The sequence below is a fragment of the Scyliorhinus canicula genome, chromosome 16, assembly GCF_902713615.1.
Source record: "Scyliorhinus canicula chromosome 16, sScyCan1.1, whole genome shotgun sequence".
Taxonomy (NCBI): domain Eukaryota; kingdom Metazoa; phylum Chordata; class Chondrichthyes; order Carcharhiniformes; family Scyliorhinidae; genus Scyliorhinus; species Scyliorhinus canicula.
This window is the reverse complement of record NC_052161.1, coordinates 142,726,541-142,798,629: the sequence shown is the minus strand read 5'-3', so window position 1 is coordinate 142,798,629 and position 72,089 is coordinate 142,726,541.

The window sequence follows — 72,089 nt, the reverse complement described above, 5'->3', positions numbered from 1 at the left end:
TCACTGTATATTCCCTTCCTGCATTAGACCTTCCAAAATGCATTACCTCACATTTGTCCGAATTAAACTCCATTCGCTATCTCTCCGCCCAAGTCTCCAAACGATCTAAATCCTGCTGTATCCTTTGACAGTCCTCATCGCTATCCGCAATTCCACCAACCTTTGTGTCATCTACAAACTTACTAATCAGACCAGTTACATTTTCCTCCAAATCATTTAAATATACTAAGAACAGCAAAGGTCCCAGCACTGATCCCTGCGGAACACCACTAGTCACAGCCCTCCAATCAGAAAAGCACGGTGTTTCATGCTTCAGATTTTGTTTAAATTCATGTTTAACGTTGTGCCAAATCTTATCCTTCCAAAGTTCCTGATTGGCCACTTTGAAGGAGAAAAAGATTGGAATGGGTCCACCCCTCACACAAACAGGTTGAAGCAGCCCATTCGAGGCAGCCTGTTCGAGTGGATTAATCCTCTACCTGTCCTCTGAAATTGTGAAGTCGAAAATGGCTGGATTTCAGTAATATTACTGAAAGCCTGCTTCACGACACTGACTCCCCAGTGTGCTGAACCCAGACTGAATCTATCATGGACATGGAGTCTAAAAGCCCACCAGCTCCAGCAATACCACATGGAATCCATAGGACCTCAGTGAAGTGGGTTTGCCAAGGGTTTTACTGCTGCTTCTCTTAGCTTGAACTTGCCAACACTTCGCATCACAGGCAAAGGACCTAAACCTCACAGCAGCCCTATTGTCAATATGGTATGGTGAAGGAGAGGCCAATGGTGTTTCATAGAATCATAGAATCCCTGCAGTGCAGAAGGAGGCCATTCAGCCCATCGGGCCTGCACCAACTATTTGAAAGAGCACCATACACAGACCCAATCCCCGCCCTGTCCCCATAGACCCACCCAACATTTTTGGACACTAAGGGGCATGGTCATGGCCAATCAACCTAACATGCACATCGTTGGACTGTGGGAGGAAACCAGAGCACCCGGAGGAAACCCATGCAGACACGGGGAGAACGTGCAGACTCCGCACAGTCACCCGAGGTCGGAACCGAACCAGGGTCCCTGGAGCTATGAGGCAGCAGTGCTAACCACTGTGCCACCGTGCCACCCAGCAGATTAGGAGCAGGGTGCTCCCAAGACAGGGTTGCAAATCTTATATTTGCCTATTCTCCCATTCAGCCGCTCTCAGTACACAACGATTTCCCTCTGAATGTCGAAGTATGGTGTCAGAATGAGTATTCGGGTGAATGCCCTGAAGCAAATTTACAGAACCGTAAGAAGTGAAAATTCCCCCACATCAATTAGCTTCTCACTTCACTCACAAAGAACATTTTATTTTATTTACAAAACTTGAACCTATTTCTTTCCCAAATACACATTAGGTTGGTTTCCACAGAGTCCATCCATTACTGGGTTAGTATCTGATCTTGCCACATATTTTTAAACTTGAAACTAGCCTGACATAACAAAGGAATATCAAAAACAGAGTTTGGAGCTCCTTAAACTTCTTTACACTGCCGGTGGCCACAAGTCAGCAATATCATTCTTTGAAGTAAACTTCTGTTGAGATGCCAATGTTTGGTGCATTAAGAAATATTACAGCACTAATTATAGCAGGTCGTTTTAAACCTTGGCGGATAAAGGGCCGCTTCTTTAGTTGGTATTGCAACAACATCACGAGGTATTCCTGGAAAAGAGAAAACAACTGAGGCTCACACTATGCTCCAGAATGCATGAAATATGCATGTCGTTATAAAACCTACCAATAACATTTACTGGCCAAATCATTCAACATAAAGGCTTGCAGGAAAGACAAATTACTTATTTAACAGCTTTCCAGCTCTGCAGCAAAAATGTTCAAACCCGTTGCCTGTTAATCTGTACCCTTCCATCCATTCCTCCAATATCTTGGGAACAATAATTCCTCTAATTCACATCGAGAATGTGAGTGGAAAATACTGAGGCAAAAGGCACTGCGCAGTTGAGTAAAATAAAGATCCGCATTTATACAGAATGTTAGAGATGGATGAACAGTCTGGAGCGTCGTTTGATCATTTTGGGGAATTATGGCATATTTATGCAGAATTCCCCTAATTTGAATAACTGGCTGTGATAAAGTCGAAGGTAATGTCAACAGAACTGGACAGGCCCTGTGGGAAAAATAGGTTGCCTTATCAAAAAAAGTTTTTAGTTCTGTGCTATTTTCCTAGAAGGGGCTGATTTAGCACAGGGCTAAATCGCTGGCTTTGAAAGCAGACCAAGGCAGGCCAGCAGCGCGGTTCAATTCCCATACCGGCCTCCCCAAACAGGTGCCGGAATGTGGCAACTAGGGGCTTTTCACAGTAACTTCATCTGAAGCCTACTTGTGACAATACGCAATCTTCATTTCATCATTTAAAAAAATGTTTAGAGTCATCCAATGAGCTCTACCCTGCAGCTTGCCATGGTCCCCACGCCCTGCCAAATATTCTCCCTTCAAATATTCATCCAATTCCCTTTTCAAATTGATGAATCTGCTTCCAGCAAACTTTCAGAAAGCCTACTCCAGATCATAACAATTTGTTGCATAATAAAAAAGTCTCTTCATTCTCCTCTGGTCCTTTTGCCGATTGCTTTTGTGGTGGAATGGGGGAGGTGTCACGCCTTTGGCATTCCTTCGGAAGCGACATTTCTGTGGTCATAAACTGTGCCACTTGGAAACCAAAGAATACCAACAATGGAAGATGGCAGACTTCGGGTAAACAATATTGCAACGCACACTCAGCAAGCGAAACAAAGTCAACACTGAAAATGTTTAGCTGTTAGACTGTTATAAATAGTCATTTAATTGTTTATTATTGCAGAGTAGAAGCCAAGAGAGTCTTTTTTAGTGTAACTCCATTGCTTGACTCCAGTCTTGTGTTTTTTTCATGTTACTGTCATTTGTTAGATTATTTTGACATACTATTGATCCGTGCTATGAATCCGCTACATAAATCCCAGGCCCGGCTGCAAGGCTCTTATTCATTAAGCATTAGCTATGCAGAACTGTGCTTTCCGCATTACTCAGCAGAAGATGCCTGCAGGGTTTTATTAGAATGCTGGAGTGTAGGAAGAGCATACTACTGCTGAAATTTCACACAACACCAGCTCTAAGTATTCCAGCACAGGCAGCTAACATGCAACGTTTAATAAGTATCAGCACCCGGCATTTAAATGAAGTAGCTAAATCTGTAAGTGATGCAGTAACCACTCACTCAGCTGCAGGTCAGATTACAAGGACTTCAACTTCTCTTTATCAACCCTCAAATGGTGACATGGTTGAATCTTTTTGGGATGTTCAGTTTGCAGTGATCCTCCACCTGCAGTGACCTTGCATTCCAGGGGCTGGTCCAGAAAGTTAGGATACTTCCTCTCAAGGCAACCTTGCTTTAAAACGGGACCTCATCATGACCTTGCTTCTCCAGCTGAAAGTCCTACCATTACCACTGCACCCCACCCCCCACGCTTTCTGTTCCTCTTGATCTCGTCTCCTGCGCAACTCTCTTTCCCTTCACCCACTGGCGGCTAAGTCTTCAGCGAGAGGCCACATGCTCTACAATACTCTCCCTAATAAAGCCCTTTGCATCATCAACTTTCCCGCCTCCTCTGTGATCTCATTAAAACCAATTAAGCTTCACCAGTCCAGCTCTCTTAGTCTCAGGGTCAGTTTCCATGGTTTGATCATGTCTCTGTGCAAAGTGCTCGAGAGCATTTTTTGTGTGTCAATGGCTATGTGTAATCATAACCTGTTGTTATGGAAGAACTATTTTTTCTTCACAGAGCAGTTGATGGATAGAACAGATGCCTGCAAGACATAATGAACTCATTTATGACTTTTGCATGAATATTTAGTGTTCCAACAGGTGCACTGATGATCAAAGCCTCTCAGTTGAGGGTTATCACAGATTGACAGAAAGCAGCAGCTGTTCTATCCGGGAATAAGCACCGACTAGCGGTGTAACGTGTTTCAATATGAACGATGCTGAAGCGTCCCTGAATATGGAGCTGGATTCTCTGGTCTCCCAGCCCCGTGTTACTTCGCTGTGGGCCGTTCGCTGATGTTGGGATTCTATCTTCCCACCACTTGTCAATGGAAATTCCCATTGTAGCCACCCCACGCTGCCAGGAAACCCATGGGCAGGTGTGTGCTGCCAGCGGGAAAAGTGAATCCCAACGACCAGAGAATTCCAGCCAAGATTTCCACTTAGGGGCTCAACTTGAGGGGAATTGAAGACCAGGAAAAGTGTAATTTCATAGAATTTACAGTGCAGAAGGAGGCCATTCGGCCCATCGAGTCTGCGCCTGCTCTTGGAAAGAGCATCCTACCCAACACCACACTATCCCCATAACCCAGTAACCCCACCCAACACTAAAGGCAATTTTGGACACTAAGGGCAATTTATCATGGCCAATCCACCTAACCAGTGCATCTTTGGACTGTGGGAGGAAACCGGAGCACCCGGAGGAAACCCACGCACACACGGGGAGACCGTGCAGACTCCGCACAGACAGTGACCCAAGCCGGGGATCGAACCTGGGACCCTGGAGCTGTGAAGCAATTGTGCTATCCACAATGCTACCGTGCTGCCCTAAATAAGAAATATGCAATGAATCTGCAATATCAATTTAAAAAGTATCTGTAATCAATATTGTTTTGTGCATTCTTATCTATCTTTGAAGACATATAAGATTTATCAAAATAATAATTGGAGTGTGTTGCCCACATACATTTGACAAATGTACACAATTGTTTTTCTTTTTTCATGCAGAACTGGATTAGATATCCATTCGTGGGGAGCTCAGAGCTGATAGTCCAGATACCAGCTGTAATTCAGTGTGATCATTGCAACCAGTTACAAGAAAGATTTTAGAGCTGATTTTATGAATAAACTCTGCCAAGAGGGGACTCCAGACTAGGCAAAGATTGAAATTCAGACAGCTGTGGTTTGCTGGTCGTGAATTTTCCTGTTTCCTGTTGGTGCTACAGACTGATGAGAATCCCTGTTGGCAGTATAGACCCACAATAGGTCAGTCACAATATGCATTCCCTTGCTCCAATGCAATCAGCTCCTAGTGTGATATCACACACCCAAACACATCAAAATTAGGGTAACAGTTTAAACCCATGGTGAGGACCCATTTATATCGACTGCACTATAGACACAAATGGAGAGAATGAACACTAAAATGTTGGCATGTTGAAGCCTCTGAAAGCACATCAACTTTGGTTAACACTAAAATTGAACTTTTACGTGAATATTTGCTTTTGGCGCTGTGCAAGGATACACAACATTCTTATTGACCCTCCCTGGCAGAGAGCTCAGACCTGGAGATTTTCTGTTGCTCTAAGCATATGCCAGCCACAAATTGGCACCTGTAGTACAATGTTGGCTTAGTCACATGCAAAATAACTTTCTAAATGTTCATAACTGACCAGTTATGGTGGTAGTATTCATATCGAGGGAATAAATCACCTTCATTACTGGGCCATTAGCATTAAAAGATCTGGGTTTTGAATGTTTTATGTCCTGACAGCTCTGATATGTAACATAAGCTGCCATCCTGGCTATGGTTGGCGGAGGTCTGGACCAATCATTAAAGGGCAGGTGTCAAATTTCACCATTCAGTTCGTAAAATAAAGCCGGAATAAAAAGCCATCAAGAGTAATGTTGACCATGATTATTATAAAAACCTGTATCTGAGGACCCGGGTTCAAATCCCGGCCCTGGGTCACTGTCCGTGTGGAGTTTGCACGTTCTCCCCGTGCCTTCGTGGGTTTCGCCCCCACAACCCAAAGATGTGCAGGTTAGGTGGATTGGCCATGCTAAATTGCCCCTTAATTGGAAAAAATGAATTGGATATTCTAAATTTTTTTTAAAAAGTAATGGGCAATGCGTGCTGACTTCGCTAACGACATCCACATCATTGAAATTAATCTAAAAACAATTTGAACAATGTTGAAAAGTGATGGTGATTTCTTTGCATATCTATATAGGGACCTTACCGTGTACGGACCAAAATCTCTCCATGGGGGTGACACGGTAGCACGGTGGTTGGCACTGCTGCCTCACAGCACCAGGAACCTGAGTTCAATTGCGGCCTTTGGTGACCATCTGTGTGGAGGTTGCACGTTCCCCTGTGTCTGTGTGGGTTTCCTCCGAATGCTCCTGTTTCCTCCCTCAGTCCAAAGATGTGGAGGTTAGATGGATTGGACGTGCTAAATTGCCCTTAGTGTCCAAAGGTTAGGTGGGGTTACAGGGATAGGACAGGGGAGTGGGACTAGGCACGGAGCTCTTTCAGAGGGTTGGTGCAGACTCAATGGGCTGAATGGCCTCCTTCTGCACTGCAGGGATTCTATGATTCTAAGGGCGAAGGCAATGATTTGTGAAAGGTTTCTCACTGGTATACTGGATTTCTCATGAATATTCCCTTGGGTGCTCTTGTTTCAAGGAAGTATTTGATCACAAGATGCACGCTCATGCCGGCAATAACCTTCATGGGTTTGGATGGGATAGTCATCTCCATTTGACACAAGCTAAACAATAATAACAAAGTGGACAGGAATGTTAAATTGGCAGAGATTTAAAAATCTTCCCTTGAGAGGGCGAGAAACACCTTTCAAAAGCCTTTCCTGAAGGGATTAAATAAATTGGGGAATGGTCTGTGAAGCACATTCTACATGTTCTGTGAAGGGAAAGGACCTGTTGAAGCAATGCCACAGTCATGTTTAAATAGAAAGTCTCCACAGGGAGAAAAGCACTGAATCGCTATTTCCTCTGAGTCAGCCACCTATTTCACGAGGTCATTTTCATGCCGGCTGTCCATGCTGAGGTTACTCAGGCACTGCACCATTACATCCTCACATCTGTGGATTACTCACGTTTAAACATTTTACAACGATTTATATTTATGCGACAACCTTCAAGTACAGGGCAGCAAAAATTATTCAAACTAGTTTACGGAATGGATGCCATGGTGTGTGAATTAGGAAAGTTGACCTAAACTTTTCTTGAAATCTCAGTTTCTAGGAAGTTTCGAAGGGCAGGGAGAGAATGTTACAAATCATGTATCCCACGGCAGCACGGTAGCATTGTGGATAGCACAATCGCTTCACAACTCCAGGGTCCCAGGTTCGATTCCGGCTTGGGTCACTGTCTGTGTGGAGTCTGCACATCCTCCCTGTGTGTGCGTGGGTTTCCTCCGGGTGCTCCGGTTTCCTCCCACAGTCCAAAGATGTGCAGGTTAGGTGGATTGGACATGATAAATTACCCCTTGGTGTCCAAAATTGCCCTTAGTGTTGGGTGGGGTTATTGGGTTATGGGGATAGGGTGGAGGTATTAACCTTGGGTAGGATGCTCTTTCCAGGAGTTGGTGCAGACTCAATGGGCCGAATGGCCTCCTTCTGCACTGTAAATTCTATGATTCTATGATCCCAGCAATTGACTGATCCTCTAAATGGCTTAAAAACAAACATCTTTAACCATGACATCATGCAGCTTAACATCATTTTCACTCATTCAGTTTGCCACAAACGCGGTTCAAACAAGTGTCCAAAGTAACAATATTTTACATGACATATAACGAGGCACTAAATCAGCATCTTGTTTCTGACGCAGCACTATATCCTAAACATTGTGTTCACTGCACTGTTATTATCTTAATAAGCATGTAGCACATGATTAAAATGTTACTGTCCATAGACATTACAGAGGGAAATTATAGTCATGATTTGTTCACAGTGTGAGTCCCGTTAATCAGATGTTCAGAATAGACTGCAGAGAGCCAGGGCATGAAATCCTTTGGCTGAAGTTTAAAAAGGTCATGTTAGCGGAGGAGGAGGGAGGGGCTGGGGAAGGAGGCGTGGGTGGTAGAATCTGAAGCTCTCGCCTCAGTGATTGCCAAGTTTTCCACCTCAATCAACAGCGTGACCACTAGCTCAGCGGCAGTTAGAAGGGTTTTGTGTAAACTCTGTAGCGACAGTCCTGGATTCTACAAACCAAGTCCCCATCCAGCTGGGCAGATGTGTCTGATGAATGGAAGTGACCTTCCCCCATTGAAGGTGGGGCTTGCCTAGGGGCAGATATTCTGGTCTAAGAAATCTTGGGGAAGGAAACGGGGTAAATATCCCAGCTACCCCTCCCTAATAAGTCTCTCAGAAGTTCCATGTACAAGGCATTAGTTAAGACATGGTCTAGACCTGAACATGACAGATGGACAGATCACCCTCAGTAGAGAACAATAACCAAATATCCATTTGTTCTTCCTTCCTTCCTGCCTCCCTTTCTCTCTTCTTTCCTTTCTTCCTTCCTTCCTTCCTTTCTCTCTTCCTTCCTTTCTTCCTTCCTTCCTTCCTCTCTTCCTTCCTTCCTTTCTTCCTTCCTTCCTTCCTTTCTCTCTTCCTTCCTTCCTTTCTCCCTTCCTTCCTTCCTTTCTCACTTTGTTCCTTCCTTTCTCTCTTCCTTCCTTCCTCTCTTCCTTCCTCTCTTCCTTCCTTCCTTTATCTCTTCCTTCCTTCCTTCCTTTCTCTCTTCCTTTCTCACTTTGTTCCTTCCTTTCTCTCTTCCTTCCTTCCTCTCTTCCTTCCTTCCTTTCTCTCTTCCTTCCTTCCTTCCTCTCTTTCTTCCTTCCTTTCTCTCTTTCTTTCTCTCTTTCTTACTCTCTTTCTCTTTTTTTTCTCTCTTTCTCTCTCTCTTTCTCTCTTTCTTTCTCTCTTTCTCTCTGTCTCCTTTATCTATCAAGATTTCCTGAAGGCTCAATCATGTCCCACTTCCCTACCTTTTACTTTTCCGAACAGTATCACCATGGCTACCATCAAAAGTAGAATAATCTCCAGCAGTAACAAAATTGTTTGGCTCAAAGATTGTTAACTTTCACTTTGAATGTGGAAGGATGTGGCAATTACCTTCCTTGCCCCTCAGTTGTTCTTCACATATTTTCTCGGCTATCTCAGGGGCAACGGTTAATTTGAAAGAGAGAAAATGAATGTGTTTCTGTCACATCTTTCATCATTTCAGGATGTCCCAAATGACTTTGCAGCCAATGAAGTACTGCTGAAGTGTGGTCACTGTTGTAATGTAGGAAACACAACAGCCAGTTTATGCACAACAGGATCTGACAAACAACAATGTGATAACAATCAGATAATCTGTTTCTGTGCTGTTGATTGAGGGATAAATATTGACCAGGACACTGGGAATAACCTGGTAGATGGTTTCAATAAAAAGGTTGTCCTGTGGTAGGCATGGGGAAGCTGAAACATTTGGTTCATGGCACGATTAGTTAAGTAGATTATTACATATCGCCCAGCCACAGAGTCAGCAATTCAAATCGCTGTGTTCCTCGTGACCTGAACTCCCCTGCTCTTCTTTCCTCTAATGCCACGGGATCCTTTTGTCCAACGAAGGACCTTGGTTTAATATCACTTACCAAACGACAGCACACCCGACATCGCAGCACTCTCACAGTGTCAACCTAGATTTGTTTGCATCAAGTTCTAGAGTGATCACGAATACAAATCCAGAACCTTCTCACTCAGAGTGGAAACATGGCCAATTGAGCAGTAGCTGACATCCTGGTATTAGACTGAACTCTGGCATTGTCCAATGAGGGACAGGGGGAGGGGGGGGGAGGGAGGGGGGGTGTCACAAACAATACTCCAGGTGTGATCGGGTATTGAACACTTTGGACTGCACTGAGTCTCGGAATGAGAATGGACGTTTTATGCATTTGTCAAACTGGATTCAATGGTCTCCTGACAAGCTTTGCCTTAAACTGATTCCTTATCTGCCCCACAGCAGCATTGTTTATAAAATTAGCACAAGCCCTTTGGGTCGATGAAAGTCATTAGACTGATAATGTTTTTGTAGAAACAGGCAGCAAATCTGAACGAGTTGTTTGCTGAAAGATAAGACATTGTGAAATGTTTTTTTCCAAACCAATTGAAAATGCACTTATGTGAGAAATAAGAGGATGATCAGAGTGAGAGTAGGGCCGACCAGGGATAGTGGAGGGAACTTGTGCCTAGAGTCTGAGGAGATGGGGGAGGCTTCAGTATTCACTAGAGGGAGGGACGTTGTTGCTCACGGGAACTTTGTGAAGCAGGTTAATAGAATCAAACAGGTTGATATTAAGAAGGAGGATGCGCTGGAAATTTTGTAAAGCATCAGGATAGATACGTCCACTGGGCCAGATGGGATATGCCCAAGGTTATTATGGGAAGCAACGGAAGACATTTCTGCACCATTGCCAATGATCTTTGCGCCCTCATTCTCCACTGGAGTATTACCGGATGATTTGAGGGGCAGCACAGTAGCATAGTGGTTAACACAGTTGCTTCACAGCTCCAGGGTCCCAGGTTCAATTCCCAGCTTGGATCACAGTCTGTGCAAAGTCTGCACATTCTCCCCGTGCCTGCGTGGGTTTACTCCGGGTGCTCCAGTTTCCTCCCACAGTCCAAAGATGTGCGGGTTAGGTGGATTGGCCATGCTAAATTGCCCTTAGTGTCCAAAAAGGTTAAGTGGGTTTATGGGGATGGGGTGGAGGTGTGGGCTTGGGTAGGGTGCTCGTTCCAAGGGCTGGTGCAGACTCAATGGGCCGAATTGCCTCCTTCAGCCCGGTAAATTCTATGATTCTATGATTGGAGGGAGGTGAATGCCATTCCCCTGTTCAAGAAAGGGAATAAGGAAATCCCTGGGAATTACAGACCAGTCAGTCATACGTATGTGGTGAGCAAAATACTGGAAAGGATTCTGAGAGATAGGATTGATGATTATTTAGAAAAACATAGTTTGATTAAAGATAGTCAGCACAGCTTTGTGAGGGGTAGGTCATGCCTCACACGCCTCATTGAATTCTTTGAGGGTGTGACGAGATACATTGATGAAGGTCAGGCAGTGATGTTGTGTATATGGATTTCAGTAAGGCATTTGATAAGGTTCCCCATGGTAGGCTCATTCAGAAAGTTCGGGGGCATGGGATACAGGGAAATTTGGCTGTCTGGGTACAGAATTGGCTGGCCTAAAGAAGGCAGCGAGTGGTAGTGGATGGAAAGTATTCCGCCTGGAGGTCGGTGACCAGTGGTGTCCCGCAAGCATCTGTTCTGGGATTTCTGCTCTTTGTGGTTTTTATAAATGACTTGGATGAGGAAGTGGAAGGGTGGGTTAGTAAGTTTGCCGATGACACAAAGGTTGGTGGAGTTGTAGATAGTGCCGAGGGCTGTTGCAGGTTACAACAGGACATTGACGGGATGCAGAGCTGGGCTGAGAAGTGGCAGATGGAGTTCAACCTCGATAAATGTGAAGTGATTCATTTTGGAAGGTCGAATTTGAATGCTGAATACAGGGTTAAAGGCAGGGTTCTTGGAAGTGTGGATGAACAGAGGGATCTTGGGGTCCACGTACATAGATCCCTCAAACTTGCCACCCAGGGTGATAGGGTTGTTAAGAAGGCGTATGGTGGGTTGGTTTTCATTAACAGGGGGTTGAGTTTAAGAGCCGCAAGGTTTTGCTGCAGCTTTATAAAACTCTACTAATACCACACTTGGAATATTGTGTCCAGTTCTGGTCGCCTCATTATAGGAAGGATGTAGATGCTTTGGAGAGGGTACAGAGGAGATTTACCAGGATGCTGCCTGGACTGGAGGGCATGTCTTATGAAGAAAGGTTGAGGGAGCTAGGGCTTTTCTCACTGGAGCGAAGAAGGAAGAGAGGTGACATGATAGAGGTGTACAAGGTGATGAGAGGCATGGTGATATAGCCAGAGACTTTTCCCCAGGGTGGAAATGGCTGTCATGAGGGGAGATAATGTTAAGGTGATTGGAGGAAGGTGTAGGGGAGATATCAGAGGTTGGTTCTTTACACAGAGCGTGGTGGCTGCGCAGAATGCACTGCCAGCAGAGGTGGTGGAGTTAGAATCATTAGGGACATTTAAGCGACTATTCGACAGGCACATGGACAGCAGTAAGTTGAAGGGGTGTAGGTTAGGTTGATCTTAGATTAGGATAAATGGTCGGCACAACATCATGGGCCGAAGGGCTTGTACTGTGCCGTACTGTTCTATGTTCTAAAGCTGCCACATAACTGAATCTTTCAAACAGATCCCTCATTAGAATTCTTTGCACAGTGTGAAAAAAAACGGGGTAGACTTCCTGATCAGGCCTCTGATTGGTCCTCAGTTGGAAATTTGTGCGATGACATGCCTACATCACCTGACTTTGCATAACAGCTTAATTTACATAATTGAAGGTGCGTTCCCAACAGGTATTAGGCTCAAGCTAGATACTGAAGACCCAGAAGTTGGAAGATGGGAAATTACATGTTAAAACGTTTTTAAGAAAAGTTTGCTGGAGATGACGAGAAGCATTGAAGCGATCTGGCCACTTCAAAGTGAGTGACAAACAACATGGAAAGGGATCTTAGCATTTTTGCTAATGCTGTTTTTGTTTTTAATGCATAATCTAAGTTTAGCAAAGGCTTATTGGAATTTTATTAATTTTCCAGGCCTACAGTATATTTCACTGAAAGGGCTTACATAGTTCAGCTTCCAAGGCACTGCTCCTACCTCGTCAAGGGTGTTGACTCCCTACCAGACATTTGCAATGACCTGTTCCATTAAACCCAAAATCCATTCAGCACCTGTGCAATAAAGTTTACAGCTCTCACGTCCAGCAAGAGACACTGATGTGCCCTGCACCTATAAAACAAGTGAAGCATACACAGGCCTTTAACACTGAAAGAAAACTGATATGCTCTTGGTACTGCCATACAATGGATATAACATTACACGGTGTGAATAGTTACTCAAGTGAACAACTTAACAAATAATGGCAAAATGGAAGGTCACCCGTGAAAATTCCCTCTTGTGCTCACGGTGAATTACGTTTGTACGTGCATCTTTTTGCCTCCGCTCCCTGGCAGAAGCATTGGAATCATGTACGATGGACAACATCATGGTCACTGACCTGGACTGCAACCTCTGTCCAGGCCTTGTTGGTCAGGTATGGTTCTCTCCTCCTGCGATACTGTGACAGCAAAATATCCCAACTGGCGCTCACCTCCTCCAACCAGTACTTTGAGGCTTCCATCCGGGAAATGGGGACAGAGTGTCCACTGAACTTGCCATCCTGAATGTCATGTCCACCAGGTGCTGAGGCCATGATTTCTCAGACGGGCAAGATCAGAATTTCTCTTGCAGACAGCTCCCTGAGCCCACCCACCCCCCCAAATCCCAGACACCTTTCAGGAAGCCTTTGACTTTTTGAAGCCCCTGTTGCCCCCCCCCCCCCCCCCCCCCATCCCCACCCAGATACCCAGACCACTCAGGGATATGTGTCACACTGGACTGGACTCAATTGACAAGTCAGTGTGGATTCATGTCGCTAACGTGATGTCCCCCGGGAGCCAATTCCACATCCGTGTCCAGACCCCCTGAACACACATCAAACGGGTATGAAATTCAGGTCATTGGCACAGGTATCATTACAGTGGGTGACATCTCTCTGTCACTGCCTCCCCTAGTGATCCACAGAATGCATAGAAACCCTGCAGTGCAGAAGGAGACCATTCGACCCATCGAGCCTGCTGACACTTTTTGGAAGTGCACTCTACCTAGCCCCACTCCCCCGCCCTGTCTCTGTACCTCCCACATTAATCATGACCAATCCATCTGAACTGCACATCTTTGGACTGTGGGAGGAAACCGGAGCCCCCGGATGAAACCCACGCAGACACAGGGAGAACGTGCAGACTCCTCACAGACAGTCACCCGAGGTCGGTTTGCCCCTGGAGCTGTGAGGGGGCAGTGCTAACCACTGTGCCACCATGATGTGGTGCATCAGAGGTATAATTCCACTGAAGAACCCAGCTAGGAGTCTCACTGCTTGTATGAGACTACAGCACGGCGGGTGCAGCCTGCACTATCAACTGCACCCCCACCCACCTCTGACTTTCAACTCTTCTTGACTTATCCCTATTTCTGATTGGTATTGTTCACTTTGTGATTATTTGTCAAAAAGTATTTCTTCCAAATAATTCCACTTGGTACCAAACTGTGCTCACTACAAAGCCATGGGGCTGGATTCTTCCAAAATGGGACTATATCCCCACGTCGATGTAAAAATGCTGCCGTTTCACTCTGGAGTTTCTGATAAAAAAGATCAGCCAATTAACTCACCTGCAGGGGGCTAGCAGGGAACCAGAGTGATTCACGCAGCTTTAGCTGTTGATAGGGCCCCCGCACTTCCGGTTTCGAGTCCGCGCATGCGCACGGCGGCGGCCTGCAGCAGCTGCGCCGAGCGCCCTGAGGAACTCGGACCGCGGAGGCAGCTGCAGAATGTAGGCCCCCCGATCGGCCGCACGCCTGAAGATCCGACCAGCCCGATCTGTCCCCCAGCCGCCCATAAGGCCCCCGCCCGTTGTCCAACCCCCCCCCGCCCTCCACCGGGCGGCCGCGGACTGAGTCCGCAGCCACCACGCGAGCTTCCCGACCGGCCATAGGTTGTTAGAACCACGGTGTCGGGAACCCGGCTGGTCGGGAGCGGAGGGTCGCTGGGCGGGCCTCTGGCAATGGGCCCCCAGCCGCAAGGAGTACTCGGTGAATGTGGTGGTATGATTAACATAGCTGTCTGCCATTGGTGCAGAACACCGGCTTACCATTGGCCCTGGTCGGCCATGTGCCTCTCGACCGATTGGTTGAGGCCAGTCATGTGACGGCTCCCCGATTGGTCGAGAGGCTGAGTTAACCCCGCCTCCAGAGCAAGGTATAAATACCCAGTACGCCCGGCAGTCGTCCATTTACTGTAGTCGACCGCAGGGCTAACATCTAGCTTATTAAAGCCTAACTTTTGTACAGCAACTCGTCTCGCGTTCAATTGATGGTTCATCAATTTGATATGCTAGAATTTTGAAGATGGAGCTCCGGATCAAGCCCGAATGCCTCCGCATCAGCCCGCAAACTCAGAACGCTTCAGAAATCTTTAAACATTGGCTGGCGTGTCTCGATGGCTACCTGGCGGCTGCAAACAGCCCCCCCACCATGGCACAGAAGCTTCATATCCTCCACTCCAGCGTGGGCACGGCGGCCTATACGATGATTGCGGAGGAAAAAGATTACGACGCGGCCATGGATAAGCTGAAAGGATAGGTTCTTAAGCCGGTAAACTGAGTGTACGCCCGACATCTGCTGGCTACCAGACAGCAGCTCCCCGGTGGGTCCTTAGACGATTTTTACCGGGCCCTCGCTGTCCTGGGGAGGAATTGCTCCTGCCTCCAAGTTTCAGCCACGGAGCACATGGAACTTCTGATTAGAGATGCTGACGTGGCTGGGATGCAGTCTGCCGCTATCCGCCAGCGGCTGCTGGAGAAAGACAACCTCAGCCTAACTGAGGCACGGACTCTCTCCACCTCCCTGGAGGTCGCCGATTTAAACGCCCGCGCCTATGTCCCCAGCCGCGCTGCAGCGCCCTGGGCCTCCTGGCACGCTTCCCCACCGCCATCCGCCGCTCCCGACCTCCCTCAGGCCTGCGCCGCGGGACGCCCCAACAAGTCCGCGGGGCCCCGCTGCTATTTCTGTGGGTTCGCTAAACACCCTCGCCTGCACTGCCCGGCCTGTTCCGCCCTCTGTAAGAGCTGTGGGAAGAAGGGCCACTTTTCGACGGTCTGCCAGGCCAAATCGGTCGCTGCTGTACCGCACAGCGACCGGCGATCCCCCCCTCCGGGTCCTTGCGGGCCCTTCCAGCGCACCGCGCAAATCTCTCCCCCCCCCCCCCCCCGCCTCCGTCCCCTGCGCCCGGCCTGCGCGCCTCCCCCTCTCCTCCGGGCCCTTCCAGCGCACCGCGCAAATCTCTCCCCCCCCGCCCCTGGGCCCCTGTGCCCGGCCTGCGCGCCTCTCTGCCCCCACTCTCAGCCGCTCCGTTCGGCCCGCCGGCACCGCTAACCCCGCCCCCAGCAACCACGAGGGCCCCGCGGGCGCTGCCATCTTGGGGCGCTGACTCCACGTGCGGGTCCTGGGCGCCGCCATCCTGGACTGGCATGCAAGGCTCTGCCAGCACCCAGGTATAAATACCCAGTATGCCTGGCGGTCGTCTATTTACTGTAGTCGACCACAGGGCTAACATCTAGCTTATTAAAGCCTAACTTTTGTACAGCAACTCGTCTCGCATTCAATTGATGGTTCATCAGTGAATACACCGATTCTCGGGTCCTGGAAAATTGCCGGACTGGCGCCGGGCCCAATTGCGGCGTGAAATTGGATTCTCCGCCCCGCACCAAATGTGATTTTGGTGTGGGGCTGCGGAGAATCCAGCCCCTAAAAGGCAATCCTATTGTGAATAAAATCCATGATATAATTGGTTAGAGGACACTACAAGAATGCTTCCTTCAATAATGAACCATTCACTACCTTGTATCGTTATTCAGTTTTGAGAATTGAATCTTTTATAGGAAAGAACAGACAAGGTTACACATAACAAATGGATGAGTTGGTATCACAGCCTTAATTTCCCAGCTTGCGATGTTGTTGATTTGTTTTGAATGGATCCAGCTTGAGATCGTGCTGAAAATGCTGAAAATCGTCCCTAGGTATCTGTTCAAACAAGTCTGTCTCACTGAAAATTGAGAATAAAGTTAACGTCACATCAAGGTACATGTCTGATGGAAGCATAACTCTGCTGCAAGTTATTACATCAAATCAATTTTCATTTGCTGCTCAACTTATTAGATATTGATATTCCATTGTTGAATTCCACCAGTATTCATAAACATATGCAGAGTAGGATTTTCCACTTTGTTGAAAGCTGATGGAAGAGCACAAAGGTTTCTGATATCCTTAGCCCCACAGGACATTCCAAAGCCTTTCAAAGCGAGTGAATTCATTTTCGAAGTATGCTCATATTGATGTGGCAAATACGTTAGTGGACAGCAACACTCTACAAAGAGCAAATGAGTTCATTAAAAATTCATCTGTGTGAGTGGTGTTCGTTGAGAGACAACTGATCTTCAAATAGTACCGCAGGATTTTTCTCATCCATTTGAATGAGCAGCAGGAGCCTCGATTTACTGTCGCTCCTGAAAGCTGGTGCATCTGACTGATGTCAATCTCTGTTCTGGCGACTGGCAGCGATGCGTGACATAATAGAACCTACTTTCAGATATCTACTGTAGGGTGTTGCTGCTGAGAAAGATATGCTTTAATACTCCAGCAATCGGCAAAGGGGACGTAACCTTGCTTTAAGAGGTGCATTTTTATCTCCACTGACAAAGGAGGTGATTTTCCCACTCAGTCAATGAATTGAGTGAAATCAACCCTGTTCCCCTGTGACATTGGAGGAAAGCCTTCAAATCATGTGTTCCGAGGATTTTAAAATTTCATTCATGGTATGTGGGCGTCGCTGACTAGGCCAACATTTACCGTCAATTCCTCATTGCCCCTGAGACAGTGATGGTTCTCGAATTGCTGCAGTCCATGGGGTGTAGGTACACCCACAGTGCTGCTAGGGAGGGAGTTCCAGGATTCTGATCCTGCGACAGTAAAGGAAGGGCGATATATTTCCAAGTCAGGGCGGGGAGTGACTTGGATCTTGCGGTGTTTAGAACATAGAACACACAGTGCAGAACACAGTGCAAGACAGTACCGGACCAAGCTCGAGTCCCAGGCTAGCCACACGGATCCCCGCCGTCTATGGGAAGGTCTGCAAGGCACAACGGGCTACAAGATGAAGGCATGTAAAATCGTCGGCTCCAACGCACCCCTCCCTGATGAGCTCAACGCATTCTATTCCCGCTTTGAGCAAGAGGTCAGCGAGAGCGAACCCTCCACCCCAGAAGCCGCGGATGAACCTGTATCTGAGATCACCACTGCAGACGTCAGAGCAGCCTTCTCAAAGGTCAACCCATGGAAAGCCACTGGCCCGGATGGGGTACCCGGACGGGTACTCCGGTCTTGCCCGGATCAGCTGGCGGGGGCATTCACAAACATCTTCAACCTCTCTTTACAACAATCTGAGGTCCCTATCTGCTTCAAGAAGACAACCATCATCCCTGTGCCAAAAAAAAGCCAAGCAGCGTGTCTTAATGACTATCATCCAGTGGCTCTGACATCCATCATTATGAAGTGCTTCGAAAAGTTAGTCATGGCACAAATCAACTCCAGCCTCCCGGATTGTCTTGATCCACTACAGTTTGTCTACTGCTGCAACAGGCCCACAGCAGACGCCATCTCCATGGCCCTGCACTCTACCCTGGAACACCTAGATAACAAATACATCTATGTCAGACTCCTATTTATCGACTACAGTTCAGCCTTCAACACCATCATTCCTACGAATCTCATCGCCAAACTCCGTGACCTTGGCCTCGGTTCCTCCCTCTGCGACTGGATCCTGAACTTTCTAACCCACAGGTCACAATCAGTAAATATAGGCAACAACACCTCCTCCACGATCATCCTCAACACCCCACAAGGCTGTGTCCTCAGCCCCCTACTATACTCCTTATACACCTATGAGGCACTCTCAATTACGACACGAAAGTTAGGTCAGTAATCAAAGGCTTTAATAAGCAGTGAACAATGGCAGCCTCCATGAGAAGTGTGCTCGCAAAATGGAGTCTCATCTCAAGTACTGTTTCCCAGGGGGAGTAGTCAGAGGTGGAGTCCCCCAGGGTTCCAAGCCTCTTAAAGGGGCAAGGTATTCCGATCATCACATTCACCCCCTGTTTAAAAAAAAACATAGTCCGTCGGGGATGAAGTGTTTTTAAATTATAAGTTCAGTCTTTGTGGTGGTCTGATAGTCCGTGCTGACTTTCGCCGCTCCGGTGGTGGCGCCGTGGATGCGGTCGGTTCCGATGGTGGTCTATCCGGGAGCACGGTTGACTGAGCCTTTGCCCGCCTTGGAGAGGGGGGGGGTATTAGGAGTGATTAGGGTGGTCGGTGCCAGTGCCGACTGGGGGGCAGGGGGCGCTATGGAGGGGGCGCTGTCGAAGTCGGCGTTCAGTGTAGGGCCGGGAGCGTTGGCAGAAGGGGGGGGTCGGTGGGAGAGCCAGCGGGTGCCAGGTCTCGCAGGGAGACAGTATCCTGCCTGCCATCGGGGGGCTCGACGTAGGCATAACGAGGGTTTGCGTGTAGCAGGTGGACCCTCTCAACTATGGGATCCGTTTTATGGCTCCTCACGTGCCTCCGGAGTAGGACTGGACCCGGAGTCGTCAGCCAGGGTGGAAGCGAGACCCCAGAGGTGGACTTCCTGGGGAAGACAAACAAACGATTGTGAGGGGTCTCGTTCGTGGCCATACAGAGGAGCGACCTAATGGAGTGCAGGGCATCGGGTCGGACCTCCTGCCAGCGGGCGATAGGGAGACTCCTTGATCGTAGGGCGAGGAGGACAGCCTTCCAAACTGTCGCGTTCTCCCTCTCCACTTGCACGTTTCCCCGCGGGTTATAGCTCGTCGTCCTGCTCGAGGCGATGCCCTTGCTGAGCAGGTACCGACGCAGCTCATCGCTCATGAACGATGTACCCCGGTCGCTGTGGATATAAGCGGGGAAACCAAACAGAGCGAAGATGCTGCGCAGTGCCTTGATCACGGAGGCCGAGGTAGTATCGGGGCAGGGGACAGCAAAAGGGAAGCGGGAGAATTCATTGATGACGGTGAGGAAATAGATGTTGCGGTTGTTGGACGGGAGAGGCCCTTTGAAGTCCACGCTTAGTTGCTCAAAGGGCCCAGAGGCTTTTATCAGGCGGGCCTTGTCTGGTCGATAGAACTCCGGTTTGCATTCCGCACAGATCTGGCATGCCTTAGTAATGGCCTTGACCTCTCCTGTGGAGTAGGGCAGGTTGCGGGACTTGTTGAAGTGGGCAAGCCGGGTGACCCCCGGGTGGCAGGGGTCATCGTGGATGGATCTCAGGCGGTCCAATTGCGCGTTGGCGCACGTGCCGCGAGACAGGGCATCTGGGGACTGGTTGAGCTTCCCCGGGCGATATTTAATATCGTACGTATAGGTGGAGAGCTCTATTCTCCACCTCAAAATCTTGTTGTTCTTTATTTTGCCCCGTTGTGCGTTATCGAACATGAAGGCGACCGACCGTTGGTCGGTGACGAGGGTGAACCTCCTACCAGCTAGGTAGTGCCTCCAGTGTCGCACGGCCTCCACTATGGCTTGTGCCTCCTTCTCGACTGCAGAGTGTCGAATTTCCGAGGCGTTGAGGGTTCGGGAGAAGAACGCTACTGGTCTGCCCGCTTGGTTGAGGGTAGCAGCCAGGGCGACGTCTGATGCGTTGCTTTCTACTTGGAAGGGAATGGCTTCGTCCACCGCGTGCATGGGGGCCTTGATGATGTCGGCCTTGATACGGTCGAAAGCCGACTGGGCCTCATCCGTCAGAGGAAAAACCGTGGTCTTAATGAGTGGTCGGGCTTTGTCCGCATATCTGGGGACCCACTGGGTGTAATAGGAGAAAAGCCCCAAGCACCGTTTGAGTGCCTTGAGGCTACGGGGGAGGGGGAGTTCCTTAAGGGGACGCATGCGGTCGGGGTCCGGGCCTAGGACCCCGTTCTCCACGACGTAGCCGAGGATGGTGAGCCGGGTTGTGTGGAACACGCATTTCTCTTTGTTGTAGGTGAGGTTGAGGGCCCGGGCAGTCTGGAGGAACTTCCTCAGGTTTGCGTCGTGGTCCTGCTGGTCATGGCCGCAGATGGTGACGTTGTCCAAGTACGGGAAGGTCGCCCGTAAGCCGTACTGGTCCACCATTTGATCCATCGCCCTCTGGAAAATGGAGACTCCGTTTGTAACACCAAAGGGGACCCTGAGGAAGTGAAACAGCCGACCGGCTGCTTCAAAAGCCGTGTAGGGGCGGTCCTCTGAGCGGATAGGGAGTTGGTGGTAGGCCGATTTGAGGTCAACCATGGAGAATACCCGATACTGGGCAATTTGGGTCACCATTTCAACTATTCGGGGAAGTGGGTACGCATCGAGTTGTGTGAAGCGGTTTATTGTCTGGCTATAATCCACAACCATGCGTTGCTTTTTCCCGGAGAGGACTACTAATACCTGGGCCCTCCAAGGGCTGTTGCTGGCCTCTATGACCCCCTCTTTTAGTAGCCGCTGAACCTCCGACTTGATGAAAGTCAAGTCTTGGGTACTGTACCGGCGACTCTTGGTGGCGATGGGCTTACAGTCGGGAGTGAGGTTCGCAAAGAGGCGGGGTGGCGCAACTTTGAGTGTCGCCAGGCTGCAGACTGTGAGTGGGGGCAGGGGTCCGCCGAACTGCAGTGTCAGGCTCCGGTGGCTGCACTGAAAGTCGAGGCCGAGCAGCAGGGGGGCGCAGAGTTGAGGAAAAATGTACAGTTTAAAACGGGAGTATTTCGCGCCTTGAATTGTGAGGTCAGCGACACAATACCCCGTGATTTGAACCAAATGGGACCCTGAGGCGAGGGCGATAGTTTGGGAGGCGGGATGGGTGCGCAGGGAGCAGCGCCTTACCGTGTCTGGGTGGATAAAGCTCTCCGTGCTCCCGGAGTCGAATAGGCAGGGAGTGTCTTGGCCGTTGATTCGCACCCGCATCATCGAATTTCGCAGGTGTTTCGGCCGTGATTGATCAAGCGTGATCGCTCCTAGGTTCGGGCCGTCAGAGTCGGACTCACAAAATGGCCGCCCGGAGTCACGAGATGGCCGCCGCCGCCGGTCGCACGTGTCGGGTTTCAAAGATGGCCGCCGCCAAGATGGCCGCTCCCATGACTCGCACGAGGTCGATAACGCGTCAGAAGTGGGCGTGTCTGGCCGCAGTGCGGCCGTGTTGCGGGGTCTGTGAGGCCGGGAGCTTGATTTCTGGGTCCGGTGAGACTTTTGTTTGTGGCCTTTGGGCCCAGCCAGGCAGACTTTCGCGAAGTGCCCTTTCTTCCCGCAGTCGTTGCAGGTCGCGGATCGGGCCGGACAACGCTGACGTGGGTGCTGGCCTTGCCCACAGAAATAGCATGGGGAGCCCCCGGAGTGAGTGGATCGACGCGTGGCACAGGCCTGTAGCGTGGCCGAGTCTGGAGGGGATCGAGAGGGATTCGTAAGGTCCGCGGAGTACGTACGGAGGTTACGGTGGGCCGTTTCGAGAGAAAAGCCGAGCGTTACCGTGCCTTGGAGATCCTTCGCCCCGTCTTCTAGGAGCCGCTGCCGGATGTACGAGGACCTGATGCCAGACACAAGGGCGTCGCGAATATGTAAGTCCCTGTGTTCTTCAGCCGTCACTGCTTTGTGGTCGCAGTTCCTCGCGAGCGCGGTGAGTCTTTCCACGAACTCGTCCAGCATTTCTCCGGAGCGCTGGCTGCAGGTCGAGAGCAAATGCCTGGCATGTACCTCATTGGTAGTTTTTATGAAGCGTTTCTTCAATATTTCGATCGCCGCCTCATAGCTCGTAGCGGTTTCGATCATGGCAGAGATTCGGTGGCTCACCCGGCCATGTAGGAAGCGCAGCTTGCGAGCGCTGTCGACATCAGACGGTGAGGAGTCCAAATAATCCTCAAAACACCGGAGCCAATGTTTAAAGATTTCCGAGGCTTCAGGCGTCCTGCCTTCCAGGTTGAGTCTCTCTGGTTTCAGACCGCTGTCCATCTTGATGTGCACTGCTTATTAAATTGAGGCACTCTCAATTACCACACGAAAGTTAGGTCAGTAATCAAAGGCTTTAATAAGCAGTGAACAATGGCAGCCTCCATGAGAAGTGTGCTCGCAAAATGGAGTCTCATCTTAAGTACTGTTTCCCAGGGGGCATAGCCAGAGGCGGAGTCCCCCAGGGTTCCAAGCCTCTTAAAGGGGCAAGGTATTCCGATCATCACAAGCCTCTTAAAGGGGCAAGGTATTCCGATCACCACAACCTATGACTGAGTGGCCAAATTCCCCTTCAACTCGATTTCCAAATTTGCTGATGACACTACCGTAGGGTCAGATTTCAAACAATGACAAGACAGAGCACAGGAATGAGATAGAGAATCTGGTGAACTGGTGCGACGACAATAATCTCTCCCTCAATGTCAACAAAACGAAGGAGATTGTCATTGTCTTCAGGAAGCGCAGTGGAGAACTTGTCCCTGTCTACATCAATGGGAATGAAGTAGAAAGGGTTGAGAGCTTCAAGTTTTTAGGTGTCAAGCTCACCAACAGCCTGTCCTGGTCCCCCCATGCCGACACTATAGTTAAGAAAGCCCACCAACGACTCTACTTTCTCAGAAAAGTAAGGAAATTTGGCATGTCACCTACGACCCTCACCAACTTCTACAGATGCACCATAGAAAGCATTCTTTCTGATTGTATCGCAGCTTGGTATGGAGCCTGCTCTGCCCAAGACCGCAGGAAATTACAAAAGGTCGTGAATGTAGCCCAGTCCATCATACAAACCAGCCTCCCATCCATTGACTCTATCTATAATTCCTGCTGCCTCGGAAAGGCAGCCAGCATAATTAAGGACCCCACGCACCCCGGACATACTCTCTTCCACCTTCTTCCGTCAGGAAAAAGATGCCAAAGTTTGAGGTCACGTACCAACCGACTCAAAAACAGCTTCTCCCTACTACCATCAGACTTTTGAATGGATCTACCTCGTATTAAGTTGATCTTTTCTCTACACCTTGCTATAACTGTAACATTATATTCTGCAGTCTCTCCTTCCTTCCCTATGTACGGTATGCATTGTTTGTACAGCATGCAAGAGACAATACTTTTTGCTATATAATAATACATGTGACAATAATAAATTTTTAAAAATCAAAGAAGGAGGCCATTCGACCCATCGAGTCTGCACCAACCTACTTTGAGCCCTCACTTCTACCCTATCCGTATAACCCAATAATCCTCCTAATCTTTTTTGGACACTAAGGTACAATTTAGCGTATCCAATCCACCTGGCCTGCATATCTTTGGACTGTGGGAGGAAACCGGAGCACCCGGAGGAAACCCACGCAGACACGGGGAGAATGTGCAGACTCCTTACAGACAGTGACCCAAGCCAGGAATCGAACCTGAGATTGTGGCGCAGTGAAGCAACTGTGCAAACCACTGTGGTACCGTGCAGCCCACAATGTTCAACATCATTTTGTTACCCACCCACCCAAATCCCACCCAACGGCAGAATCAGTGCTTGACACTGGAGGCAACAATAATCAATTTAGCCCTGACCTGGAATTTCATCTTTCACTTGTTTCCACAGAATTAACTGGATTGTAATCAAGGCTGGGATTGTAATCAAGGCTGGGATTCCTGTACCTCCTGACTGGTCCTGTACCTCCACAGCTGAAGGTTGTTGAGATTGTTCACAATAATTTACATCCTGTAATTAGCTCAGACCTGTAATGTTTGTTTCTTAATAGGTCTTTTTACATTTTTAGACTTTATTCCTGATATTAATGTTGTGCAGCAAGATCCTCAGCATTCCTTATAAACTGACACCTTATCATGCACTATGTCTGGGAATATGGAGTTCCTCAGTCAGAAGCCCTGTCGCTTTATTCACTTACAGGAATTGTCACAAGTTCCTTCACGGTCTCCCTGGACCTTTGAGAATGGAAAACTCTGTGTCTTCGACTATAAACTCTGAATTAGGCTCCTTAAAAGTGAAGATTAAACAGCAGAATAGAATCAAAGCAAAAGTCTCCAGCTGCAGGACCACTTGAATACAATATTTAAAAATGTGAAACACCTAACTAAGTCTCTTAATAATACACCTGAACAGATATTCATTCTGTTAAATTTCATTCATAGCTCCCGGGGAGGGTGGGAGGGAATCTCTCATTGACAGATATTCCGTGCCCAATCGCGGGACATGGCATCAGGAAGGCAGCTTGTTAGTGAAGGTCAATCCCTATCCCCTGCAATCCCCACCCCTCCTTCGGGACCCCCACCCTCCCTCACCACCTCATCCAGAAAGGGCGGAAATCTCATTTCAATAAATTTTAATATGTTTCTATATGATTCCCCCCTCACTGAATATTCACGCCTTGCCAACATACCAGTACGTTCGTGAGATTTATGAAAATAGGTATCAGTTGAGAAGAACCTGCTGGGGGTGAGAAGGTAGGTAAATGCCCTGGGGAAGAGGGACATACCTTTGACACTGCCTCTTGGCACAGGTTGGCACCGCCCACCACAAGCTGACACTGTCCCCTGGCAGTGCCAACCTGGCCATGCCTACATTGGCCAGGGGCCCTCTGGGGCATCCCTTATGTGTATTGGGACTGTGAGGGGGGAGATTGCCCACGATATTGCCGTGTTGGTGGGGCGTCTCCCTGATGTTTGTTGTAGGGTGTCTCCCCATGGCCCAGGGAGGGTGTATATTTTTAGCACAAATCGGAATGCCCTTTAAGATGGTGCCCCGGTCTCTGTGGAGCCGGCCTTGTCGGTTCTATCAGGCCCCATCTTGCCAGAGTGACAGTACAAGCCACCCCCCCCCCCCAACCCCCCCCCCCCCCCCCCCACCCCCCCCCCCCCCCCTCCCCGGACACTCTGCGCAGTGTCAGCAAATATGGTCTGAAAACCTGGCTGTGTGTCTGGGGAGACGCCCTCTGGTTTTCTGTCAGAGCCTGACACTGACAAACTTTGGTAAAATTCCACTCAAAGATTGGCGAGCTTTTATAAAGAAAGCTCGACCTGTTCACCACAGAATTGGGGAATTAGGCAAGTAGGAGTAATAAAAACAGAAAATGCTGGAAATATTGACCAGTGTCAGGTGGCAATGGAAGCAAAAAACAGGATTCACGCCTCAAATATTTGTCCATTCGGCAGATTTGAAGCAAGTTAGAGAGTTCATATAGAGTAGTGACTGAGTTTCTGACTGATTCTCAAATAACTTCACTGCGTGGCCCAGCCATCTTATCATCAGAGCTTTCCAAAATATATCAAGCGCCACACAGCAGAACAATGCAGCAGGCTAATAAAGCTCAAAGCAGAAGCAAAAGACACCACAAATGTTTCCACGTTGACCTCTAAGTCCCCTTGAAGTGAAATGCAGCACGGAAGCAGAGACCCTGGGTGTCCAGACCACAAACCGACAGAGAATGTCACCCGTGTCAGGAGGGTGATGTCACTGAATGCCAACCCTTTCACCCTCACCGCTCAGACTAATACCAAAAGACGTTCAATAATCTCACTTGGGTTAGCAAGATTACACATGTTTACTTCCTGCGCAGTCATGCAAACATTACCCACTGAAGGCAACCACTGAACAATTCACCTTCTATAATGCTCCTTTGTTAAAAGCAGGATCCAGTGCTGCATGTGACACCACGTCTATGCAGCCCCTTAAAAGAGCAATTACTGCATAACACACCAGAAATCTATCTCCTCCAATTTAACATGGTGAAAATTCCCCTCTGTTACTTCAGTATCCCACATTATTTGTTAAATGCCCTCATGGATGGACAATAAATTCTGGCCCAGCCAGCGTCGCCCACGTCCCATCAACGGACAGAGAAAAAAAAACATTTCCCTCACATCATCCTCCTTAAGGTATCATGAGAGCATTATTATTATTCATTCAGGGGATGTGGGCTTCGCTGGCTAGGCCAGCATTGATTTCCCACCCTTAACTGGCCTTGAGAAGGTGGTGGTGAGCTGTCTTCTTGAACTCGCTGCAATCAATGTTGTGTAGGTACACCCACTGTGCTGTTAGGGAGGGAGTTCCAGGATTTTGGACCCAGCGACACTGAAGGAACAGTGATATATTTCCAAGTCAGGGTGGTGAGTGACTGAAGGGGAACCCCCAGGTGCTGTGGTTCCCAGGTATCTGCTGCTCTTGTCCTTCTAGATGGTAGTGGTCATCGGTTTGGAAGGTGCTGTCTAAGGAGCCTTGGTGAGTTACTGCGGTGCATCTTGTAGATGGCACACACGGCTGCTACTGTTCATCAGTGGTGGAGGGAGTGAATGTTTGAGGAAGACGTGCCAATCTTGCTCTGACTTCGATGGTGTCGAACTTCTTGAATGTTGTTGGAGCTGCACTAATCCAGGAAAGTGGGGGGTATTCCATCACACTCCTGACTTGTGCCTTGTAAATAGTGGACAGGCTTTGGGGAGTCAGGAGCTGAGTTACTCAGAGCAGGTTTCTAATTCTGACTTTCTCTTGTATCTACAGTATTTATGTGGCTAGTCCAGTTCAGTTTCTGGTCAATGGTAACTCCCAGGATGTTGATTGTGGGGATTTAGTGATAGTAATGCCATTGAATGTCATGGTGCAATGGTTAGATTCTCGCTTGTTGGAGATAGTCATTGCCTGGCACTTGTGTGGTGGAATGTAAGTTGCCATTTGTCAGCCCCAAGCCTGGATATTGTCCAGGTCTTGTCGCATTTGGACATGGACTGCTTCATTATCTGAGGAGTCATAAATGATGCTGAACATTGTGCAGCCATCCGCAAACATCCCCACTTCTGGCCTCATGATGGAAGGAAGATCATTGGTTGGGCCGAGGACACTACCCTGAGGAACTCCTGCAATGATGTCCTGGAGCTGAGATGATTGAGCTCCAACCACCACAACCATCTTCCTTTGTGCCAGATATGAGTCCAACCAGCAGAGAGTTTTCCCCCTTGATTCCCATTGACTCCAGTTTTGCTACAGCTCCTTGCTGACACACACATTCTGCTCATGCTGTGTGGATGCAAGTAGTCCTGGGTTTAAGCTTCATCAGGTTAGCAACTCATTCTTCAGTATGCCTGGTGATGTTCCTTGCATTCCCATTTGCAATTTTCATTGAACCAGTATTGATTCCTGGTTTGGTGGACAGTAGACTGGAAGTTATGTGGGGCCATGAGGTTACAGACTGTAGTTGATTACAACTCTGCTGCTGTTGCTGGCCCACAGTGCTCATGGATGTCCTTGTCTTGATGCGTTACGTGGTAGTCAGCAAGAGCTTCCTTTGCCCATGTCTAACCTGATGCCATGAGACTTCCTGCCATTGGGACAGAGCAGGGATGGTGATGGTGGTGTCTGGGACGTTGTCTGTAAGGTATGATTCTATCAGTATGACTATGTCAAGCCGCTGTTATTTCTGGTGCCGAGGTCAATGCCAGTTCATCCATCCAGTTCAATTCCCTATTGACTTTATTGCAGTTTGTTACAACTAAGTGGCTTGCTCGACCATTTCAGATGGCATTTTGAGAGTCACCTACATGTTGACCATGGACTTCCATTGGATTGGTCCATGATTATGTTTGGCAAAATTTTGCAGTGGTTTGCTGCAGCCTGCTGAAGCAGGCCTGACCAGGAAACTCTCCCACACATATCCCTGACCAGGCCTGACCAGGAAACTCTCCCACACGTATCCCTGACCAGGCCTGACCAGGAAACTCTCCCACACGTATCCCTGACCAGGCCTGACCAGGAAACTCTCCCACACGTATCCCTGACCAGGCCTGACCAGGAAACTCTCCCACACGTATCCCTGACCAGGCCTGACCAGGAAACTCTTCCACACATATCCCTGACCAGGCCTGACCAGGAAACTCTCCCACACGTATCCCTGACCAGGCCTGACCAGGAAACTCTCCCACACGTATCCCTGACCAGGCCTGACCAGGAAACTCTCCCACACGTATCCCTGACCAGGCCTGACCAGGAAACTCTCCCACACATATCCCTGACCAGGCCTGACCAGGAAACTCTCCCACACGTATCCCTGACCAGGCCTGACCAGGAAACTCTCCCACACGTATCCCTGACCAGGCCTGACCAGGAAACTCTCCCACACGTATCCCTGACCAGGCCTGACCAGGAAACTCTCCCACACATATCCCTGACCAGGCCTGACCAGGAAACTCTCCCACACATATCCCTGACCAGGCCTGACCAGGAAACTCTCCCACACATATCCCTGACCAGGCCTGACCAGGAAACTCTCCCACACATATCCCTGACCAGGCCTGACCAGGAAACTCTCCCACACATATCCCTGACCAGGCCTGACCAGGAAACTCTCCCACACGTATCCCTGACCAGGCCTGACCAGGAAACTCTCCCACACATATCCCTGACCAGGCCTGACCAGGAAACTCTCCCACACATATCCCTGACCAGGCCTGACCAGGAAACTCTCCCACACATATCCCTGACCAGGCCTGACCAGGAAACTCTCCCACACATATCCCTGACCAGGCCTGACCAGGAAACTCTCCCACACATATCCCTGACCAGGCCTGACCAGGAAACTCTCCCACACATATCCCTGACCAGGCCTGACCAGGAAACTCTCCCACACGTATCCCTGACCGGGCCTGACCACGAAACTCTCCCACACGTATCCCTGACCAGGCCTGACCAGGAAACTCTCCCACACATATCCCTGACCAGGCCTGATCAGGAAACTCTCCCACACATCTACCTGCCATCAGATATACTGGAAGGAGTAACAATCTGTTTGGCCATGTTATGAACACATTAGGAGCAACATGGTAGCACAGTGGTTAGCACAGTTGCTTCACAGCTCCAGGGTCCCAGGTTCGATTCCCGGCTTGGGTCACTGTCCATGTCTGCGTGGGTTTCCTCCGGGTGCTCCAATTTCCTCTCACAGTCCAAAGATGTGCAGGTTAGGTGGATTGGCCTTTCTAAATTGCCCTTAGTGTCCAAAAAGGTTAGGTTGGGTTACAGGGATAAAGGGGATAGGGTGGAGGCGTGGGACTTAAGTAGGGTGCTCTTAGGGATGCTGGTTTAGCGCACTGGGCTAAATCGCTGGCTTTTAAAGCAGACCAAGGCAGGCCAGCAGCAGGGTTCAATTCCCGTACCAGCCTCCCCGAACAGGCGCCGGAATGTGGCGACTAGGGGCTTTTCACAGTAACTTCATTGAAGCCTACTCGTGACAATAAGCGATTTTCATTCATTTTCATTTTCATTTTTTCATTTCATTTCTTTCCGAGGGCCGGTGCAGACTCGATGGGCTGAATGGTCTCCTGCTCTGTAAATTCTATGATTCTATGATTACAAACACACTTTCTGTGGCCATCAAGACCTTGAACCCAGAGTTTCTGGGCCAGAGGTACACTACCAGTAACACCACAAGGGCTGCTCCCTTATCTACTCCATCGTTCTTAGCATGACTTACACTGCCACCAGAACAGGTGTCCGCACTTTTAATAAATCCCTTAAACATGTACTATCGCCAAACTGGTTCCTCAGGTTTGAAAGCAGCAAGATAAATTGCATCAGGTAATAGTATTTCAGATGCTTTGTGGGAAAGTAAGAAGATTCCTTGACATTGCACACAACAGCTGCTTAATTCAAATTATCTCATCATTTTTCAGCAAAAATTTCATTCTGATGTCTCAATGCTCTGCACATATTGAATGACAGTAAGAAGTCTTACAACACCAGGTTAAAGTCCAACAGGATGCCCTTAAGCCTCCGATCTCCGGGTAAGCGTTCTCCAAGGCGGCTTTCAGGACGCGTGACAACGCAGAATCGCTGAGCAGAAACTTATAGCCAAGTTCCGCACGCATGAGTGCGGCCTCAACCGGGACCTGGGATTCATGTCGCATTACATTCACCCCCCACCATCTGGCCTGGACTTGCGAAACCCTACCAACTGTCCTGGCTAGAGACAATTCACACCTCTTTAACCTGGGGTTACCCCTATCTCTGGATCTGTAAAGATTTAATTACCTGCAAATGCTCGCATTCTAAGCATTGTCTGGCATCTTTGACTTTGTCTATATATATGTTTCTGGAACATACCTCTCCATTCACCTGAGGAAGGAGCAGTGCTCCGAAAGCTAGTGTTTGAAACAAACCTGTTGGGCTTTAAAAGAATATTGGGAGCCATTTGAGAAAATTAGCAGGCACTTCTGATGCACACATACTTGCTTAATACTTTGACATAAATGTTTGAAAAACAATCTTCAATGCAGCTGAGGGGTGATGGCGTGCAGCTTTTTACTGTGCTCACCCCAGTCCAACACCGGCATCTCCACATCATATTGAATGAAGCTGCCACTGTCTATCGAAATAGAAAGTAATGAATCTCTCACCACTGGAGAATGATTACTTTCATTCCACTCTCCTTTTTTTTTCCTTTTATGAGATGAGGGCATCACAGGCAAGACCAGCATTTGTTGCCTGTCCCCAATTGCCCTCGAATTGAGTGGCTTTCGAAGAGTCAATCATATTGCTGTGGATCTGGAGTCACATGTAGGCCAGACCAGGTAAGAACAACCCTGAAGGAAATTAGTGAACCAGATGGGTTCTTACAACAATCGGCAATGATTCCATGGTCTTCTTTAGACTTTTATTTCCAGATATTTTATTGAATTCCAATTTCAACATCTGCCATGGTGGGGTTCGAAACCAGGACCCCAAAGCACTACCATGGGTGTCTGGATTACCAGTCCAGGAACAATACTACTACGCCACCACGTCCCCTAATGTGCTCAATACAAAGAAAATTCAGAGCAGTCAGCAGCAGGGTAGCATGGTGGTTAGCATAAATGCTTCACAGCTCCAGGGTCCCAGGTTCGGTTCCCGGCTGGGTCACTGTCTGTGCGGAGTCTGCACGTCCTCCCCATGTGTGCGCGGGTTTCCTCCGGGTGCTCCGGTTTCCTCCCACAGTCCAAAGATGTGCAGGTTAGGTGGATTGGCCATGCTAAATTGCCCATAGTGTCCTAAAAAGTAAGGTTAAGGGGGGGTTGTTTGGGTTACGGGTATAGGGTGGATACGTGGGTTTGAGTAGGGTGATCATTGCTCGGCACAACATCGAGGGCCGAAGGGCCTGTTCTGTGCTGTACTGTTCTAAAGTAATTCCGGTGTTCGGGCCGGAAAGTGGAGCTGAGTCCACAAAAGATCAGCCATGATCTAATTGAATGGCGGAGCAGGCTCGAGGGGCCAGATGGCCTACTCCTGCTCCTAGTTCTTATGTTCTTAAAGTCAGTAAATATGAATTTTCATTTTGCAATCAGGAGGCTATTGAGCTAACATTGCAATAATGTGACAAAGCTCTGAGTGCAGGGTGTTGGAAGTCAATGGGGAGTGTAATTGTGGCAAAATCACAAAGCTGCACATCATCACCCCTCAGCTGCATTGAAGATTGTTTTTCAAACATTTATGTCAATGTATTAAGCAAGTATGTGTGCATCCAGAAGTGCCTGCTAATTTTCTCAAATGGCTCCCAATATTCTTTTTGCAGCAACCATTTAACAAAACAAACATTTAGCACACTGGGCTGGTTTAGCACACTGGGCTAAATCGCTGGCTTTTAAAGCAGTCCAAGGCAGGCCAGCAGCACGGTTCAATCCCCGTACCAGCCTCCCTGAACAGGCGCCGGAATGTGGCAACTAGGGGCTTTTCACAGTAACTTCATTGAAGCCTACTCGTGACAATAAGCGATTTTCATTTCATAAAATGTTTGCTTAAGTCAGGTAGAATACCGTAAGTAGCAATAATTCAATATATCTTCCCACTATGGGCCAAATCTTATTAAAAACCTGATAATTGATGTTCCATATAAAATCTTGACAACACTTTGGTGCATATGGGAACAGTCTACTCATAAAATGTTATATTTCCATGATTATTTCAATTTTTTGTTTCTGTAGCATATTTGGAAAACTTATTGATGTAAAAATCCTTTCATTTATTATTAATTATTCACTCTTGCTGTTGTTGAAATATATTGCTATTGCTATCTTGAGAAGATAGCTTTTTTTTCCAATTAAGGGGCAATTTAGCGTGGCCAATTCACCTACTTTGAACATCTTTGGGTTGTGGGGGTGAGACCCACGCAGACACAGGAGAAAGTGCAAACTCCACACAGATAGTGACCCGAGGCCGTAATTGAACCCGGGTCAGCGTTGCCGTGAGTCAGCAGTGCTAACCACTGCGCCATCGTGCCGTCCTCCTTGAGAATCTTTTCGTGAATTGCTGCAGTCAATTTGTTGAAGATGCACTCACAATGCTTCCAGGATTTTAACCCAGCCACTGTGAAGAAACAGCAATATCTGTTGAACTCACTAGATGTTGCCTAAGTTGGAGGGGTACTAGAAGGTGATGATTTGCCGCTGTGGCTGCTATCCGTATCCTTCTCAGTGGTGGGATCTTCCCAAAGTAGTTTTGGTGACTTGTGGAGGTACACATTCAGCTACAATACAGCAGTGGAGGGAATAAATGTTTCAGCTAGTGGATGGTGTCCCAATCAAATAGATGCATTCAGACCCATCAAAGCAAATGGAGATCTTTCCATGGCAACCCTGATTGGTATATTAATGATATAATTTGAGGGATAAGGATTGATCAAGGCTGTCCCCCACACTGGTACCATGCAATTGATTTTTAAAGTATAATTATTGGAATTTTGCATTTTAGAAAGAGACACAGCAAAGTTACAAAATAATTCAAACCAGAAGGAAAACAACAAGAAAAACATGGCTCAATAAACGTGGTTAAAAATGGGACAGGAGAACGACATCATAACTGGCTCGGTACAGTCACTGGGGAAAACCGAATATTCCCACAACCCCACCAGAGACCAAGGTCAGGATTAAGTTCGAAACCCTGACATGGCAGGAGGGTGTGGACCCTCCCACACTGCACTACCCGCAGCAAGATCGGGCACACAGCAACGTACAGCCCCCTCATCTCCCGCAGAACCACAGACATCAGCCACCCAACCCAGCCACTCCTCCCAGATATTAAACCCAACGGCACCCACTCAAAAGCCAGGATGGGACCATCATACCCAGCATTACCCAGCATTACCCACCATACCCAGCATTACCCAGCATTACCCAGCATTCCCAGCATTACCCAGCAATCCCCAGCATTACCCACCATACCCAGCATTACCCAGCATTCCCCAGCATTACCCAGCATTACCCAGCATACCCAGAATTACCCAGCATTACCCAGCATTACCCACCATACCCAGAATTTCCCAGCATTACCCAGCATTACCCACCATACCCAGAATTAGCCAGCAGTTACCCAGCATTACTCACCATACCCAGCATTACCCAGCATTCCAGCATTACCCAGCATTCCCCAGCATTACCCAGCATTCCCCAGCATTACCCACCATACCCAGAATTACCCAGCATTACCCAGCATACCCAGCATTACCCAGCATACCCAGAATTACCCACCATACCCAGCATTACCCACCATACCCAGCATTACCCACCATACCCAGAATTACCCAGCATACCCAGCATTACCCAGCATACCCAGAAATACCCAGAATTACCCAGCATTACCCAGCATACCCAGGATTACCCAGCATACCCAGCATTACCCACCATACCCAGAATTACCCAGCATACCCAGCATTACCCACCATACCCAGCATTACCCACCATTCCCAGAATTACCCAGCATACCCAGCATTATCCACCATACCCAGAATTACCCAGAATTACCCAGCATACCCAGCATTACCCAGCATACCCAGAATTACCCAGAATTACCCAGCATACCCAGCATTACCCAGCATTACCCAGCATACCCAGAATTACCCACCATACCCAGCATTACCCACCATACCCAGCATTACCCACCATACCTAGAATTACCCAGCATTACCCAGCATACCCAGCATTACCCACCATTCCCAGAATTACCCCGCATACCCAGCATTACCCACCATACCCAGAATTACCCAGAATTACCCAGCATTACCCAGCATTCCCCATCATACCCAGCATTACCCACCATACCCAGAATTACCCAGCATTACCCAGCATTACCCAGCATTCCCCATCATACCCAGCATTCCCCATCATACCCAGCATTACCCACCATACCCAGAATTACCCAGCATACCCAGCATTCCCCAGCAATACCCAGCATTCCCCAGCATTACCCAGCATACCCAGCATTACCCACCATACCCAGCATTCCCCAGCATTACCCAGCATTCCCCAGCATTACCCAGCATACCCAGCATTACCCAGCATTACCCACCATATCCAGCATTACCCACCATACCCAGCATTACCCACCATACCCAGAATTACCCAGCATACCCAGCATTCCCCAGCATTACCCAGCATTCCCCAGCATTACCCAGCATACCCAGCATTCCCCAGCATTACCCAGCATACCCAGCATTCCCAGCATTACCCAGAATTCCCCAGCATTACCCACCATACCCAGCATTCCCCAGCATTACCCAGCATACCCAGCATTACCCACCATACCCAGCATTACCCAGCATTACCCAGAATCACCAAAAAAACCAAAGAAAGTCCATGAAAACCCCCATTTTAAGAGGAAGATCATCCAAAACACGCTTATTTGATAAACCCCCATCCAGGGACAGAATCAATGCCAATCATATAGTCAATAACATAACGAAGAGAGGATCGACAACAATAAGTCCAAGTAGTTCTCAGACCAAGGATCTCCCATGGAGGAAGAAGAAAGAAGGGACCAGGGGTGGAATTCTCCGTCAGCGGGATCCTCCATTCCACCGGCAGCGCACCCACGCCCTCGGGTTTCCCGATGATGTGGGATGGCCACAATGGAAAATCCCATTTTCTGGCTGCCACAACGGAGGGTCCTGCTGCCGGCAAGGGCACGCGCCCAGGAAAATGCAGCTGGCAAGACGGAAAATCCCACAGCAGAACTCCCAGAACTGACCCTTCTCCCAGAGATCCCAAAACTGACCCTCCCTGAGGACCAGAGCTCTCAGAACGGACCCTCCCTCAGGATCAGAGCTCCCAGAACGGACCCTCCCTCAGGACCAGAGCTCCCAGAACTAACCCCCCCTGAGGAGCAGAGCTCCCAGAGCTAACCCCCCCTGAGGAGCAGAGCTCTCAGAACGGACCCTCCCTCAGGGGAAGGACAGGATACTCACAAAGCCCATACCTTCAGAATGGAGAATCATTCCAGTCACTGCCAAAAAGAGGCCCTGCCCCGGGGAGAAAGGAAGCTATCAAGATGCCTGCAAAAAGATGCCCTGGGAGAGAAGGCCGATCCACTCCCCCCCGCCCGCTAGCACCACCCCTCCAACTGGGACCACCCAGGAGAAAAGCCAACAGCACCAGAAACCAGCGAACACCGAAACCCGGCCTGAGCACGGTCAGGGTTGACCTCCACCTGCAAATAGCTCAGAGAAAAAGTGACGGCAAAGTGAGGGGCACAGCGAGGGGCTCAGTCTCTGGGGAAAGAAAAGCAAGAACCATCTTGGAGCAATAGCTAATCACATGGTTAACAGTGAAGCAACATCCCACACCTCTGGGCCAATTGTCCAACTCAAACCAACGAGTGGGGAAATGAACCACTCGGTCAAGAAAGGGGCATCTTACCTACCCCAGGGACCGCTCAGCACCTGCTAGTCCTCACACACTTGGGGGATCCACCTGCCCTCAAGACCCACCCCAAAGGCATCCCAGAAGAGGGCACCCCTGATCCACAGGGGCAACAGGATACCCACCACGGCGTTGAGCCTGGCCTGGCCCAGCACCGCACTAAAGAAAATAGGACATACCCCGAACTGTACCCCATTGAGTCTGCACCTACCCAACCCCATCTAGGCCAGGGCACCACTCCACTCACGTAAGGAAAGAAAGGATAATACTCCAGCCCTAACCAGGTTGGCTTCCCATCCAAAGGAAGATGAACCATCAAGACATCCAGTGACTGGGTGCCCTGAGAGGGAGCGCTGGTCCTCCTGCACAAATCCCAAGAGCTCCCCCCAATCCACCCCGCTGTACCAAAACCAGGACCAGACCCACACACGCCCAGACAAGAGAGGAAATAAGAGAGCCTCAGGGAGGAGCCACCCAAACCATTTCTCAGAAACCACCGCCATACAAAGAAAACCCAGGGCTACCCTCACCCCTATCCTCAACTCTGGTTATTGGGGGCAGCACGGTGTCACAGTGGGTTAGCCCTGCAGCCTCACGGCGCCGAGGTCCCAGGTTCGATCCCGGCTGTGGGTCACTGTCCGTGTGGGGATTGCACATTCTCCCCGTGTCTGCGCGGGTCTCACCCCCACAACCCAAAGATATGCAGGTTAGGTGGATTGAACATGCTAAATTGCCCCTCAATTGGAAAAATAAATTGGGTACACTAAAAAAAATTTTAAACTCTGGTAACTGACTCCACCTTATCTGCTCAGTAACAATGGTATCAAAAAATAGATAAAGAGAGAGACCCGAATAATCAGAGCGAGAATGAACTAACCCCACCAACCCCAACCTTGCACCCCTCTCCTCACTCCAGCTCCACTCATCCTCCCACTAAACGAGGAAGAAGTAGTGTATATCCCGCAAGTATCGTACGGGTTGGGAACAATTAATTTCCCCGTGAACCTCGCAGAATACAAACTCCCCCGTTAATGGGGCGGGGGACCTCTGAACAATGTCTAGTTGTGGGGTATATAAATCCGACAAGTTAGGCACTCGGAAGGCAGAACCAGTTGGGATTTACCGTGTGACGTACGTAATAGTTATTGTAAATAAACTAAATATCATTTAACTCGGTGTGGACTTCTTCAACGCTTTATAAAAAGTAGCTGGGACAACTTTCTATGGGCAGGTTTCTATCCTGTACTATTTTAATGAGTAGTATATCATTGTGGGAGATGGGATGAGCGTAGCCCTAAGTTATTTAATAGTATATGGAGTGATAAATGATGGGATTACATACTTAATTTCCGGAAACTACTCCTAAGTACTTAAACCTGCACAAGGATTAAGGCCTATTTTTGAATGTGGTTGATTTCTTTTTTTTAATCAAGAAAACAAATGGAGCAAAACGGAGAGTGAAGAATTCTGCCAAGGTTAAAAATAAAAATAATTCAGGATATTGCCAAGTGCTACAGACGGCTCCCATTCTGCATCTGGGAGGGGACCTTGGTGAAATGTTTTTAAAATTGTCACAATTAAGCTAAATGTAGTTTGATCTTGAGGAGCTGAATTCACGGGAGACCAGGGTGCGAAGTGTTGATTAATGTTCAGGTAAACAAGATTGTGATTGGATATTGGGCAGCATGGTGCAACAGTGGTTAGCACTGATGCCTCACAGTGCAGGAGACCTGGGTTCAATTCCAACCTTGGGTGACTCTGTGGGTTTGAATATTGCCCCCGTGTCTGCGTGGGTTATCTCCGGGTGCTCCGGTTCCTCCCACAGTCCAAAGATGGATTGGCCATGCTAAATTGCCCATTAGTGTTCAGAAGGTTAGGTGGGGTTACTGTGATTGGGTAGGGGCGTGGGCCTAGGTAGGATGCTCTTTCAGAGGGTCGGTGCAGACTCAATGGGCCGAATGGCCTCCTCTGCACTGTAGGGATTCTATGATTAGTTTTGAGATTTCTCATTGAGGTGACAGTGCCATTGAATTGAGAATGGTGCATCTGCTGAGAATCATCCTTTTGGGTGTAATGCTGGTTGGTGGGGAGGGGGGACGGATGAGGGGGGGGTGGATGTAGCCAGTTTCACTGCCAGGTGGACTGGGAATCAATGGAAAGAGAAGTCACAGGGATGGTCCTGTGGTCAGAAAGATTGAAAAAATATGTGTTCGTGGTCAGCTATTCCAGGGAATGGTGCAGGCCAGTGAGGGGAAGTTTGCTCAAAGTCTAAACCACGTGTTCATCCACACTAATGGTGTCCCTAATTCCAGCCTCCAGGTGTAATAATATGTATATTGACTGGGATGTAAAGAGTCAACAAGTTAATTATAATGCTTCTTACCACTAGAGGGAACCACAGAACAGTCATATATATATCATGTGACTTGAGGGATACTGGGAGTGAGGAGTTAGAAGATGGTGAGGCATGGCAGCAGTTGTACTTGACAAGTTCTGTCAGTTAGAGATAGCATAGTTTAATGTAGAAACCTTCTACTTTAGGAATGTGAATGAATCTTAGTAGTATAATTAAATTCATAGTTTTGTTTGTTAACAAAGCTTTGTGTTCTTTATTCTTCACTACGCCTCTGAGCCATCCAGGTAAAGCAGAATAGGGAACACAACACCAGGGACTGTCTATTAGGAGTTTGCACCTTCTCCCTGTACCTGCATGGGTTCCCTCCGGGTGCTATGGTTGCCTCCCACAGTCCATAGATCTGTATGTTATGTCGATTGGCCATGCTAAATTGCTCCTCAGAAGAGTGCTTGTTCAGATTGGTTGGTGCAGACTTGATGGACTGAATGGCCTCCTTCTACACTGTATGGATTCTATGGATTCTGTGGAGTCTTCCCACACCTAGTGGGTGGTTCATTAAGGCAGCCACTCACCTGTTTCCATCACCAGTAATTCCCGGAAAGCTGGAGGGGCTCCACTCCGCATCAAGCTTGTCTGACCAGGAGTCCCCCCCGGTTCTTACCGCCAGGCATTGGTGTGTTTGGCAGGATTTGCTCAAACTGTGTGGCCACGTTATCAACCCACCTTTATTGGTCATCAAGTCCTGGGGTGGGAATCGAAACCAGAGCTTCTGGCTGAGAGGCAGTCACACTACCCACTGCACCACAAGACCTCCATCACTCTATTGTATGGTGTGATTTAATTCTTCTTATTTAAGCGGAGAAGTTTGAAGTTAAGTAAAGTAAGTTTTGATTATAACTGTCACTTTTTATATGCAATTCATCTAAAGTCATCTAGTTTAATGGTCTGGAGCCCATATTGATTCTGTAAAAGATTCACCACCCACCAACAGAAATTTTGGAGACGATTTTGTTACGATACCCGTCAAATATACAACATTGAAGAACGTGTGTGGATACCTGTCAAATATACAACATGGAGTTGAGATCAGAGCTGCTGAGAGTGAGCAGTATGAACTCACTTCTGAACATGAGACACAGGGACCACTCACTGAGGAATCTGTGCTGAGACTGGCTAAATACAATCCAAAATATGTAACCATTGGTGGCAGCCAGCTCGGGTTCTGATTCACACCCGCATGAAAGCATTTTAAAATAGATCAAAAGTGAATTTCTAACCAGCAGAGACAGTTTGCAATGGATTAAAGGGGTCAGAAATTGAAATGGTCACAATTGGCAGCAGAAGATGATGCCAGGTGGAAATGTTGAAACTGGAGGCCGAGAAATAATTAATGTAACACAGGTGAGGAAAAGAGAGGAAGGGACATGAATCTAAAGCTGAGACAAAGAACCAAGTTCAACACAAGGTGAAACAGAACAAAGACGATGGGCATGATTTTGCCAGCCCATTGCACTGGCATCTGGTTGTGCCCGGTGCATCGTGGGAGACGGCCAAATCAGGCTTCGCGCTGGGAGAGAAACCATGTGCGAGTCCCCTGCCCACCGTGATCTGGATCACCCTCCCGCTGGGTTAGATCTAGACAGTCATATTTAAATAGGCCTGTTTTGAGGCCGAATTTTCCTGGCACCTGGAAATCTCCAGCCGTACCAGTGAGGCCTCATCTGGTCACCGATTAGCACTTGTCTCCACAGGCAGAGGGAGACCTGGCTTCTCAGGGTGTCTCAAAGACCATTGGAGCCCCCATTGGTCAGAGACAGGGCAAGGTAGTGCCCTGGCACTGCCTTGGTACTCAAGCACACTGAAGTGCCAACTGGGTACCCTGGCAGTGTTAACCTGATACTGTTAGGGTGCCAAGGGCACTTCCCGAGTGCCAGGCTGGGAGTGGCAGGGTGCCAGGTTGGCACAGCCAATGGACAGGACCTGAGAGGGTCTATGAGCGATGGTGAATGGGGGTTATAAAGGATGGGAAGTGAAGGATGGGTGTATGAATAGGCTTCATAAAGGTCACGGGACTGAAGAAGGGGTCCTGAAAGGGGATGGTGGTGGGAGGGGCGCAGGGTCTGGTGGGGTTAAGAGATCTAAATGCATTCCAATCACCCCCATTTCATGCTTGAGTGATTTTGAAACGCTCAGCTGGAAATTGACAGCACTTAACTCTCTTGGAAGTGGTTGATGATTGTAAACATTGTTGGTTAGAGCACTTCAGGGTTCCTCAACCATAGAACATAGAACATAGAACAGTACAGCACAGAACAGGCCCTTCGGCCCTCGATGTTGTGCCGAGCAATGATCACCCTACCCAAACCCACGTATCCACCCTATACCCATAACCCAACAACCCCTCCCTTAACCTTACTTTTTAGGACACTACGGGCAATTTAGCATGGCCAATCCACTCACCCGCACATCTTTGGACTGTGGGAGGAAACCGGAGCACCCGGAGGAAACCCACGCACACACGGGGAGGACGTGCAGACTCCGCACAGACAGTGACCCAGTGGGGAAGCGAACCTGGGACCCTGGAGCTGTAAAGCATTTATGCTAACCACCATGCTACCATGCTGCCCACTAAGGGAGGGAGAAGAATGAAGCAAGGCTGACAGCTGTGTGTGCGGAAGCTGTCAATCACACCGCAGTGAGGGAAATGAATGAATGGCTTTCAGCTCAAGGATCTGAGGAATTTAACTGAGGTCACTGCTTTTTCTTTCCAGGAATGGGCAGGTGCTGCTTCCTGTGACTGAGGCAGCAGGCGTACTGCCCAGGTGAGTGTTAAAACAGTGTCTCTGCTTGGACTGCTCGCTAGTTTCCAGACAGTGGGTCTCTTTTCTGGGGAGGGGCTTCCTGACAGGTGTCTCTTTTCTGTGCGGGGATCTCCTTATTCAGGGGATCTCTGAAGAGAGTCTCCTGATTTTGGGGGTCTCTGGGCTGGTCTCTTTATCTCGGGGATGTTGGGGGGGGGGCAGTCTGGTGTGGATGAAGTGGGCAAGTCTTGCATTGAAAAGTGGAGGGTGACCCTTGGATTGACTCTGTGGGAACCTCCCTTTGCCCATGGCGATGTGCACCAGGTCAGGGAATGCTGGGAAATACTTGTAGTGATTCTTGCCCATGTGACCCCCGGCCCAGAGGACCAGAGAATATGGTGCCGGCTCGCTACGTGGATGTAAATGGGTCATTAAGATCTATTTACATCCTCCCGCTAGCAAACAGAAGTAAACCTTGATCCCACCTCCAGTAGGGGAGCTGGAGCATCAGAAATGGTCTCCGATGCCAATTCTTCCCCGACGCCCGATTCTCTGCTGCATCGGGAACATTGCATCCGGTGGTGGAGGAGAATTTCGCCTACTGTTGTAGCCATCTGGGATGGCCACTTTCAGAACACAAAATGGACGCTCACAGAGAATGTAGGGAAATGTGGACAATGCTAGACAGCAAGCAGGCACAGAGCCTGAATGTATATTTGGGAAGCAGTTACCAGACGGAATCGAAACTCTGGGTCGATTAGCATATTGATGGCCCATCTCCGAGAAACAAAGGACAAACACTCAGATAGTTGATACTGTTGCAGACATCCCGGGGCCAGAAAGACACAAACAAAGCAAGGCCAACGGCCACCTAAGACACGCCCAGCCATCAGGGCACCCGCCCCTTTATTGGTTAAAATCGATAACAATGGTTGAGAAGCTGCCCAATTAATTGGGACCAAGTTTAAGGCCCGCCTAAAAGCGCGCGAAGCCACTCCAAGTATAAGAAGGAACCCCCACGAAAGATTCGCTCTCTTGGATTCGGCTCTCAAGCAGAGAGACCCATCCACCAGCTGCACCAGAAGCAGTAAGTTCAAGGTCAACACTCGCTATCAGACGGACAACCTTAGCTGTTCTCCTGTTACCTCTTCGAACCCAACAGCCTCAGATCCAAACAATGGCCATTGTTCCTCTGACTAAGTGGGCACCCGAAGTTAAGTATAGGCGTTAGCGTTAGAGTTTTGTTTGTAGTATTATTGTGCATGAGTAGCTCTTACAGTTTGTGTAAATAAATAGTATTGACTTTGAACTAACTAACTGGTGTATTGGCTCTTTGATCGGTATTCGTGTTTGAACCTTGTGGCGGTATCGAGAGATACCTGCCGACTCTAAAAGTAAACATAATTAGGACTAAGGAAGGCAACCATATTGATTGCTATATTTATAGCAAGTAAACAGAGCAACACTGTCTTCGTAACTAAGGAACCCAACGATAGTCGAACAAGGACTTACTCTGCCCGTGGCAGTAACTCTCTCCCATTCCAGCTTGATGTGTTGGGACAACAAACATCTCCGGGCCCTGCTTGAGCCGGCTTTGTGTAAATCTAACGATCTACATGATCGGTCACGTCCCCCGAGTGGAACCGCCGCCCTGGTGTCCTCTGGTCATGGTGCTGATTCTGTGCCCCCTGCTGCACCTCCACCTTCTTGCCGAGGTTTGGAAATGTGAGACTCAACCGGGCTCAGAGCATTCGGCCCATCAGCCATTCCGCAGGGGCTATCTCCATGTGGCGTTGTGCGGTAGTTAAAAATAAACCGAGTCAGTCACCTGCCCAGGGAGCCTGTGTTTGCTTTTTTATTCCCCTGTTGTAGTTGCAGCCGGGCCAAACACTCAGGAGCCACCGCAGACCTGCGGCTCCCTACCCCGAGGGTGAGGGGAGAGTTGGCCACATTGCCAAATGTGTGGTTGGAGGACACTTGTTGGCCAGAGCTATCAAAGTCAGCACAGGCAATGCCATCCAAGGCAGCCTCTGAGATCACTGCGAGCCAGGGTCCTGCACGTGCTCCCCATAGATGAGGAAGACTGATGTGGTCGGGTAAGTGAGACTCTTTATAATTCCAAAAGTCAGGGACCCACAGGCGGACAGGAGGATGACTTTCTGATGGTCTTCCCTCAAACTCCCGATCGCCTGGAAGAATAAAATTGCAGCTTGATGGCCCAATATGTGAAAGACGCAATGGCCCGGAGTCTCCGGTTCTGCAGCCGTGTGTTTCTCTCGGCAACGTGCTGTTCGCTGGCGGAGGGATTCTAATATCCCGCCCCTTCTCAATGGAATTGCCCATTGAATCCACCTCACGCCACCGGGAAATCCACGGGCGAGGGTCCGCTTCCGGTGACAAGACCCAAATGCCAGAGAATTCCGGCCAATATACAGTTCCGATTGTAGGAGTATTGGACTGTTCCACTCTGAGGGTGCCATATATTGAAGGGTGCAGGTGCATTCCTAATGCAAGAGGTGAGGGAGCCTCTTACAACCCTAACAGAATATCTGGAACAGATGCAGAGTGTATGACACACCTATAAATAAACAAGCTTCACATCAAAATCAATCAAAAGGTTAATTCATTTGATAAAGCTTAGCATTTGGGGATAACCAGAAAATTACGGCCATGCTCGCAGTTTCAATAAACACGGATCTAACATGATCTAGATTTTGATTATTTTATATAAATGTAAACTGGTTTTGTCAAACCTATTTCCCAGATTACAGCAGGATAAAATTCATTAAAATACAATAATCCCTTGAAATACTTTCTTTCGAATCTAGATTGTGTATTCATTGACTTTCAAGTGAGTTGTTTAATCACAGTCATTTTATTGAAATGACCAGTTTGATGCAGTGCCTGAGCTGATCCATCAGTCTGGCTGAGTACAAGATAGCGCAACAACAAAGGAACTTCTGTGTCACGTCAGGATGGGTTGGAATCAATGATCACTTACTCTAGTGAATTCTGATGGGATTTATTTGAAAGACTACATCAATTAGACAAAGAAAAAACACACAGCTCACTGTGAAATTAATTTCCTGCCTCACACTGTGTTTGGTTGTTTGGATCAGAATTCACTACGTGTTTGAAAGCAGCATACATACAACCAAACTGGTCTTCATTTCATTTCAATGTTAGAGTGAGAGGAGTCAATAAGGACACGGGGAGGCACTGGCTTAGTCGTATTATCAGTGGACTGGTTAACCAGAGACCCAGAATAAAGCTCTGGAGGCCCAGGTTCAAATCCTGCCAGGGCAGATGGTGAAATTTGAATTCAATAAAAATTTGGAATTAAAAGTCTAATGATGACCATGAATCGATTGTCGTAAAAACCCATCTGGTTCACTAATGTCCTTTAGGGAAGGAAATCTGCCGCCCTTACCCGGTCGGTCTGGCCTACACGTGACTCCAGATCCACAGCAATGTGATTGACTCTCAGCTGGTCCCCTCAAGGGCAATTTGGGATGGGCAATAAATGTTGGCACAGCCAGCAACGCCCACATCCCATGAACGAATAAAAAGCAAACTGGCAAAATAAATCAGAGCTGAGATAGAGAATTATTTTTACACAATGCGTCATTACAATCTGGAATGCGCTGTCTGATGGCAGTAGAAGATTCAATAATAACTTCCAAAAGAGAATTGGATCAATACTTCAAAGGAAAAATTTGCAGGACTAGTGGGAAATGACAGGAAAGTGGGACTAACTGTATAGCTGTTTCAAACACCTGCCACAGGCAAGATGGGCTGAATGGTCTCCATTTGTGTCTGTATCATTTTATACTTTAGTAATACAGTCAGTTTAAAATATCAGAAAGCCTACTTTGCTAAAAGTCAATAAGCGTAGAGTATTAATCACATAATTTGATTATTTATTATTCCACCTAAGGAATAAATGAACAAAATAATCTTTATGTTACTATCTTAATATTTTTTAGCACTGATGATGGAGTCTATTTAACCAAATTGTTCCTCGGAAATTTTAACTGATTTTCCTTTGAGGAGCTTCAAACTAGTCAGCTCCTCCCCAAAACTTTTAATCAGGTGTCTGAATCGAAACTGCACATCACTTCAAAAATCCTGCAGAAGGGCTTTAGGATTTCCTGGATTCCGAACATCTGACCATTCAAATTCATAAAGGAAAGGAGTCAATTATACAGCATAGCTCAGGTTTGAGTGGCGGCTCGAGACATAAACTGGAGACTACAGTAGTTAACAAGGTGTTTATTGATTAAAGACAAAGACAGAAAATAAACAGGCACAGAAATCAATATAACAGGTCTGATCACTTCAGCTCCAGGGTCCACACTGCCCACTGTCTTCCTCGCTGGGCCCCATGCACATTCCCTACTGGCCAGGGTTCGCGGGCTCCTCTGCGATTGGCCTGAGCCGGTCACATGATCCTTTGAGCCGCCCCCTTAAAGGGGCCGTATTACCACACCCACTCATTTTCATCTCCCGAAAAGGCTCTGCGATTGGTGCGGATTTACAACTGGAGAGTTTTACATCCCAGTTTTCAGTCTGAGCCGGACGCTTTGCCAAATTCTGGGAAGGTTCCGCTCAGATTGCGTGCCTGAGTGCGTGTTGGTGTGTGTGTGTTTGTGTGTGCATGTCGGTAGATGTGTAAATGTTTGTGGATGTGTTTGTGTGTGTGATGCACCATCGATTGCACGCGAGGCGAGTGATTTACCAATGTCAGGCTTTAATTAACTAGAACACAGCCTGGCGATCGTCTACAGTGGAAAGGGATGATCGTCAGGCTTCTGAGCATTTATACCTCATTGATAGAGGCGTGGTTAACTCAGCCTCTCGGCCAATCGGTCGAGAGGCACATGACCGACCAGGGCCAATGGTAAGCCGACGTTCTGGCCCAATGGCAGACGAGTATGCAGATCATATCATCACAGTGTGGATGTGTATTTGCATTTGTGTTTGTGTGTGCGTGTTTGTAAGATTGGCTTGGAATTTAGCAGAACATCTCCAAAGGAGGCAATGTGAATATCTTGCTGACTCTCCAGTCTGAGGGTCTCTTGCTGTCCCCAGTCTGAGGGTCTCTTGCTGTCTCCAGTCTGAGGGTCTCTTGCTGTCTCCAGTCTGAGGGTCTCTTGCTGTCCCCAGTCTGAGGGTCTCTTGCTGTCCCCAGTCTGAGGGACTCTTGCTGTCTCCAGTCTGAGGGTCTCTTGCTGTCTCCAGTCTGAGGGTCTCTTGCTGTCTCCAGTCTGAGGGTCTCTTGCTGTCCCCAGTCTGAGGGTCTCTTCCTGACTCTCCAGTCTCTGGCCGACACTCCTGTTGCCTTGATAAAATTTCCCCTGTTTCAGGTCGATGACCTTTCAAACCGATGGAAGCCATGATTCTGAAGGTATTGACCAACTTGACCCAGGCACAGAGGTAAATGTCTGATTGGAGAAGAGATGAAGGAGAGGTACGGTTCAGATTCTTGGGGCCCGGGACTGGGTTTCAGTTGAGGGGATGCGTGTATAAGATGAGCAGGTTGTACCTGAATAGTACCAGGGGTAACATCACAATAAGGTGAACAAGCACAGCTGGGAAGGGTTTAAACTTCTTTGAAGTTGAGGTGAAGCAGAAAAAGGATCAGCCGTAAAAAAAAGAAATATCCCAAATATTGCAGGCACCGAATTGAGTCTATTACCAAAAATAACAATGAAAAAAAAACTTGCATTTTATTTTATCTGAAGGTATTAAATTTGTAATAATAATCTTTATTGTCACAATTAGGCTTACATTAACACTGCAATGAAGTTACTGTGAAAAGCTCTTAGTCGCCACATTCTGGCTCCTGTTCAGGTACACGGAGGGAGAATTCAGAATGTCCAATTTACCTAATAAGTATGTCTTTTGGGACTTGTGGGAGGAAACCAGAGCGTCCGGAGGAAACCCACGCAGACACAGGGAGAACATGCAGTGACCTGAGCCGGGAATCGAACTTGGGAACGTGGCGCTATAAAGCCACAGTGCTAACCACTGTGCCACTTGGCCTTTGTAGTTCAACATCTGTGCTGTATCCTCCAAGGCTGATGCACAGGGTATTGTGATGAATTTTCAATGACAGAGATGCAGCTCAAAAAAGGGTAATATTCCTGGTTATCGAATATTAAGAAACGACAGAAGGAAAAGCGGGTGGGGACATAATATTGATTAAGGATGATTTGATATGAGTTTTAAATAGAAAGGCGATACCAGATGGTTCGAGTGGGACTGAACTGTTCAGCATGAGTCAAGGAACAGAAGGGGGGGGGGCTGTTATATTTCTCCAGACAGTGAGAAGGATGTAAATGAGCAAATTTGTGTTTCAAAGGTATGTAACTGGCAACAGAGTGGTAATATCAGGAGACTGCAAATACCCTAATGGAACATGTGAAAATATCCTGCCAGGAATGGAGGAAAGTAAGAAGTCTTCCAACACCAGGTTAAAGTACAACAGGTTTGTTTGGACTTTAACCTGGTGTTGTAAGACTTCTTACTGTGCCCACCCCAGTCCAACACCGGCATCTCCACATCAAGAATAGAGGAGGATAGGAATTTCTGTTATATAGACAGGGCTACTTTCTTGAGTAATAGCGATAATACCTGTTAGCGTTGAATTTCCAAGCTGGGGAAAGAGTTTAGGTTTGACAAAATTTTAACTCCAAGCTGCCCGAGTTTGTTTAAGCAAGTTCCCAGCTTAAAGGACAGCCTGGTGTTCCCTGTCAGACCGGGAATGTTGCCCAGGAACAGCAAGGCTTCTTACTCCTCAGCTTAGAGATCGCAAGGAGGGTGGTTACACAGCCTGGCTATTGATGCATGATCATACAACATAGAACATAGAACGATACAGCGCAGTAGAGGCCCTTCGGCCCTCGATGTTGCACCGACATGGAAAAAATCTAAAGGCCATCTAACCTACGCTATGCCCTTATCATCCATATGCTTATCCAATAAATTTTTAAATGCCCTCAATGTTGGCGAGTTCACTACTGTTGCAGGTAGGGCATTCCACGGCCTCACCACTCTTTGCGTAAAAAACCCACCTCTGACCTCTGTCCTATATCTATTACCCCTCAATTTAAGGCTATGTCCCCTCATGCTAGCCACCTCCATCCGTGGGAGAAGGCTCTCGCTGTCCACCCTATCAAACCCTCTGATCATTTTGTATGCCTCTATTAAGTCACCTCTTAACCTTCTTCTCTCTAACGAAAACAACCTCAAGTCCATCAGCCTTTCCTCATAAGATTTTCCCTCCATACCAGGCAACATCCTGGTAAATCTCCTCTGCACCCATTCCAAAGCTTCCACGTCCTTCCTATAATGAGGCGACCAGAACTGTACGCAATACTCCAAACGCGGCTGTACTAGAGTTTTGTACAACTGTAACATGACCTCATGGCTCCGGAACTCAATCCCTCTACCAATAAAGGCCAACACACCATAGGCCTTCTTCACAATCCTATCAACCTGGGTGGCAACTTTCAGGGATCTATGTACATGGACACCGAGATCCCTCTGCTCATCCACACTACCAAGAATTTTACCATTAGCCAAATATTCCGCATTCCTGTTATTCTTTCCAAAGTGAATCACCTCACACTTCTCCACATTAAACTCCATTTGCCACCTCTCAGCCCAGCTCTGCAGCTTATCTATGTCCCTCTGTAACCTGCAACATCCTTCCGCACTGTCTACAACTCCACCGACTTTAGTGTCGTCTGCAAATTTACTTACCCATCCTTCTGCGCCCTCCTCTAGGTCATTTATAAAAATGACAAACAGCAACGGCCCCAGAACAGATCCTTGTGGTACGCCAATCGTAACTGAACTCCATTCTGAACATTTCCCATCAACTACCACTCTCTGTCTTCTTTCAACTAGCCAATTTCTGATCCACATCTCTAAATCACCCTCAATCCCCAGCCTCCGTATTTTCTGCGATAGCCGACCGTGGGGAACCTTATCAAACGCTTTACTGAAATCCATATACACCACATCAACTGCTCTACCCTCGTCTACCTGTTCAGTCACCTTCTCAAAGAACTCAATAAGGTTTGTGAGGCATGACCTACCCTTCACAAAACCATGCTGACTATCCCTAATCATATTATCCCGATCTAGATGATTATAAATCGTATCTTTTATAATCCTCTGCAAGACTTTACCCACCACAGACGTTAGGCTCACCGGCCTATAGTTACCGGGATTATCTCTACTCCCCTTCTTGAACAAAGGGACCACATTTGCTATCCTCCAGTCCTCTGGCACTATTCCTGTAGCCAATGATGACCTAAAAATCAAAGCCAAAGGCTCAGCAATCTCTTCCCTGGCTTCCCAGAGAATCCTAGGATAAATCCCATCCGGCCCCGGGGACTTATCTATTTTCAGCTTGTCCAGAATTGCCAACACTTCTTCCCTACGCACCTCAGTGCCATCTATTCTAATAGCCTGGGTCTCAGCATTCTCCTCCACAATATTATCTTTTTCTTGAGTGAATACTGACGAAAAGTATTCATTTAGTATCTCGCTTATCTCCTCAGCCTCCTCACACAACTTCTCACCACTGTCCTTGACTGGCCCTACTCTTACCCTAGTCATTCTTTTATTCCTGACATACCTATAGAAAGCTTTTGGGTTTTCCTTGATCCTACCTGCCAAAGACTTCTCATGTCCCCTCCTTGCTCGTCTCAGCTCTCTCTTTAGATCCTTCCTCGCTTCCTTGTAACTATCAAGCGCCCCAACTGAAACTTCACGCCTCATCTTCACATAGGCCTCCTTCTTCCTCTTAACAAGAGATTCCATTTCTTTGGTAAACCACGGTTCCCTCGCTCGACCCCTTCCTCCCTGCCTGACTGGTACATACTTATCAAGAACATGCAATAGCTGTTCCTTGAACATGCTCCACATATCCAGTGTGCCCAACCCTTGCAGCCTACTTCTCCAACCTACACATCCTAAGTCATGTCTAATGGCATCATAATTGCCCTTCCCCCAGCTATAACTCTTGCCCTGCGGGGTATACTTATCCCTTTCCATCACTAACGTAAAGGTCACCGAATTGTGGTCACTGTTTCCAAAGTGCTCACCTACCTCCAGATCTAACACTGGTTCATTACCCAAAACACAATCCAATGTGGCCTCGCCTCTTGTTGGCCTGTCAACATATTGTGTCAGGAAACCCTCCTGCACACACTGTACAAAGAACGACCCATCTAATGTACTCGAACTATATCTTTTCCAGTCAATATTTGGAAAGTTAAAGTCTCCCATAACAACTACCCTGTTACTTTCGCTTTTTTCCAGAATCATCTTCGCCATCCTTTCCTCTACATCCCTAGAACTATTAGGTGGCCTATAGAAAACTCCCAACAGGGTGACCTCTCCTTTCCTGTTTCTAACCTCAGCCCATTCTACCTCGGAAGAAGAGTCCCCATCTAGCATCCTTTCCGCCACCGTAATACTGTCCTTGACTAGCAGCGCCACACCTCCCCCTCTTTTGCCCCCTTCTCTGAGCTTACTAAAACACCTAAACCCCGGAACCTGCAACAACCATTCCTGTCCCTGCTCTATCCATGTCTCTGAAATGGCCACAACATCGAAGTCCCAGGTACCAACCCATGCTGCCAGTTCCCCTACCTTATTTCGTATACTCCTGGCATTGAAGTAGACACACTTCAAACCACCTACCAGAACACTGGCTCCCTCCTGCGAAGTCAAATCTGTGCTCCTGACCTCTATACTCTCAATCTCCCGTACCCCAAAACTACAATCCAGGTTCCCGTGCCCCTGCTGAATTAGATCAATTGCACAAAGACTCAGATTGGGTACAACTGTGGCTTTATTACAGTCAGATGCGTGGCCTCCTGCTGCAGCTGGCGGAATGGCTGATCAATGGAGGACACGCATATTTATACAGCTCCTAGAGGGCGGAGCCAGCCGGCAGGGGCTACCGGCGAACCTGTAGTACAGGTCCTACCTTACATCCCCTAATACAGGTGTATACAGTGGTTTACCACAGCTATAAAGGTGATGGCCAGAGTGTGATCACAGACACAGGGCACAGAGTGTCACTCAGGGCAGCAGAGACACTGAGGACGGTCAGGGGAGATCAGTGACCATGATAGAGAAGCCCATTGTGGTCTTAAAAAATCGTTTGCCAAAGATCGAGAGAGAAGATGAGAATTATTTTATTCAGAGTGTTGTCGGGGACTGAAAGCTTCCACACAAACAGGCAGCAGATTCTAATTTTAAAGAGAGTTGGACAAGTATTTGAGGATCAGAAACATGATGGTCAAAAATGCAGGTGTGGGACTAAGTTCATCCGAAAGGTCAGCACAGACATGCTGAGCTGCAAGGTTTCCTATTGTGCTGCAAGCTGCTGTAATTCTCGGATGAATTGAGGCCTAAGGTGAGGTAGAAAGAGAAATGGAACATGGATCTGTCAATCAACAATAAGATTTATTTAAAAGGAGTCTGGAGAGGCACAAAATAAGTGTTCATTCTTTTAAATTTAGAGATGACCAGGTTTGAGGATGACATGAATAAAGATTTGCAATACATGAAAGGTTCTATTCCCAGGTATCGTCATCAAGGGTCTTCAATAGGATTTTAAAAACATTTCTTCAGGATTTATATAGCAAAGCTAATTTGATTTAGCTCAGGACACTGTCATCATTTTAATAATGATTACACATTCTTCCTGAAGGTCTTGTGGTTCAGCGAGTAATGCCCCTCCCCTGAGCCAGAAGTTCTAGGTTCAAGTCCCACCCAAGGGCTCGAAGGCAAAGAAACATTCATAACGCGGTCAAACAGGTTAAGTATCAACCAGTAAAATGGCTGGCAGTAAGAGCAGGTTATAGCCATGCTTGATGTGGAGTGGCACCCTCAAGCTATAAGCCTCTGGCGACAGACTAGTGACCTGTTTCAGGAATAAAGAGCGCTGGAATCAGATACAAGTCTGCCTTAATAATAATAATCTTTGGGCAGCAAGGTGGCGCAGTGGTTAGCACTGCTGCCTCGCAACGTCAAGGACCCGGGTTCGACTCTGTCCATGTGGTGTTTGCACATTCTCCCCGTGTCTGCGTGAGTCTCAACCCTAAACCCAAATATGTGCAGGGTAGGTGAATTGGCCACGCTAAGTTACACTTTAATTAGAAAAAATAATAATTGGGTAACCTATATTAATTTTTTAAAATAATAATAGTAATCTTTATTAGTGCCACAAGTAGGCTTACATTAACAGTGCAATGAAGTTACTGTGAAAATCCCCTAGTCGCCACATTCCGGCGCCTGTTCGGGTACACAGAGAGTGAATTCAGAATGTCCAATTCACCTAACAGCACGTCTTTTGGGACTTGTGGGAGGAAACTGGAGCTCCCAGAGGAAACCCACCCAGACACGGGAAGAACGTGCAGACTCCGCACAGACAGTGACCCAAGCTGAGAATCGAACCCAGGACCCTGGCACTGTGAAGCAACAGTGCTAAACACTGTGCTACCGTGCGCTGCACTTCTAGTTACAAGAAGAAGTAACAGCACTATGCTTCCAATTATTTATATAATAAAAGTAAAATAAATGCTGGAAGAAACTGCAGGTACAACAAACACATTGTGACACCAACCGATAACCACCTTCAATCAGTCTTTCTCTCACACCTTCTGGGAACAAAATAACCCCTTTTTCAGATTAATCATTTCAATTTGGTTTTCTGAAACAAATCTTTTCCTTCGACTTTTAAATCTTTGCCACGATAATAGAGCAAAATAATGAAGCTGAAGGGAAATAAATGGTGATGTATTTTCACATCACAGCAGGAAACATTTCTACACACAAGAGGAGAAGTTTGAGTTCTCTGTCACAATGACAAATAATGCTGGTTCAGTTCCAAATTTGAAATCGGAGATTGAAAGGCTTTCATTAACCAAAGGTGTGGAGATGCCATTGTTGGACTGGGGTGAGCACTGTAAGAAGTCTTACAACACCAGGTTAAAGTCCAACAGATTTGTTTCAAATCACTAGCTTTCGGAGCACTGCTCCTTCCTCAGGTGAATGAAGAGGTATGTTCCAGAAACATATATATAGAATATATATATATATATACTGCATCAACCAAAGGGAATAAGGACATGAGCTAAAGTTGAATATGTGTCATTCAGTCACATATCACCATTGAATGGTGGAAACAGCTCAAAGATCTCAATGGCCTCCTGTTTCTAAACTTCCTGCCCGACCGGTGATGGATTGTGAAGAAAATGCCAAGGAACTGCGCGCCTGATTCCACTGGCACCCCTGCACCCAGTTCCACTGGCACCACTGCACCCAGTTCCACTGGCACCACTGCACCCAGTTCCACTGGCACCACTGCACCCAGTTCCACTGGCACCACTGCACCCAGTTCCACTGGCACCACTGCACCCAGTTCCACTGGCACCACTGCACCCAGTTCCACTGGCACCACTGCACCCAGTTCCACTGGCACCACTGCACCCAGTTCCACTGGCACCACTGCACCCAGTTCCACTGGCACCACTGCACCCAGTTCCACTGGCACCACTGCACCCAGTTCCACTGGCACCACTGCACCCAGTTCCACTGGCAATCGACATCCAATTATGTATGTAGATTTTTCCCCAACCTTCCGACTCAGGCCAGGTGAGATCAAGGCAGCTACTCAACGGCTCAATGACGAAATCCAGAAGTGAAGGAGATAGGATGCGCCCCCTGTACACCAGGAAAGTTGAAAGGTCCTTGACAGGCCGAGGAGAAGGTAAGCTTCTGAGGGCAGCTGATGGGATTTTGGGCAGTGTTGACGCAACCGAGATCGGAGAGTCAGAAGTCAGCGGGGGAGGCGGGGGTGGTGATCAATCCGGGCGGGATCGATCAGGTGGAGGGGCCGTAAATCGGAGGGATTGGACCCTGGAATGGGGATTGGGGGAGAGGAGGGTGCCTGTCCTCGGGCTGGGTGGGGTCTGTAGCCACCTAAGATGGACACTGGGCTACAAAATGGAGAACTGCTGAGGCTGCAGGGAGAAAACAGTCTTAGCAAGGACAAGCAGTTTGCAGAAGGCTAATTAGCATTCTGCACGTACAGAAACCAGTTTGTGGCCAGGTGCAGAATCTCAGCTAAAGGTGTAAATGGCAACAACGATCTACATAGTAATGAGGTGATCCAGATCCAGGCCCCACACAATAGAAACATTTAGGTATGAATGGATACTTTTGAGTAGACGCCCAGACAGAACGGCACCACTGTATCCAACACAAAGAACCATAGGTACCGCCCCACCCATCGAGAAGCGACCCTCAGATTGGGGGGGGTTTGGAAAATATCGATTGGGAGAAGGCCCAATTTGAACTTACTAATCGGTGTACAGATTTATTACTTTGAACCTGACCTTGATGTACTTGTGAGGTGTCTAAATACGGCACCTGGCGACTCCTGAGCAGAATTACATACACAGAGCCATAGTAGTGTTAAGCACACGGCCTTTAAACGGAGGCGTGTTAATACACTCCAATAAAACGCGTAACACTCAAGTAAAAACGGCAACAGGTCACTCTCAGTGTGCTGCCCCTCTCCCAAAAGGATACTCAGGGCGGGACTCCCTGCTCCACCCGCTGCGTTTTTCTCGATGGCGTGCCATTCACTGACAGCGGGTTCTACCCTCTCCCCCGTGGCAATTTCCCATTGAAGCCGCCCCTATACCACCGGGAAATCCATGGGCGGGACTGCGCTGCCAGGCGGGAGCAGAGAATCCCAACGGCTGGAGAATTCCAGCACTGCTCTTTCTTCTGACCAGGAAGTAGTTGTCCCATTGGCTGCAGACATTCCTCTGCCCTCATCCTAAGCAAATCAGCCGCTCGGATTCAAATTCAAACATCTTCAATTGCAGCAGCTCTTAAAGAATGGATTCCCTGGGCCACCAGCAAATGCTGTCACCATGGCTGATTTTACCTCAAAGTTGGACAATTAAATGGAATTGCACTGAATTTTAAAAAGGCCATTCAGCCCAAAAGGTCCCTGCTGGATTTTATCCTCACACAAACCAACACCCACTCCTTGCATCATCTCCAAATCCTTCTGATCCTTTCTTTCTCATCTAGCCTCTTAAATTCAACCAAACTACCTCTCAGGTCACTCACTGTGGCCGTACCATTCACCTTCTGGACAATATATGACTGTTCCTTCATCATCACTGGCTCAATATCCTGGAATTTCCTCGGGAACAGCATTGTGGGAGCATCTTCATTGAGCAACAAAGCACTGGGCCTTGTTTCTAGAGGAACACAGTACACTGGGCTGTATTTCTCTATACTCTATACAAGCTGGAGGTTAATGGGCGTGAGTCAGTGGACCAACATTAAAGTCCGGTTTTGGGCGCATTACGAGGGGAGTTTGCCAACGGCCTTATTGGCGAGATCATGGCCCGTATAAAATGACACAATGCCAAAAATGAACCCCCACGATATTCTGGACATTGCTGGCATCCTCGCTGTCTGATTCATCTGACTGGCACCTCAGCACCTTGCCACTAACAAGGGGGAGCAGCTTTTAAACGTCCCCTCATCATTCACTCCCAGTCAACACAGAAACATGGCAGCGCGCAGACATGCTTCTCGCTTTGGCGATACCCACCTGGCCTTCTGGACTTGCCCGTCAATCACGCATCCAGAGATCATCGATCCTATTGATACATATCAATTTGCTTTAGGTAGCCCAGATCGAACAGGACTCTTGGACGCCCAGATTTCCCAGCGTTACTTTATTCAGCAACAAGGTATATCCACCTGGATCGGGCCCCGGGGGTCCCGTCAAGCGGTCATCATTGGGTGTTGGGGCTCCCTCCCAAGACTTCATCGGCTGAAAGCCGCAGAAGCTTCTGGAAAGGCGCGAAGGGAGGGGCATGAAGGTAGACACCCAAGACACCCCAGTGAAGACTCGATGTGGGAGGTGCCTTGACCATCCAGCAGACCGACCAGTGAAGGAAGGCAGGAAGCTGTTAGCGAGACTCACCTTTGTGACGACGGACCAGAGAGACTCGGGAATCGGACACATGGTTCAACAAACCATCTTTGCGGGTCGTATAAGTGTTAATTTAAGGGTTAATACTGTGATTGTTAAATAAATTGGTTGGTTGTCCTTAGTTCTCCTCAATTAAAGACTTCTGGGTAAAACCTTTGGATATATAAATGTTGAAGTATCTGAATTGATACAACAGGGCAGCCTGACCAGGAGGACCAGTGTTCAATGGCGAAAGACCAACCACTTCCACCAAGCTGCAAAGTTACCACCTCTCTCCTGGCATCAGTTCCACCTGGCACCCCTCAAATTCCCAAACCGCTCCCCCTCAATCAACTGGCTGACACCTCGCGCCCTCCCCACATCCTCAGAACTCCCTGGCACCCACCAGCACAACCCCTTCATCTTCATGTCAAGTTGTGTTGTCCACACATGCCACCTGCTAAAGACCCCGCCCCCCCCCCCCCCAAACCCATCAAGCATGAGGCTCACAAAGCCCTCTCTATGTCCCCGCAGGAGAAGATAGCCCATAATAAGCAGTAAAGGACCACAAGGGGGGGGGGGGGGGGTGCAGAGTCCCAGAGACCTGAGTCCTCACCCCCTCTGAGAAACGAACCCTGGAGACCGCAAGGTTGCCTGAGGAGAGAGCAGTCACCCACAGCGAGGCTGGCCTGTGCCACAAGGTGAGGATCCACTGCCCTTTCACCCAGGTGACCTGTCTCAAGTGAGTTGTTCATGTCAGACAAAATGATCCTTTCCTCTCACTGATCACATGTCCATTGTCCTGCAGGATCTCCATATGATGAGGCTGGGCCATCCGGAGTCATGCCTCCACCCTCAGCCCTCCTCCACCCAAGGGACCACCTCGGGGGAGATCTCCAAAGAGACCACCCATAAGGCATCACAGCTGTCACCCCCATCTTCCACCAGCACAGCTGTCACCCCCATCTTCCACCAGCACAGCTGTCACCCCCATCTTCCACCATCACAGCTGTCACCCCCATCTTCCACCATCACAGCTGTCACCCCCATCTTCCACCATCACAGCTGTCACCCCCATCTTCCACCATCACAGCTGTCACCCCCATCTTCCACCATCACAGCTGTCACCCCCATCTTCCACCAGCACAGCTGTCACCCCCATCTTCCACCATCACAGCTGTCACCCCCATCTTCCACCATCACAGCTGTCACCCCCATCTTCCACCAGCACAGCTGTCACCCCCATCTTCCACCATCACAGCTGTCACCCCCATCTTCCACCAGCACAGCTGTCACCCCCATCTTCCACCAGCACAGCTGTCACCCCCACCTTCCACCATCACAGCTGTCACCCCCACCTTCCACCAGCACAGCTGTCACCCCCATCTTCCACCATCACAGCTGTCACCCCTATCTTCCACCAGCACAGCTGTAACCCCCATCTTCCACCAGCACAGCTGTCACCCCCATCTTCCACCATCACAGCTGTCACCCCTATCTTCCACCAGCACAGCTGTCACCCCCATCTTCCACCAGCACAGCTGTCACCCCCATCTTCCACCAGCACAGCTGTCACCCCCATCTTCCACCAGCACAGCTGTCACCCCCATCTTCCACCAGCACAGCTGTCATCCCCATCTTCCACCATCACAGCTGTCACCCCCACCTTCCACCATCACAGCTGTCACCCCCATCTTCCACCATCACAGCTGTCACCCCCATCTTCCACCAGCACAGCTGTCACCCCCATCTTCCACCAGCACAGCTGTCAACCCATCTTCCACCAGCACAGAGGCACATCTCAGTGGCCAACATTAGTGGACAGGCTCTGGAGGCACAATCTGGTGAGATCCACACAGTTGCTGATGCACAACAACTGGAGGCAGGAACTTCCATGCGAATCAACAGTCGGAGGTCTGCTGGATCCCAAGACTTAACTGAGTCCCTGTCAGATGCCGAGCCTCTGGACAAGGTTCTCCCAGAGCTGAAGCAGATGATAGGACACAGCCGTGAGATTCAGGAGGTGGTGTCAGCGACATTCAGAGACTGAAATACCGATTAGAGGAGACGCAGAGGCTGCAGGCACAAGCGATGGTGCCGACAATGCGTGGCACTGAGGCCAACATTGCAAGGATGGCAACCCCAGTGGAAAACCTGGAGCACGAGGTCAGGGTCTTGAGTGGTGGTGTCCAAGGCATGGCTCAATCTTTGACGACCATGGCTGAGGGACATGTCCCAGACACAGGTGGACATTGGCAGGGCACTGCAGAGCATGACCCTATCACTGAGGGGCATCAGAGGGTGTCCACACCATGGTACAGACAATGCAGAGCCTCCAGGATTGGCAGTGCCAGATGATTCAGAGGCTTCTGGAGCTCAGTCCAGCTGCCCCTCCATCCCACAGAGATCCCAGGGTGCCATCAGGGAGGAGGAAGCGCTGGAGCCTAACCCAAGGCCAGACACCAAGGATACTCTGGTGATCTCCAGTTTTTCCGAATCCTCCCTCTTGACACCGGTGCATCTCAAGGGCAGCGGGCAGAGCAGGGTGGCACGACGACGCGTGACATCAGTAAGTCAGCCGGGGGTCACCCGACTCCGGGCCCTCCAGAGGACATTGGTCCAGAGCATCAAAGGCCACAGGGCACGGAAAGCAGTGAACTGCCTCCACCTCGTATGTACATTCTGGGACACATCTAGACTCAGCAGTAGCCCACGAAAAATCAATAAGAGTGAGGAACACTGAGTGGGCACTGGTGGGGTCACTGTCTGTAGCTTGGGGGAGTGGAAATCTGTCACAGTAAAATGTTCACTATTAAAACATGTCACATCTCATACATGTGAAGCCTCTGTCACGTTAATCTTCACAACGGGCCTGTTCACACTCCCACCTCCCTGGGCTCCGCTGCCCCCAACCCCTGCCCCCCAGGCACAGTGGTTTGAGATCAAAAATTAGGGTGAATGATATTCTTGCCATTTTTGGGCGAGATCCGCAATTCACCATTGGAACCGAGCCAAGTGAATCGCAAACTGTCTCACGCCCAACGCAACTCTCGATTTTGCCCTCTCCCACAATTGGCCTTTTGTGGATCTTGCAACACATTCGCTGAATCACGGCCAATGTTAAATTTATCTGGCATCTCCGCTGAACTACACTCAAAGAAATGGGCACAGGTCGGCACATTGAAACCCTGTCATAAATGAATGTTTCCAGAATCAAGAGGACAGAACTGCCGGGCAGACTGAGGAGACTGGGGCTCACTCACGTCTCAGAGAGAAGACTAAATGGCCAGGTGTTTTGAATATTTTACACAAGTTTGAAATGGTGAAGGTGAAGAAATCGCTTCCACTTGTGGGCGAGCTCAGAACAAATGTTACAAATGTTAGAAAGCCAATCACCCACAAGACCCATTACACGTGAGAACACCACCCACCAGGTACGCGGCACATACTCGGGCAACTTGGCCAACGTTGTCTACCTCATACGCTGCAGGAAAGGATGTCCCGAAGCGTGGTACATTGCGAGACATGCAGACGCTGCGACAACGGATGAACGGACATCGCGCGACAATCGCCCAGGCGGGAATGTTCCCTTCCAGTTGGGGAACACTTCAGCAGTCAAGGGCATTCAGCCTCTGATCTCCGGGTAAGCGTTCTCCAAGGCGGCCTTCAGGACGCGTGACAACGCAGAATTGCCGAGCAGAAACCTATAGCCAAGTTCCGCACACATGAGTATGGCCTCAACCGGGACCTGGGATTCATGTCGCATTACATTCACCCCCCCACCATCTGGCCTGGGCTTGCGAAATCCTACCAACTGTCCTGGCTTGAGACAATTCACACCTCTTTAGCCTGGGGTTACCCCTATCTCTGGATCTGTAAAGACTTAATTACCTGCAAATGCTCGCATTCTAAGCATTGTCTTGCATCTTTAACTTTGTCTATATGTGTTTCTGGAACATTCCTCTCCATTCACCTGAGGAAGGAGCAGCGCTCGGAAAGCTAGTGATTTGAAACAAACCTGTTGGAATTAACCTGGTGTTGTAAAACTTCTTACAAGAATTGAGGAGGAATTTATTGCCTCAGAATGTTGTGACTGTGGATCTCACCAATCCATAGACTGGTTTGTAGCAGACAGTGTATAGAAACAGAGAGATTTGATGTGTAAAGAGCAGCAGGAACTGGGTAGAAAAAGTAGAAGATTTATGTTGATTATGAAGGCTAACATGGGTTCGATGGCTGACTGCTATGTCTCTGTGCTATAGATTCTGTCTCGTTCCTGTCGTTCCTTCCTGGGTTTTTGCACATCTCCACAGAACCCCCTCAACACCTAATAATAAACATAATGACATCATGCAGTGCAGACTGCTGCATGTACATTCACATTGAATTACACTGTATCCTATCAAAGAAAGACCACACTTGCTAATTTGTGAACAAAAGTGGGCCTCTTTCTTGTAAACAATACACTTTAGGCCCCCGACTTTCTCAAGTGAAGAAGTAGCTTTCGCTTTGAGATGTTAGTTTTGTAAAATATAATAAATATATATCGGGAGGGCTATCTGAAATGTTGACCTTTAACATTCAGGTTTTGACTGTCTGGAAACTTCCTCGCTGGAAACTAGGTGCAAACAATGTGACATTTAAAAGCAGTGAGTTCATTTCTCTTCCAGTCTATTGATGTTTTCAATCAGTTTTCACTCTCCATCAAATAAATATCAGAACTCAAAGCCTCACTTGCAGCAGCTTTGGAGGCTGAGCACATGTTGCAAATCTCTGGCCAACAAGGCAATAAGACCATAAGACCTCAAGACATAGGAGCAGAATTAGGCCACTCGGCCGATCAAGTCTGCTCCGCTATTCAATCATGGCTGATATTTTTCTCAACCCCATTCTCCAGCCTTCTCCCATCACCCCTGATCCACTTATTAATCACAAATCTATCTATCTCTTAAAGACACTCAGTGATATTGCCTCCACAGCCTTCTTCGGCAAAGAGTTCCACAGATTCTACTCCCTCTGGCTGAAGAAATTCCTCCTAATCTCTGTTTTAAAGGATCATCCCTTTAGTCTAAGGGATGTCTAAGATTGTGTCCTCTGGTTCTAGTTTTTCCAACAAGTGGAAACATCCTCTCCACGTCCACTCTATCCAGGCCTTGCAGTATCCTGTAAGTTTCAATAAGATTCCCCTTCATCGTTCTAAACTACAAGAGTAGAGACCCAGAGTCCTCAACTGTTCCTCATACGACAAGCTCTTCATTCCAGGGATCATTCTTGTGAACCTCCTCTGGATCCTTTCCAAGGCCAGTACATCCTTCCTTAGATACGGGGCCAAAAACTGCTCACAATACTCCAAATGTGGTCTGACCACAGCCTTATACAGCCTCAGAAGTACATCCCTGCTCTTGTATTCTAGCCCTTTTGACATGAATGCGAACTTTGTATTTGCCTTCCTAACTGCCGACTGAACCTGCACGTTAACCTTAAGAGAATCGTGAACAAGTACTCCAACGTTCCTTTGATTTCCTGAGCATTTCCCCATTTAGAAAATAGTCGACGCCTAAATTCCTCCTTCCAAAGTGCATAACCTCACACTTTTCCACATTGTATTTAATCTGCCACTTCATTGCCCACTCTCCTAACTTGTCCAAGTCCTTCTGCAGTCCGCCTGCTTCCTCAATACTACCTGTCCCGCGACAGATCTTTGTATTATCTGCAAACTTAGCAACAGTGCCTTCGGTTCCTTCTTCCAGATTATTAATATATATTGTGAAAAGTTGTGGTCCCAGCACCGACCCCTGAGGCACATCACTAGTCACCAGCTGCCATCCTGAAAAAGACCCCTTTATCCCCACTCTCTGCCTTCTGCTAGTCAGCCAATCCTCTATCCATGCCAGGATCTTACCCTGAACACCATGGGCTCTTAACTTATTTAACAGTCTCCTATGCGGCACCTTGTCAGAGGCCTTCTGGAAATCTAAATAAATCATGTCCGCTGGTTCTCCAATGTCTAAATTTCTTGTTACCTCCTCAAAGAACTCTAACAGATTTGTCAGATATGACCTACCCTTGACAAAGCCGTGATGACTCGGTCCTATTTTACCATGCACTTCCAAGTACTCCACAATATCATCTTTAATAATGGACTCTAAAATCTTACCAATGGCCGAAGTCAGGCTAACCAGCCTATCATTTTCCATCTTCTGCCTCTCTCCCTTCTTAAACAGCAGTGTTACATTAGCCACTTTCCAGTCCTCTGGGACCCTTCCTGCCTCCAGTGATTCTTGAAAGATCACCACCAATGCCTCCACAATTTCCTCAGCTATCTCTGTTAGAACCCTCGGGCGTAGTCCATCGGGTCCAGGTAACTTATCCACCTTCAGACCTTTCAGTTTCCCCAGAACCTTCTCTTTAGTAACGGCCACTGCACTCACCTCTGCCCCCTGGCTCTCCAGGAGCGCTGGAATCCCACTGGTGTCTTCCACAGTGAAGACTGATTCAAAGTAACTATTCAGTTCATCTGCCATTTCTATGTTTCTTAATATTACTTCTCCAGCCATGTTTTCCAGTGGTCCAATGTCTATTTTTGTCTCTCTCTTACCTTTTATATATTGAAAAAAAACTCTTCCTATCTTCTTTCATATTACTAGCTGGTTTGCACTTATAGTTCATCTTCACTCCCCTGATTGCTTTTCTCGTTGTCCTCTTCTCACTATTAAAGGCTTCACAGTCCTCTGGTTTCTCACTAAGCCACGCCACTTTGTATGCTTTTTGTTTTGCTTTTATGCTATCCTTGACTTCCCTCATCAGCCATGAATTCTTTGTCCTCCCTAAGCATGTTTCCTCCTCCTTGGGATGAATTTCTGCTGTGCCTCCTGAATAGCCCCCCAAAACTCCTGCCATTGCTGTTCTATTGTCTTCCCTGCTCGGCTCCTTTTCCAATCAACTCCGGCCTGCTCCTTCTTCATGTCTTTGTAGTTACCCTTATTTAATTGTAATACCGTTACATCTGATTGCAGCTTCTCCCTCTCAAACTGCAGGGTACATTCTATCATATTGTGGTCACTGCTCCCTAAGGGTTCCTTCACCTTAAGTTCCCTAATCAAGTCTGCCTCATTACACATCACCAAATCCAGAATTGCCCCTAGTGGGCTCTACCACAAGCTGCCCCAAAAAAAATCTCTCAAACATTCCTCAAATTCCTTTTCTTGGGATCCACTACCAACCTGATTTTCCCAGTCCACCTGCATATTGAAGTCCCCATGATTATTGTGATATTGCCTTTTTTAAATGCTTTCTCTATCTCCTGATTTATTTTCTGCCTCACATCCTGACTACTGCTAGTCTGCTAGCAATGCTGATAGACAAGGCAGCAGACTGGAAGCAAGATTAACTAAAGCATCAGCAGAATGTCAGGCTGGCTCCAAATCAATAGATGTCACAGACAAATTTCAAGGCTGATTGATCTTGGAAATCAATCACCATACAGCATTTGGATTTGAAGATAAGCTGAGATGCTCACCCACCAAAACATTTCAATTGTCAGCGACAAAGATGTCCAATTAGTATGGACAATAATACCCTCACTCTGCCATTGGCTGAGACTGGACGAGTGTGATGTCTCTTGTCATGTGTTTCTTGTTAGGAAATGGGTGTTTATAAATGGGTCTGTAAATAAATATCTGTAGTGAGAGTACCTTTATGAAATGGGTGTTTATTATTGCAGTGATGTCAGAGCGTGGGTGGAGCTGGGCTGTCTGTCAGCTTTTTACTTTTGTTTTAGGCTGTTTGCTGCAGGGTGTGTTTTAGTTTAGTTTTCAGTGTTGGAGCTGAAGCCAGACAGAGCAGGTGTACTGTTGATCTCTCTGCCATGAAAAGATTATCTTTTGATCATTTGGTGAATTCAGAATTATAAATATTCTCAGTAGTGAATGTAACCCTATTGTGCTTCTGTTAAAAGATGTTTCTTGGGTCTTCTGGATGTTGTTTGGGAAGATATTAAGGATTACTTAATGTTGTATTCTTTGGGGGTGGATTTAAATTGATGGTTGCTAAGATGTTCACTGTATGTTTTATAAAGGTTAACTTGAGTTCATAGAATAAACATTGTTTTGCTTTAAAAATTACTTTTCCATTTCTGCTGTACCAACCTGTAGAGTGGGCCGTGTGCTCCCCATACCACAATCTAGTAAAAGTTGGGGGTCAGGTGAACTCCATGCTACACTTTGGGGTTCTCTAAACCCTGGCCCATAACACTCTGGACTGTAACTAAATGTTGTGTGCCTGCTCACTAAATGAACTCCCAACTCATCCAGAAATTATGTAAGCATCAACAATGTTTGTTGAAAGCAATCCAATTTTCTCACTGAGCAACGGCTTCATTTTGAATGCCAATACCACCCTTTCAATGAAGAGATAACATCTCGCTTGGTGAAAGTGAAGCCAGAGCGAGGGTTTTTAACCAATACTTGTGGAGTTTTTCGCTAAATGATTTGAAGCCTGTGCACAAGCAACCAGGTTATGCTAAACCTTCAGAAAAAGCTGAGGGAGGTTGTGGTGATATAACCACTGTAGTTATGTGTACTGCAGTAGGGGGATGTATGCCTGTACCTGTAATACAGGCTCCTCCGGTAAGCCCCTGCCGGCTAGCTCCGCCCACAGGGAGCTTGTGTATAAATATGCGTGTGAGTCACTCAGACCCTCGTCTACAGTTGCAGATGGAGGAATAGCATCGCACAGCAATAAAGCCTCTATTGTACTACTCTCTCGTCTTTGAGTATAATTGATAGCGCTACAGAGGTCCAGCTGGAGTACAGTGTCCGGTTGGGAGAACCGCATTTTGGTAAGGTTGGCAAGGCCTCGGAGCGGATGCAGAGGAGATTTACTAAAATGAGGAATTCAGCTTTGTAGAGAGACTGGAGGATCTGCGATTGTTCTTATAAAGCCAAGAAGGTTCAGGTCAGTTTTGATGAAGAAGCTCAAAATCATGAAGGATTTTGACAAATAAATGGGATGAAACTGTTTCCAACAGCAGAGGGGACAGTAAACAGGCAGCTTAAATTTAAGGTAATTGGTTAAAGAAGCAGAGGGGACATGAGAAGATGGTTTTCTCAGCGACTTGATGTGATCTGGAAGGTGCTGTCTGAGACGGCGATGGAAAGAGATTCAGGAATAACGTCCAGAAAGCAATTGGATAAATACCTGAAGAATAGGGGTACGAAATTTGTAGAGCTATGAGTGATGAGTGGAGGAATATCATTCTATGATGTTATGATCCCACTATGGACAGGTAAAGCATTAAAGTCACCATAACGTAAACGTTTGAAGTCAATCCTCTGTAGTTCCAGCTCATCACAACCAAAGACATGAAGCCCTGACCCTGAAGTGGCAGGAATGCCCTCTCTGATCAATTGCCCTAAAGATAAAACTCTACCCCTATGTGGCAACGTTCAGAGTATCTCCAATAATTCTATACCTTGCATCAGAACTAAGTATTTTTACATGATACATGCACAGTGAGCAATGTTATTGTGATGGAGTTCCTTTTGGGCTTCCTTCTCCTCCAAGACAAATGGTTTATTCCGCCTCCCATGAGGAGTGATTTTAGCTGCAGGTGACTCTCCCACGGAGTTTTCTGCACATTTCTTAGGTTATCATTTGGGATGTCTGCTATTCCCACAGTGTTCCAGAGAGGTATGGATCAGGGAATAAGTGTTTGAATGGATTTTAGAAAATTTTAATTTAAAAAATATTCTTTAGGGTGTATTGTGGCACTCTGAGTAGCAGGTTTGTGTCTGTGTGTGGCTGATATTAAACTGAAGACAGCGTGTCTACAGAGCTGGAAACCTCCAAGGGCTGGGTGTGAAAAGCAGGCACTTGAAGCGAATTGGCCAAGTTGGAAATTCTGCACGTCAATGAGACATGGGTTGAAATTTGCATTAGGTGATAGGTAAGGGTTTTGATTTCTGTTGTTAACGTTCAAAGGGAAATAAAACATTTTACTCCTTGGGCAGGGTTATTAAGTTTTTATTAAGTTATCAAGCTTTATTTGACCCAAGAATGGGGTCAATAGTAAACATTAAAGATTTTTGTATTTTGGAGGCAGTCATGTTTAGAGAGATGCTGTTACGGATGATGGTTGTAAGGACAATAGAGAAAAAACATTCAAGGAAAGGTTGGGATCTGTTTTGGCTACGTAAGCCCCTGGAGTGTGCTCCGTTCTGGAACACTTCTGTGACAAAGTACAGTGAAGCCAGCCCAGAAGAGAATCTGTTGTTTTCAAAAGGCAGAGTTTTGTTCCAAAGCGTTTTGAAATTCTCCATGGCAGAGTGCGAGAGCGAGAGAAGCCCTGTGAGAAAACTTCTTTCTAGGAACAGTAGGTACCTTGTGGTAACATTACTGAAATGCTTATATATTAAATATCTATAGGAACTGTTACCTAAAGGAATATTTATTTATGAGACTAGCCAAGTGGAAATCGTTTTGGGGGAATCGTTCTGAAAGATTAATTTTAACTGTGTAAATGTAACCTTGTGTGTTTAAGTTTTCTTTTCTTTTGTTAATAAATTTTTAATTCACTATTTAAAATCTCCAAAAGTATTATTGGAATTTGTGACTCCTGACTTCAGTACATGTATCTTCTCATTGTGAAAAACAAATTGAAGAACCTTGTGATAGCTTGTCAAGTTACCCTTTGGGATTTGGTTCGCTTGGCAATTACCACCTATCATGTCATGGCAAAGGCTTCTGCTACTTCTTAGATGACATTCGAATTAGCAGTAAGGCAGATAAAGAGAACAGTAAGGTTGACCAAAGTACTAGATCAACTTCAAGAGTATGGCATCAAAGTTAAAAAGCACAAGTGTTACTTCTTGATGTCAGGTGTAACATGCCTGGGTCACCAAATAGATGGTAAGGGTATCCACACAAGAAGGTTGAGGGAAATTCAAAAGGAACAAGATGAGAAAACAAGGAAGAACTTCAAACATACATAGTAACATAGAATTTACATTGCAGAAGGAGGTCATTCAGCCCATCGAGTCTGCACCAACCGTTGGAAAGAGCATCCTCACCCAAGCCCACACCTCCACCCTATCCATACACCTCCATCCTATCTCCGTAACCCCACCTAACCTTTCTTGGACACTAAGGGCAATTTAGCATGGCCAATCCACCTAACCTGTACATCTTTGGACTGTGGGAAGAAACCAGAGCACCCGGAGGAAACCCACGCAGACACGGGGAGAACGTGCAGACTCCACACAGACAGTAACCCAAGCAGGGAATCGAACCTGGGACCCTGGAGCTGTGAAGCAACAATGCTAACCACTGTGCTACTGTGCTGTCCATTCATTGAGATTCATTGAGTATTATTCTAAATACACCCTGACTTAGCTAAAACACTTGCCCAACTGTATCAAGTGCTGAAAAAACACCTCCACAACAGAAACAGAGAGGGCAGATCTTACAGATCTTATCTATTCGACCTTGGCTGAAATGTTCCTCATCTCCATTCTCCTGCCATCTCCCCATAATCCCTAATCTCATATTAATCAAGAAATCCTCTTTTTAATCAAGAACACCAGATTTGTGCTTGAGGTGCTGTACTGACCAAGAACTAAATGGTGAAATCAGACAAAATAGCTCTTTCTTAGAACTTCAGAACTAGGAGCAGGTGTAGGCAATTTAGCCTCTCGAGCCTGCTCTACCGTTCAATACGATCATGGCTGATCTCAACATTAGGCTCAACCCGCCCAAAAATCTAACAGCAGCCAGTGATGCATTTTGGAAGATCAAATTCAAGAGCGGACTATATGGTCAATGGAAGGGTCTTGGGGAAAATTGATGTGCAGAGAGATCTGGGAGTTCAGGTCCATTGCACCCTGAAGGTGGCAACGCACGTTGATAGAGTGGTCAAGAAGGCATACAGCATCGGACGGGGTATTGAGTACAAGAGTTGGCAGGTCATGTTACAGTTGTATAGGACTTTGGTTCGGCCACATTTGGAATACTGCGTGCAGTTCTGGTCGCCACATTACCAGAAGGATGTGGATGCTTTAGAGAGGGTGCAGAGGAGGTTCACCAGGATGTTGCCTGGTATGGAGGGTGCTAGCTATGAAGAAAGGTTGAGTAGATTAGGATTATTTTCGTTGGAAAGATGGAGGTTGAGGGGGGACCTGATTGAGGTCTACAAAATTATGAGAGGTATGGACAGGGTGGACAGCAACAAGCTTTTCCCAAGAGGGGGGTGTCAGTTACAAGGGGTCACGATTTCAAGGTGAGAGGGGGAAAGTTTAAGGGAGATGTGCGTGGAAAGTTTTTTACGAAGAGGGTGGTGGGTGCCTGGAACGCTTTACCAGCGGAGGTGGTAGAGGCGGGCACGATAGCATCATTTAAGAAGCATCTAGACAGGTATATGAATGGGTGGGAACAGAGGGAAGTAGACCTTGGAAAATAGGAGACAGGTTTAGATAAAGGATCAGGATCAGCGCAGGCTGGGAGGGCCGAAGGGCCTGTTCCTGTGCTGTAATTTTTCTTTGTTCATATTGTTTCTGTCTGAGCTGCAATAGGTATCATTGTCTCTATCTGGTTACCCTGTGTATTCCCAATATATCGGATATGAGCAGCTATCAATAGAAGCAATATTCTGTGTTGGCTTACAGCACAATTGTGTTATCTTTTGTCTTGAAAATATCTTCTGATTCAGCACCCATTGTGTGAAAGTTAGCACACAAGATGGCATCAAACTAGGATGCCGGTGTGAGATACACATTACTAATAGTAGCAAATGCTGAACAATCAAACCACGAAATAAGGCAGGAAAAGCACAGAGTCCTAATTAAAAAGATGTCCCCACTGTTGCAGCTGTCTTGTTCATACCCCATTCATTGCTATAGCCTTTGTAGCACATAATGACCATAATTTGATGTGAGTTGAGCACAGGCTATAATTGTGTGTGTGGGGGGGGTGGGGTGGGGGGAATACTGCAATGTTCCATTGTTAAGTTAAGGCGCAGCATCAGCACCCATTCCTGTTCATTTATTTGCATAGTATTATAGTTAAGTGACATTCCCATGAAATCTGGTTAGCAAGAACAGCTTGTACAGTGCATATAGACGTTTGAACTCATTCAACTGACTGAGTGATCACAGTAGATCTTTTTCTTTTACAATGTTTTAAAACGAGCCTTCCTAATTGAGTGGAGATAGTCACAGATGTTTTACTGCTATTTTCTGAATAATCTTCGTGTCATAGATTTTATTTTATTTTCTCTATCAGTACCAGTTGAGAAATGTTGCAGGAAAGGCAAAAGAAAGGGGAACGAATTTTGTGCAGACCCATAGTGAACAATTCACCTGAAGAAAGTAGCCTCCGTTAAGAATTTAATGCATTGCCAATCTTTTTAATACCACAATTGAAATTTCGCTGAGCTCAAAGTGGAAACATTGAGCAGAAAGCATTTTTTATATTAGAGCCACAGAATTTAATAAAGCAAAAAAGTTGGTAGCAAGGAAAAGGGTAACATCTCTAACAGTGGGGTTAAATAACACTACCCTTACAGCCAAAGTATTTGAAGGACTCACATTAATCAATTTGATAGTCTCAGAATTATTTCAGAATGCCTCTGGATATGATGAAACTATCAGAAATCAGGAGGCTGTAAAGTGAAGTTGAATTGCACCCCCCCCCCCCCCCCCCCCCCCCCCCGGCCCACCTGCTGCAGTTCTGGCAGAGTGAAAATGTTTGGTCATATTCAAAAGTGCAGGAAAATCTGAGTATTAATAGTTTTTCAGTGCAGGCGAGACATTTATCCTGAATTTAGACCAATGTTTCCCATCTGGTTAAAAATTGGTTTCTCGAGAATAGATGTCTGAAGATTGTGCCCTCTTACTCAGCGTGGTCACTTTGTGACAGTACATGAAATGAAAGCAATTTGTATTCTATTTTTATAACCTTCTTGGCCAGAAGCATCATCGCCCTGAGAGTCCTGAAGCAGTGATCTAGAAAAGGCATTTTAATCCAGTAATATCCAGTAATAGCAGCAGACAGATTTCTCCATCAGGACTGCACCTGAGTCAGTTCAACTTAACATACTTTAAATCTCCGTGGAATGTTCCTGTATGGGAGTAGTACTGCTCAACAGATAGCCAACCATTGGATTTGAGATTTGAGTTGAGTATATTAAATTGAGATATCTGGTGGGACGATCGTTCTCACTGAATGGCCTGAGAATGAGGTCAGTTGGCCTCATCTAATCACCATTAGCCTCAAGTCCATTCTCAGGAGTATTCCGACATGGGGCCCCATGGACATGTGTGACAGATTGCTGCACTTGCAATTCTTCACATTAGGGCAGCACGGTAGCATGGTGGTTAGCATAAATGCTTCACAGCTCCAGGGTCCCAGGTTCGATTCTCGGCTGGGTCACTGTCTGTGTGGAGTCTGCACGTCCTCCCCGTGTGTGCGTGGGTTTCCTCCGGGTGCTCCGGTTTCCTCCCACAGTCCAAAGATGTGCAGGTTAGGTGGATTGGCTGTGCTAAATTGCCCGTAGTGTCCTGTAAGGTTAGGGGGGGGGGGGTTGTTGGGTTACGGGTATAGGGTGGATATGTGGGTTTGAGTAGGGTGATCATTGCTCGGCACAACATCGAGGGCTGAAGGGCCTGTTCTGTGCTGTACTGTTCTATGTTCTATGTTCACAATGCTTAACCCTGTCGTGCTTCGCTCTTAATTCACCTTCAAGGAAGGGGAATGGCTCTAAATCACTGTGAATAATGGACAGATGTCTAAAGGAACAACAAAACAATAGGTCAGCTAAAAACCATCAATGAGAAAGAAATGACCACTGAGCTGTATGATAACCTCTGACATACACACAAACATACTAATTAGGAGCAAGCGTGGCCATTCAGCCTGTCATGTCTGCTCCACCAATCAATAAGAAGATGGCTGATCTGATTGTAACTTCAAGTCCACATTCCTGTCAATCCCCGATAACCTTTCACCCCCAGGTTAATCAAGAATCAATCTGGCTCATCCCCAAAATCATTCAAAGTTTCTGCTTCCACTGCCTTTTGAGGCAAAGAGTTCCAGAGACACAGGACCCTGAGAGTAGACATTTCTCCTCATCTCTGCCTTAAATGGATGACCACTTATTTACAAACAGTGATCCTCTGGGCCACAAGAGGAAACATCCCCTCCACATCCACCCTGTCAATACCCCTCAGGATCTGGTATGTTTCAATCAAGTCGCCTCTTAATCTTCTAAATTACGGCAGAATCAAGACCAGCCTTGTCAACCTTTCCTCATAAGCCAAGTGACTAATACTTCTCTGAACTGGTTCTAACGCATTTCAATCTTTCCTTAAATAAGATGGAATACCCCAGATGTTGTCCAAAAATACCCTGTACAACTAATTTTATATGGTGTAGCCCCTGAACAAAAAGGAGGGAAAATGTGTTTGTCTTCACACAATTCTTGTTCATTTCCTACTTGTTTTCTGATGTTATTTTCTATGTATCTTCTGCACTTTAGTTATTTCTCTTTATGTAACCTCACGTTCTACCCTGCTGCAGAAGTAGCACAGAAGAGGGGGTGATTTTTAAAAAAATATTTCCAATTAAGGGGCAA